At 53.8% G+C, this 61,709-nt stretch overlaps 3 protein-coding genes across 6 annotated transcripts in view; 2 read left to right on the top strand and 1 right to left on the bottom strand.

Annotated features, from left to right (window-relative positions):
- Nucleotides 1-1,003: 1,003 nt before the first annotated feature.
- On the bottom strand, nt 1,004-19,540 carry vtna (vitronectin a). The gene is made up of 8 exons (XM_068008529.1): nt 19,435-19,540; nt 18,205-18,321; nt 11,100-11,564; nt 10,206-10,345; nt 7,562-7,718; nt 7,306-7,458; nt 2,324-2,572; nt 1,004-1,303 (listed from the first exon to the last, which is right to left on the bottom strand). Exons 1-8 carry the CDS (start codon nt 19,493-19,495, stop codon nt 1,185-1,187), a joined length of 1,461 nt encoding a protein of 486 aa, XP_067864630.1. The 5' UTR covers nt 19,496-19,540; the 3' UTR covers nt 1,004-1,184.
- Nucleotides 19,541-27,094: 7,554 nt separating this feature from the next.
- On the top strand, nt 27,095-43,826 carry LOC137345083 (ribosomal protein S6 kinase-related protein-like). 4 transcript variants are annotated; one of them, XM_068008525.1, is made up of 12 exons: nt 27,095-27,193; nt 29,450-29,674; nt 32,479-32,562; nt 33,713-33,781; nt 34,501-34,570; nt 37,222-37,329; nt 37,903-37,943; nt 38,645-38,672; nt 39,149-39,238; nt 41,136-41,224; nt 42,552-42,662; nt 43,408-43,826. In XM_068008525.1, the coding sequence occupies exons 1-12, from the start codon at nt 27,167-27,169 to the stop codon at nt 43,630-43,632; spliced, it is 1,167 nt and encodes a 388-aa protein (XP_067864626.1). In that variant the 5' UTR covers nt 27,095-27,166; the 3' UTR covers nt 43,633-43,826. The 4 variants fall into 4 exon arrangements, with proteins under 4 accessions (XP_067864626.1, XP_067864629.1, XP_067864627.1 ...); XM_068008528.1 differs by lacking the exon at nt 29,450-29,674; XM_068008526.1 differs by lacking the exon at nt 32,479-32,562.
- Nucleotides 43,827-49,756: 5,930 nt separating this feature from the next.
- Nucleotides 49,757-61,709, top strand: part of LOC137345082 (bridge-like lipid transfer protein family member 2) — an 83,867-nt gene continuing 71,914 nt past the window's right edge. Inside the window, exons 1-2 of the mRNA XM_068008524.1 lie at nt 49,757-49,846; nt 61,526-61,652. Coding sequence (XP_067864625.1) covers nt 49,782-49,846; nt 61,526-61,652 — 192 coding nt within the window. The 5' untranslated portion in view covers nt 49,757-49,781. The remainder of the gene's footprint in view (nt 49,847-61,525; nt 61,653-61,709) is intronic.

The raw sequence follows: 61,709 nt of genomic DNA, 5'->3' as shown, positions 1-61,709 counted from the left end.
TGATTGAGGGATTGGGGAGAAGGTAGGTGGGTGGGATTGAGGATTGGGGAGAAGGTGGGTGGGTGGGATTGAGGGATTGGGGAGAAGGTGGGTGGGTGGGATTGAGGGATTGGGAGAAGGTGGGTGGGTGGGATTGAGGGATTGGGGAGAAGGTGGGTGGGTGGGATTGAGGGATTGGGGAGAAGGTGGGTGGGTGGGATTGAGGGATATGTGAGATGGTTAGTTGAGGTTTATCTATAAGGAGGTGCTTCTGTGTCTGACATTTTTTTCCTGCTTTTTTTTATTCATTCATGGATGTGGGCGTCGCTGGCGAGGCCGGCATTTATTGCCCATCCCTAATTGCCCTTGAGAAGGTGGTGTGTGAGCCGCCTTCTTGAACCGCTGCAGTCCATGTGGTGAAGGTTCTCCCACAGTGCTGTTAGGAAGGGAGTTCCAGGATTTTGACCCAGCGACGATGAAGGAACGGCGATATATTTCCAAGTCGGGATGGTGTGTGACTTGGAGGGGAACGTGCAGGTGGTGTTGTTCCCATGCGCCTGCTGCCCTTGTCCTTCTAGGTGGTAGAGGTCGCGGGTTTGGGAGGTGCTGTCGAAGAAGCCTTGGCGAGTTGCTGCAGTGCATCCTGTGGATGGTGCACACTGCAGCCACAGTGCGCCGGTGGTGAAGGGAGTGAATGTTTAGGGTGGTGGATGGGGTGCCAATCAAGCGGGCTGCTTTGTCCTGGATGGTGTCGAGCTCCTTGAGTGTTGTTGGAGCTGCACTGGAGCTGCTGTGAAAACTCTTCAGGTTTCTCACATTTTAAAAAAGTTTATTCAATTATTAATTTTTAAAAGTAATCTGCAGGAAAATGTGGCACAGGAACGACCATCCTATTGAGAGACTCCTCCTGTAATTTAGGAAACCTCCCTGTTTTTTATGTTGGTTTGTGGCTCCCTCTGATGAACTCCGTCACTCTGAAAACGAAGCATTTTATTTTTGATTCTTGAATATAATCGACTCTGAGGCCCGTTAGTCGTGTTTTATTTCCCCATTCACTTATTTGCTACATTGCTCGGTCTCGCTGGTACATTTTACATAAAACAGGTCTTCAATGCCGGGGCTGTTTTTATAACGGAATTAAAGCCCCGCCTGACTCTGCTCGTGGAAATGGTGATTTCTCCCACACTTTCTCCCGGGTCCTGGATTTATTCGTGCAACATCTCCATGGCTTTGCACTTGAACCAGTACCTGGCGATGGATCGCGGATACGCGGGCCGAGCATGAGCTACTTGCTTGGTCTCCAGGTCTACGCGGTAATACTTATCTGGAAACAGAGAGTCGATCAGATGTTACTTAACTCGTGTGGGTTCTGCTCGTGTTTTCCCGTGTTTGGGGCTGTGCCCGTGTTTTCCCGGTGTTTGGGGCTCTGCCCGTGTTTTCCCGGTGTTTGGATCCCTGCCCGTGTTTTCCCCGGTGTTTGGGGCTCTGCTCGTGTTTTCCCGGTGTTTGGGGCTCTGCCGTGTTTTCCCGGTGTTTGGAGCTCTGCCCGTTGTTTTCCCGGTGTTTGGAGCTCTGCCCGTGTTTTCCCGGTGTTTGGGGCTCTGCCCGTGTTTTCCCGGTGTTTGGGGCTCTGCCCGTGTTTTCCCGGTGTTTGGGGCTCTGCCCGTGTTTTCCCGGTGTTTGGAGCTCTGCCCGTGTTTTCCCGGTGTTTGGGGCTTGGACCCGGTCTGGGCCTTGCCAGCGATGCCCACATCCCAGAATAAATGTTAAAACCCCCCCCCACTGAGCTGAAGGTTTTAGATTCGTCCCCTGGGATCTGTGCTGAGTCCCCTGGATAGTTAGGGCCCCTGCGATTGGCTGCAACGTCTCTGGATTTGGGGGGGAATGAGGTGAGGGAGGGGAAAGATGTCAGCCTGGTTTCCCGTTCCTGACGGGGACGGGGGAATGTGTTGAGGGGGGACGGGGACGGGGGAATGTGTTGAGGGGGGGACGGGGGGAATGTGTTGAGGGGGGGACGGGGACGGGGGAATGTGTTGAGGGTGGGGGACGGGGGAATGTGTTGAGGGGCGGACGGGGACGGGGGAATGTGTTGAGGGGGGGACGGGGGAATGTGTTGAGGGGCGGACGGGGACGGGGGAATGTGTTGAGGGGGGGACGGGGGGAATGTGTTGAGGGGCGGACGGGGGAATGTGTTGAGGGGCGGACGGGGACGGGGGAATGTGTTGAGGGGGGACGGGGGAATGTGTTGAGGGGCGGACGGGGACGGGGAATGTGTTGAGGGGGGGTTTTGTGGTGGAGAACGTTTAAGACAGGAAAAATGTTTAAGCAGAGTTTCAAATGTTACCTTTCACAAAGAAGTAGACACTCTGGCTGGGGAAGAGGGGGAAGAGCGAGAACATGTCCTTTTCCATGCTGGAGGAGTCTTGCCACCATTGCCCTTTGTACCGGTTCCTCCCTCTTCGCTGGTTCCCTCTTCGCCGTTTCTTTTCCCGGTTCTGGCGGAACAGGAAGAGCTTCCCGATCATGGCTGAGTCCACGCGGCCGGGGATCCCACACCAGTCCTGGCTGATCGAGTGAGGTCCGGAGGTTTGAACTGAAAGACGGAGCAGTCGCGGGGGCGTCAGATCGAGAGACAAGGGGGGGGGAGGGGTCTCTCAGCCAAACATCTGGACCGCCCGTAATCTGCAGCTGTAAATCCAGAGTCGGAGCCCAATCTGGAGCAGGGATTTGCACTCGATTTCTCTCCGGAATCAGATGGAGTCCTGACTCTGGATTTACAGTTCATCGTGGAAATGAAGCCTCAGTATCTTCAAAACCACCACCTTTACCAATCTTACGGTCGCCCCCCGCCCCCCCAATATCTCCTGCTTTCACTTTGTATTTTTACGCCCTCATGAAGCACCTTGGGACATTTTTTAAGAACAAACGAATAGGAGCAGGAGTCGGCCATTCGGCCCCTCGAGCCTGCTCCGCCGTTCAATCAGATCATGGCTGATCTTCACCTCAACTCCACTTTCCCGCCCGATCCCCATAATCCCTTGATTCCCCTCGAGTCCAAAAATCTATCGATCTCAGCCTTGAATATACTCAATGACTCAGGCATTTACAGCCCTCTGCAGTAGAGAATTCCAAAGATCACAACCCTCTGAGTGAAGAAATTCCTCCTCATCTCAGTCTTGAATGGCCGACCCCTTATCCAGAGACTATGCCCCCTGGTTCTAGACTCTCCAGCCAGAGAAACAATCTCACACCAGCATCTACCCTGTCAAACCCCCTCAGAATCTTATATGTTTCAATGAGATCACCTCTCATTCTTCTAAACTCCAGACAGTATTGACCCACTCCACTCTACTTCTTCTACATTAAAGATGCAAGTTCTTGTCATATGCTCCAAAATTAGCACAGGGTAAAGGGTAAAGAATGGTGCAAGATTATTCCTACTGGTCAGTGGATCAGTAACAAGGGGCATGGAGAAAGAGTGACCCCCGGCCTGACCCCGGGAACTGGACAGGGTCAGGGTAGTGTGTTCATGTACCACTCCGATCTCCCTGAGTTGGGAGGAGTAAGTTCCAGGCCCTGGTAATTTATTGTTCCCATTAACAGACGGCCGCTCAGCAAAGTTGTCCTCCGTCGGAACTGTTCGCTCTTGCTGATTGTGGTTGGTAGTTGCCAAAAAAAAAATCACAAATATAAAAGTTGTGAAAACTTTTCCTGAAAGTGCACTGAATCCGGCTCCTGTTCCCATGTTAATCAAAACTTCAGCACAGAAACAGGCCATTCGGCCCAAACAGGTCCATGCCGGTGTTTATGCTCCCACACGAGCCTCCTCCCTACTTCATCTCACCCTATCAGCATTTCCTTTTCGTCCTTTCTCCCTCATGTGTTTATCCAGCTTCCCCTTAAATGTATCTACACTATTCACCTCAACTACTCCATGTGGGAGCGAGTTCCACATTCTCACCACTCTCTGGGTAAAGAAGTTTCTCCTGAATTCACTATTGGATTTATTAGTGACTATCTTATATTTATGACCTCTAGTTTTGGTCTCCCCCACATCCTCTCTACATCTACCCTATCAAACATAATCTTAAAGACCTCTATCAGGTCACCCCTCAGTCTTCTCTTTTCTGGAGAAGAGCCCAGCCTGTTCAGCCTTTCCTGATAAGGATATCCTCTCAGTTCTGGTATCATCCTTGTGAATCTTTTTTTGCACCCTCTCCTGTGTATCTATATCCTTTCTATAACATGGAGACCAGAACTGTGCACAATACTCCAAGTGTGGTCTAACCAAGGTTCTAGACAAGTTTAACATAACTTCCCTGCCCTTCAATTCTATCCCTCTAGAAATGAGCCCCTGTGCTTGATTTGCCTTTTTTATGGCCTTATTGACCTGTGTCGCTGCTTTTAGTGATTTGTGTATCTGTACCCCTATCTGCGGAGGTTCATTCAGAATCTCTTGATGTCTGGATGGAGAGAGCTTGTCCAGATACGTTAGGGGTACGGTAGTGTAGTGGTTATGTTACTGGAGTTAGTAATCCAGAGGCCTTGGCTAATAATCCAGAGAATTTGAGTTCAAATCCCACTGTGGGCAGTTTGAAAATTTGAATTCAGTTTGAAGAAATCTGGAAATAAAAACCCAACTTTGTTCACAAATGTCCTTTTAGTGACTCTTAACTGCCCTTCGAAGTGGCCTAGCAAGTCCTTACCACCACCTTCTCAGGGCAGCTAGGGACGGGCAATAAATGCCGGCCTTGCTAGTCATGCCCACATCCCGAGAATGAATAATAATAATTTAAGAAAAGATAATTCTCTTGTCACAACCCTCCAGCTTCCCCCCTATAAAAATTTTCCTAGTCTCTCTCGACGTTATCAATATCAGTGCAGTCAATGCTCTTTCAAACTTTCCTTCCCACTCGTGCCATGATGCTCCACCTCCCTCCATTCTCACGGTGTTGACTTTGGAAGGAACATAGGAACAGGAGGAGGCCATTCAGCCCCTCGAGCCCATTTCACCAGTCAATTAGTTTGTGGCTGCTAACTGTAACCATGTGATTTATATCAATTAGTGTTAATTGTATTCAGGTGGTGCCTCTCAATTGGGAACTCTCTTGTATCCATTTGTAGAGAGGGAGCTTATCTAGGGGATGAATGAAGACTTGGAAACAACTGAAGACCAGGCTCGAGTATTCCATCCTTCACCACCTGGCTATCCAATTTAGAACAGGCTGATCTGTACCCAGATTCTTTGCACCGTTTCCTACTCTAACTATGACCCGTGGTGAGTGTAACAGGCTCGGGAGGAACAGGTGACTTAGGATCGATAACCAAATCTCTCCACCACTGGGGGCTTTCCTCACTTCATGTCTGGGCCTGTTGTAGACTCAGCGATGGAGATTGATTGCTAGGATCAGTCAACAATTCCATTATCATTGCATCAATGCCAGGAGAGTAGAAGGCAAACTAGATGGACCTTTGGTCTTTCTCGTCTAGAAATTCCTATGTTCCGAACTCCTGTTTTCCCAGAACCTCAAAACTCTGGCACTCCTCCCCTCCCTCAGTCTTCCCTCCCCCAGTCTTCCCTCCCCCAGTCTCCCCTCCCCTCCCCCAGTCTCCCCTCCCCCAGTCTCCCCTCCCCCAGTCTCCCCTCCCTCAGTCTTCCCTCCCTCTGTCTCCCCTCCCCCAGTCTCCCCTCCCCTCCCCCAGTCTCCCCTCCCCCAGTCTCCCCTCCCCCAGTCTCCCCTCCCTCAGTCTTCCCTCCCTCTGTCTCCCCTCCCCCAGTCTCCCCTCCCCTCCCCCAGTCTCCCCTCCCTCTGTCTCCCCTCCCCCAGTCTCACCTCCCTTCTACAATGAACAGAATTTTAAAAGCCAAACTTGGTATCACCAAACCAATCCTTTTTGGTTTATCGCATCGAAAGAAAGAAATAGATAAATGAGAAAAGGAAAAAGAGATTAGAGAAAGAGAAAGAGAACGAGAAAGTAAAATGGAGAAAGTGCAAGAGAGATAGAGACAGAAAAGAGAGAGAGTGAGCAAGAAAGAGACAGACAGAGCAAAAGAGAGAAACTGAGAGAGAATTATAGAGAGAGACAGGGAGAGACAGAGACAGAAACAGAGAGAGAGAGAAACAGAGAGAGAGAGAGAGAGAAACAGAGAGAGAGAGAGAGAGAGAAACAGAGAGAGAGAGAGAGAGACAGAGACTTTTTTTATTCGTTCATGGGATGTGGTTGTCACTGGCGAGGCCAGCATTTATTGCCCATCCCTAATTGCCCTTGAGAAGGTGGTGGTGAGCCGCCTTCTTGAACCGCTGCAGTCCGTGTGGTGAAGGTTCTCCCACAGTGTTGTTAGGAAGGGAGTTCCAGGATTTTGACCCAGCGACGATGAAGGAACGGCGATATATTTCCAAGTCGGGATGGTGTGTGACTTGGAGGGGAACGTGCAGGTGGTGTTGTTCCCATGTACCTGCTGCTCTTGTCCTTCTAGGTGGTAGAGGTCGCGGGTTTGGGAGGTGCTGTCGAAGAAGCCTTGGCGAGTTGCTGCAGTGCATCCTGTGGATGGTACACACTGCAGCCACAGTGCGCCGGTGGTGAAGGGAGTGAATGTTTAGGGTGGTGGATGGGGTGCCAATCAAGTGGGCTGCTTTGTCCTGGATGGTGTCGAGCTTCTTGAGTGTTGTTGGAGCTGCACTCATCCAGGCAAGTGGAGAGTATTCCATCACATTCCTGACTTGTGCCTTGAAGATGGTGGAAAGGCTTTGGGGAGTCAGGAGGTGAGTCACTCGCCGCAGAATACCCAGCCTCTGACCTGCTCTTGTAGCCACAGTATTTATGTGGCTTGTCCAGTTAAGTTTCTGGTCAATGGTGACTCCCAGGATGTTGATTGTGGGGGATTCAGTGATGGTAATGCCGTTGAATGTCAAGGGGAGGTGGTTAGACTCTCTCTTGTTGGAGATGGTCATTGCCTGGCACTTGTCTGGCGCAAATGTTACTTGCCACTTATGAGCCCAAGCCTAGATGTTGTCCAGGTCTTGCTGCATGTGGGCACGGACTGCTTCATTATCTGAGGGGTTGCGAATGGAACTGAACACTGTGCAATCATCAGCGAACATCCCCATTTCTGACTTTATGACGGAGGGAAGGTCATTGATGAAGCAGCTGAAGATGGTTGGGCCTAGGACACTGCCCTGAGGAACTCCTGCAGCAATGCCCTGGGGCTGAGATGAGAGACTGAGAGAAAGAGACGGAGTCAGAGAGAGAGAGACAGAGACAGAGACAGAGAGATAGAGGAGGGTGTCCACAATTAAACACAATGACTGGCTGTTCAAGGGTTACCGGGTGGAAGGGCTCCGAATAAACCCATGAAGAAATCCTCCCAGCTGTCTTCCATGATGTGAGTGTACCTCTGGAAGGTGGCGGAGATGGGTGAGTGGGTGCAGTCCTGTTGGCTTGGCTGGTTTTGGAAGACGTATTGCCAGTAGGAACTCCCTGGGGAGAGAAACAATCCACCGGAAATTGGTTTCAACTCCAAACCCTCGCCTGGGGTCACTTAAAGGTCAGAGTTTGAGAGGGCGGGAATTGGCCGCGTTACCTTTGAAGAAATAAACCCGCTCCTTCCCATCGATGTTGGATGCAGGAACGGCCAAAGCTGCATCAATACCCGTCGGGATCCCAGGGAAACCCGTCGTGATGGTCCTTGGGAAGTCGTCTTCCATAATTCCGTTGTCAAAGCGCCAATAGGCATCACCCTGAGGGATGGGCAGGGTCACACCATCGGAAACAAAGAGAGAGTTTCACAAATTAGGAATCTTTCACTGGCCGAAGGTACTGACAGGGTATCACAATGAGTGAGGATTTGGGAGAACGTATCAGCATCAAACACTCCCAGGGCAGACACAGCACAGGTTAGATACAGAGTAAAGCTCCCTCTACACTGTCCCATCAAACACTCCCAGGGCAGGTACAGCACGGGTTAGATACAGAGTAAAGCTCCCTCTACACTGTCCCATCAAACAATCCCAGGGCAGGTACAGGGTTAGATACAGAGTGAAGCTCCCTCTACACTGACTCGTACCCCTGATCCTGTCCCTGGGAATGAACCAGGCATGATTTTTGTTCCATGCTCTTGACTCAAGACGAAGATGCCGCCTGACAAAGAACATCGAGAGATTGCCAGGTCCGACTGATCGTACACAACCTACGAAAATAACAGCAGGAAAAGGCCAGCTGGTCCATTGAGCTCGCCCCACACCATGATGGCCAGAGCATCAAGACACTCCCCCACACCCCACCCCTCCTCCCCACTCCCCCGCCCCACTCTCCACTCTCTCCTCCCCAATCTCCACCCCTCCTCCCCACTCCCCCACTCTCTCCTCCCCACTCCCCCACTCCCCCGCCCCACTCCCCACTCTCTCCTCCCCAATCTCCACCCCTCCTCCCCACTCCCCCACTCTCTCCTCCCCACTCCCCCACTCCCCCACTCTCTCCTCCCCACTCCCCCACTCTCTCCTCCCCACTCCCCCACTCTCCCCCGCCCCACTCCCCACTCCCCCACTCTCTCCTCCCCACTCCCCCGCCCCACTCCCCACTCCCCCACTCTCTCCTCCCCACTCCCCACTCCCCCACTCTCTCCTCCCCACTCCCCACTCCCCCACTCTCTCCTCCCCACTCCCCCATTCTGTTCCCCCCCCCCCCCACCGCCCTGTGTAATCTCCTGGGAGAGGCAAAAAAAAGAGAAAATCCCAGGGTCAATAAGGGAATAAATTCTCTGGAAAATTCCTCTCCGACCCCCTCAGGCGATGGAAACCAGTCCTGGAGATCACACGGACCGAGTGTTAACCATAAAGACACTTCCCTTCTATATGATGCGATCTCTGCCCCAGTCAGGAACGCGTCCAGCTCCTTCCCGAAGGCTTGTCCGTATACGCACATATCTACCCGCTCACTCTCAGCTCTCGTTTAAGCCACATTGGGGCTCGATGCCCAGTGTCAGGCACTCAACCCCAAGAGGCAACAGTCCATGAGGGACTTACCAATCGGAAGTAGAGGGAGCTAGAGCGCAGAGCGCAGAGCGTAGAGCGCAGAGCGCAGAGCGTAGAGCGCAGAGCGTAGACCGTAGAGCGCAGAGCGCAGAGCGTAGACCGTAGAGCGCAGAGCGTAGACCGTAGAGCGTAGAGCGCAGAGCGTAGAGCGCAGAGCGTAGACCGTAGAGCGCAGAGCGCAGAGCGTAGACCGTAGAGCGCAGAGCGTAGACCGTAGAGCGTAGAGCGCAGAGCGTAGAGCGCAGAGCGCAGAGCGTAGACCGTAGACCGTAGAGCGCAGACCGTAGACCGCAGAGCGCAGAGCGTAGTGCGCAGAGCGTAGAGCGCAGAGCGTAGACCGTAGAGTGCAGAGCGCAGAGCATACAGCGCAGAGCGTAGACCGTAGAGTGCAGAGTGCAGAGCGCAGAGCGCAGACCATAGAGCATGCAGAGCGCAGAGCGTAGACCGTAGAGTGCAGAGCGCAGAGCATACAGCGCAGAGCGTAGACCGTAGACCGTAGAGCACCATCACACGTTCCTCCTTCTGGTTAAGAGACTGCCAAGGCAAAAGAGCTGGGAGCAGCTGGTCATTCCTGGTGGGTGGGGGTTGGGGAAGGGGGGGCACAGTGGGAAGACCCGCAGAACTCTGCTGCCCGTATCCTAACTCGCACCAAGTCCCGTTCACCCATCACCCCCTGTGCTCGCTGACCTACATTGGCTCCCGGTCCGGGAACGCCTCGATTTTAAAATTCTCATCCTCGTGTTCAAATCCCTCCATGGCCTCACCCCCTCCCTATCTCTGTAACCTCCTCCAGTCCTACAATCCCCCGAGATCTCTGCGCTCCTCCAATTCTGGCCTCTTGTCCATCCCCCGCTCCCTTCACCCCTCCGTTGGCGGCCGTGCCTTCAGCTGCCTGGGCCCTAAGCTCTGGAATTCCCTCCCTAAACCTCTCCGCCTCTCTCTCCTCCTTTAAGATGCTCCTTAAAACCTGCCTCTTTGACCAAGCTTTTGGTCACCTGTCCTAATATCTCCTTATGTGGTTTGGTGTCAAATTTATGTCTGATAATCGCTCCTTTAAAGCACCTTGGGACGTTTTACTACATTAAAGGCGCGATATAAATGCAAGTTCTTGTTGTTGAAGCTACAACTAAATTTCAAAACAGAGAGAAAAACAAGAAGCCTGTGTGACACGGCGAGGTCACCTGCTCATCGAACCTTAAAGATGTAGGTTTTCCCCTCGCAATTTACTCGAGTGAAAGCAGCATCGATGGGGCCCCGCATCCCCCACACATCTTCAATCAGCTTGGGATATCCTGGAACAATACTGTGCTTATCCAGTTCGTAAAAGTATTTTCCTGAAGAGAGAGGAATAACATGTGAGTGCGGCTTAGATACAGAGTAAAGCTCCCTCTACACTGTCCCATCAAACACTCCCAGGGCAGGTACAGCTCGGGTTAGATACAGAGTAAAGCTCCCTCTACACTGTCCCATCAAACACTCCCAGGGCAGGTACAGGGTTAGATACAGAGTAAAGCTCCCTCTACACTGTCCCATCAAACACTCCCAGGGCAGGTACAGGGTTAGATACAGAGTAAAGCTCCCTGCGGCCTGTTTCTCTTTCCCTCACCAGCCGCCCTGCAGTTTCCCCAAGTCAGAAGGACAAATGTGTACTCGGTGGGGATGAGTGGGGAGAGAGTTTGAACTGTGGGCACCGGTTCACAGGGAACAGGCAGTGCCAGCGCCCAGGTGGCAGGTGGACGCGCGATACATCTGTGTTATATCTGCCAGGGTTAGCTCAGTGGGATCACCCCACACCTTAATATTAGAGCCAGGCCGTTCAGGGGTGATGTCAGGAAGCACTTCTTCACACAAAGGGGAGTGGAAATCTGGAACTCTCTCCCCCAAAAAGCTGTGGATGCTGGGGGTCAATTGGAGCTTTCAAAACTGAGATCGATAGAGTTTTGTTGGGTATCGATATATGGAGCAATGGAGGGTAAATGGAGTTAAGTTACAGATCAGCCATGATCTAATTGAATGGCAGAACAGGCTCGAGGGGCTGAATGGCCTCCTCCAGTTCCCATGTTCCCAGCCCACAATAGCAGGTCCTACCCTGGAAAGCAAAGATTGATCCATTCTTGAAATCAGTAAAAGCGTCAAAAGATCGTTTGCTGAAACACAAGTTGGTTGTTTCCGACTCCGGATCCGATTCTGGTTCCTGCTCGGGATCTGGTTCCGGCTCCGGCTCCGGTTCCAGTTCTGGTCCTAGCTCCGGATTCGGTTCCTGCTCGGTATCTGGATCCAGCTCTGGATCTGGCTCCTGCTCCGGTTCCGGTTCCAGTTCCAGTTCTGGTTCTAGCGACGGCCCTGGTTCCTGCTCGGGATCTGGTTCCGGCCCCGGTTCCAGTTCCAGTTCTGGTCCTAGCTCCGGATTGGGTTCCTGCTCGGTAACTGGAGCCAGCTCTGGATCTGGTTCCACTGTCACGCTAAGCTGAGGTCCAAGATCAAAATCATCTGTTGGCAAATCCGTCAGATCATCATACTCATCATCAGGCTGAAGGAACATGTCACCACGGGCTGGCATTTACAGAAAACAGAAGAAACACCATTAATCTCAATACACACAAATAAATGGGAGACATTTATCATTCTCTCATTATGTGTTAGATACAGAGTAAAGCTCCCTCTACACTGTCCCATCAAACACTCCCAGGGCAGGTACAGCACGGGTTAGATACGGAGTAAAGCTCCCTCTACACTGTCCCATCAAACACTCCCAGGGCAGGTACAGCATGGGTTAGATACAGAGTAAAGCTCCCTCTACACTGTCCCATCAAACACTCCCAGGGCAGGTACAGCACGGGTTAGATACAGAGTAAAATAATGAGGGGCATAGATAAGGTAGATAGTCAAAATCTTTTCCCAAAGGTAGGGGAGTCTATAACGAGGGGGCATAGATTTAAGGTGAGAGGGGAGAGATACAAAAGGGTCCAGAGGGGCAATTTTTTCACTCAAAGGGTGGTGAGTGTCTGGAACGAGCTGCCAGAGGCAGTAGTAGAGGCGGGTACAATTTTGTCTTTTAAAAAGCATTTGGACAGTTACATGGGTAAGATGGGTATAGAGGGATATGGGCCAAGTGCAGGCAATTGGGACTAGCTTAGTGGTATAAACTGGGCGACATGGACATGTTGGGCCGAAGGGCCTGTTTCCATGTTGTAAACTTCTATGATTCTATTCTAAAGCTCCCTCTACACTGTCCCATCAAACACTCCCAGGGCAGGTACAGCACGGGTTAGATACAGAGTAAAGCTCCCTCTACACTGTCCCATCAAACACTCCCAGGGCAGACTCAGGTCCTGATGCCCATCATTAAATAACTTGGTAACACTCACTCCCACGTGAAGAATTGCCAGGTGGATGAGATACTGGAGTGCATGAGTCACCCTTGGAAATGACCTCAGTCAGTGTCAGCACCTTTGGGAACGGAATGGAGGGGGGAGTAATTGGAGAGGAATGTTCTCCGTCGGGAACACTGAAGTTCTGATTGAGGACAAAACTGACAAAAACAGGCCGTGGCTCATTGGGCCTCACTCTTGCTTCTGAGTCAGAAGGTTGAGTGTTCAAGTCCCACTCCAGACACTCGAGCCCATAATCCAGGCTCACACCCAGTGCGGTACTGAGGGAGGTGCCGTCTTTCGGAATGAGACGTTAAACCAATCCTCCAGGACACCCCAAAGTGCTTAATCATCCTATGAAGTAATTTTGAAGTGTAGTCACTGTTGTAGGGAAACATGGCAGACAATTGGTGCAAAGCAAGATCCCACAAACAGCAATGAGGTAAACGTCCAGATCATCTGTTTTTTTTTAGTGCTGTTGGGTGAGGGATAAATATTGGCCCCAGGACACCGGGGAGAACTCCCCCCTGTTCTGCTTCAAAATAGTGACCGTGGGATATTTAACATCCACCCGAGACGGCAGACGGGGGCCTCAATTTAATGTCTCATCCGAAAGACGGCACCTCCGACAGTGCAGCACTCCCTCAGCACTGGCACACAGGGAGATCCTGGGCTTGGGTCTCTGGAGTGGGCCTGAACCCCACTGAACCCACGACCTTCTTGACTCAGAGGCGAGAGAGCTGCTCACTGAGCCACTGGAGGTGCAGTAATCTTGGGTGGGGGAGGGGGTCCATGATTTGAGTGTGTGGAGCGTAGAAGGAGCTTGCTTACTAGCTGATCTCCCGCGGCATTGCTCGTGGGCAGTCTGGTCTCGGAAGCAGGGCTTTGACGTTTAGCGGCTAAAGCGGGGCTATGATTAACTTTGACCTGCCCCTTTAAGGCCACCGCTCAACCATTCCCTGTGGGGAACCAGTCCAATCGGATACACCCTGAGGACACCTTGCTAATTAAAGTCGCTCAGGGAGGTTTCGCTAGGTTGGCGGCTGCTTGTAAAAGCTCCAGCTCCTCCTCCTGGAGAGTGATTATCAAGAGAGAATTATGAGAGAAACTAAGAGGAAATGACTGGCTTTCCTTCTTTTTTATACTAGATTGTTCAATTGTCAGTTGTTAATGTTTTATAAACACGATATCTGAGCCGTGTGATGCTGCTAAACATAACGGTCTCAGGTGTGACATCCGAGATAATGTGGACCAGCAGCTCTCCCTTGTCGTTGCTCATGGGGAGTCAGAGCATATGTCAAAGTGTGACTTCTGAAATGTGACAGCTGAAGTGTGACAGGGAATAAGCGTGACACTTACAGGAAGTGTGCACTGTTTGCAAGATGTTTTCATATATTACAAATGGACAGGTGCATAGCTAAATAGATAGAGTGTGAGATAAGGAGGAGCCTCTTTATGTGTTCTCATATGTGTGTGTGTGTGTCAGAGAGAGTCCTTTGTAAATGCGTGTGACTGTTAGTGGGTGTGTACGTGTGTGTCTGTGTGAATGTGACTGTATACAGATGTGTGTAGGGGTATATGTACGTGTGTGTGTGTGTGTGTATGTGTATACGTGTGTGTAGGTGTATGCATCTGCATGTGTATGTAGAATCATAGAATCATAGAAGTTTACAACATGGAAACAGGCCCTTCGGCCCAACATGTCCATGTCGCCCAGTTTATACCACTAAGCTAGTCCCAATTGCCTGCACTTGGCCCATATCCCTCTATACCCATCTTACCCATGTAACTGTCCAAATGCTTTTTAAAAGACAAAATTGTACCCGCCTCTACTACTGCCTCTGGCAGCTCGTTCCACCCTTTGAGTGAAAAAATTGCCCCTCTGGACCCTTTTGTATCTCTCCCCTCTCACCTTAAATCTATGCCCCCTCGTTATAGACTCCCCTACCTTTGGGAAAAGATTTTGACTATCTACCTTATCTATGCCCCTAATTATTTTATAGACTTCTATAAGATCACCCCTAAACCTCCTACTCTCCAGGGAAAAAAGTCCCAGTCTATCCAACCTCTCCCTATAAGTCAAACCATCAAGTCCCGGTAGCATCCTAGTAAATCTTTTCTGCCCTCTTTCTAGTTTAATAATATCCTTTCTATAATAGGGTGACCAGAACTGTACACAGTATTCCAAGTGTGGCCTAACTAATGTCTTGTACAACTTCAATAAGACATCCCAACTCCTGTATTCAATGTTCTGACCAATGAAACCAAGCATGCTGAATGCCTTCTTCACCACCCTATCCACCTGTGACTCCACTTTCAAGGAGTTATGAATCTGTACTCCTAGATCTCTTTGTTCTATAACTCTCCCCAACGCCCTACCATTAACGGAGTAGGTCCTGGCCCGATTCGATCTACCAAAATGCATCACCTCACATTTATCTAAATTAAACTCCATCTGCCATTCATCGGCCCACTGGCCCAATTTATCAAGATCCCGTTGCAATCCTAGATAACCTTCTTCACTGTCCACAATGCCACCAATCTTGGTGTCATCTGCAAACTTACTAACCATGCCTCCTAAATTCTCATCCAAATCATTAATATAAATAACAAATAACAGCGGACCCAGCACCGATCCCTGAGGCGCACCGCTGGACACAGGCATCCAGTTTGAAAAACAACCCTCTACAACCACCCTCTGTCTTCTGCCGTCAATCCAATTTTGTATCCAATTGGCTACCTCACCTTGGATCCCGTGAGATCTAACCTTATGTAACAACCTACCATGCGGTACCTTGTCAAAGGCTTTGCTAAAGTCCATGTAGACCACGTCTACTGCACAGCCCTCATCTATCTTCTTGGTTACCCCTTCAAAAAACTCAATCAAATTCGTGAGACATGATTTTCCTCTCACAAAACCATGCTGACTGTTCCTAATCAGTCCCTGCCTCTCCAAATGCCCGTAGATCCTGTCTCTCAGAATACCCTCTAACAACTTACCCACTACAGATGTCAGGCTCACCGGTCTGTAGTTCCCAGGCTTTTCCCTGCCGCCCTTCTTAAACAAAGGCACAACATTTGCTACCCTCCAATCTTCAGGCACCTCACCTGTAGCGGTGGATGATTCAAATATCTCTGCTAGGGGACCCGCAATTTCCTCCCTAACCTCCCATAACGTCCTGGGATACATTTCATCAGGTCCCGGAGATTTATCTACCTTGATGCACCTTAAGACTTCCAGCACCTCCCTCTCTGTAATATGTACACTCCTCAAGACATCACTATTTATTTCTCCAAGTTCCCTAACATCCATGGCTTTCTCAACCGTAAATACCGATGTGAAATATTCATTTAGGATCTCACCCATCTCTTGTGGTTCCGCACATAGATGACCTTGTTGATACTTAAGAGGCCCTACTCTCTCCCTAGTTACTCTTTTGCCCTTTATGTATTTGTAGAAGCTCTTTGGATTCTCCTTTGCCTTATCTGCCAAAGCAATCTCATGTCCCCTTTTTGCCCTCCTGATTTCTCTCTTAACTCTACTCCGGCAATCTCTATACTCTTCAAGGGATCCACTTGATCCCAGCTGTCTATGCATGTCATATGCCTCCTTCTTCTTTTTGACTAGGGCCTCAATCTCCCGAGTCATCCAAGGTTCCCTACTTCTACCAGCCTTGCCCTTCACTTTATAAGGAATGTGCTTACCCTGAACCCTGGTTAACACACTTTTGAAAGCCTCCCACTTACCAGACGTCCCTTTGCCTGCCAACAGACTCTCCCAATCAACTTCTGTGTGTATATGTGTAGGAACATAGGAACAGGAGGAGGCCATTCAGCCCCTCGTGCCTGCTCCGCCATTTGATAAGATCATGGCTGATCTGTGATCTAACTCCATATACCTGCCTTTGGCCCATATCCCTTAATACCTTTGGTTGCCGAAAAGCTATCTATCTCAGATTTAAATTTAGCAATTGAGCTAGTATCAATTGCCGTTTGCGGAAGAGAGTTCCAAACTTCTACCACCCTTTGTGTGTAGAAATGTTTTCTAATCTCGCTCCTGAAAGGTCTGGCTCTAATTTTTAGACTGTGCCCCCTACTCCTAGAATCCCCAACCAGCAGAAATAGTTTCTCTCTATCCACCCTATCTGTTCCCCTTAATATCTTATAAACTTCGATCAGATCACCCCTTAACCTTCGAAACTCCAGAGAATACAACCCCAATTTGTGTAATCTCTCCTCGTAACTTAACCCTTGAAGTCCGGGTATCATTCTAGTAAACCTACGCTGCACTCCCTCCAAGGCCAATATGTCCTTCCGAAGGTGCAGTGCCCAGAACTGCTCTCAGTACTCCAGATGCGGTCTAACCAGGGTTTTGTATAGCTGCAGCATAACTTCTGCCCCCTTGTACTCCAGTCCTCTAGATATAAAGGCCAGCATTCCATTAGCCTTCTTGATTATTTTCTGAACCTGTTCATGACACTTCAATGATCGATGTACCTGAACCCCTAAGTCCCTTTGGACATCCACAGTTTTTAACTTTTTACCATTTAGAATGTACCCTGTTCTATCCTTTTTTGATCCAAAGTGGATGACCTCACATTTGTCTGCAATGAATTCCATTTGCCACAGTTTTGCCCATTCAGCTAATCTATCAATATCCCTTTGTAATTTTATGTTTTCATCTACACTGCTTACAATGCCACCAATCTTTGTGTCATTGGCAAACTTAGATATGAGACTTTCTATGCCTTCATCTAAGTCGTTAATAAATATTGTGAATAATTGAGGCCCCAAGACAGATGCCTGTGGGACTCCACTAGTCACACCCTGCCAATGTGAGTACCTACCCATTATCCCTACTCTCTGTCGCCTTTCGCTCAGCCAACTTCCTAACCAAGTCCGTACTTTTCCCTCGATTCCACGGGCTTCTATCTTAGCTAACAGTCTCTTATGTGGGACCTTATCAAATGCCTTCTGGAAGTCCATAGAAATAACATCCATTGACATTCCCCTGACCACTACTTTAGTCACCTCTTCAAAAAATTCAATCAGGTTTGTCAGGCACGACCTCCCTTTCACAAATCCATGCTCGCTCTCCCTGATTAACTGAAAATTCTCGAGGTGTTCAGTCACCCTATCCTTAATTATAGACTCCAAAAATTTCCCCACAACAGATGTTAGGCTAACTGGTCTATAATTCCCCGGTTTCCCTCTCTCTCCTTTCTTAAATAGCGGAGTGACATGTGCAATTTTCCAATCTAGAGGGACAGTTCCTGAATCTAGAGAACTTTGAAAGATTATAGTTAGGGCGTCTGCAATGTGCTCACCTACTTCCTTTAAAACCCTGGGATGGACGTGCGAGTATGTTCACGTGTATATGTGTATGTGTGTACATGTGTATGTGTACGTGTGTGAGTACGTGTATGTGTACATGCATGTATGTGTACATGTATGTGTGTGCACACGTGTGAATTGTACTTATGTATGTGTATTTCTATGTGTGTGTATTTGTACGTGTGTGTATGTATATATGTGTGTGCATGCATGTGTGCAGGCATGTGGGTATGGGCATGCCTGCATGTGTGCGTGTGCCTGCATGTGTATGTACGTGCGTGTGTGTATGTGCGTGTGTGTACATGGGTGTGTGTGTGCGTGCACATGTGTGTGTGTGTACATGTACGTGTGTGTACGTGCGTGTGTGAGTGTACATGTGTGCGTGTGTACACGCGTGTGTGAGTGTACATGCGTGTGTGTGTACATGCGTGTGTGTGTATGTGGGTGTGTCTACCTCTGTCTGTGCCTCTCTCTGACTTTTTTTTTACCTCTTTTACAAACAGTCTCGTAATCCTCGCAGCAGCTTTTGTAGAATCTGCAGAGACTGTCGCACTGACATTTCTGTGAAGAATTGAAGCCCAGTTCACAGCGACCGACACAGGACCCTGCAAAACAGAATCACATGGGCTGGAAATCACAAAGAATGGTTTAAAACGCATCACAGCCAATCAATGCCTTTGAAGTGCAGCCACTTTGTTTTGTCGGCAAATGCAGCAGCCATGTTGTACACAGTAAGATCCCACAAACAACAACGAGACAAATTGATCAATGGCCCTGTTTTTGGAGCTGTTAGTTGGGGGAGGGATGTTGGCCAAGACACCAGAACTCTCTGCTCTTTGAATATTGCTAGGAGATATTTAACAATCACAGGAACAGGCAGACGGGGCCTCAGTTTAATGTCACATCCGAAAGACGGCACCTCCGACAGTGCAGCACTCCCTCGATGCTGCACTGGGAGTGTCGGCCCGAATTATTGTGCTCAAGCCTCTGGAGTGGGACTTGAACCCATGACCTTCTGACGCACCCTCCCTTATTCAAGTCCTTTCCTTGTCTGTACAGATCAGCAAATCACTGTTGTTGACATTTCGGTATCTTTGGAGAATTTAATGTTTTTTAAAAAACCTCTCCCGCTCCTCATCACTGCCACAGGGATCACTGACTGCCTGGAGCTGCATACCCTCTAAATTTCTTTAGCACCCCCTCCCTGCCCCGCCGGACCCTCGTGAGAAAGCGCTCCACCTACTTTATCGTACCTCTGTTTAGATGGGCGTTAGTGAGGAAGGGGTGGGGTAATCCTCAGCACCTCCCAAACCCACAACCTCCACCACCGAGAAGGACAAGAGCAGCAGGCACATGGGAACAACACCACCTGCACGTTCCCCTCCAAATCACACACCATCCCGACCTGGAAATATATCACCGTTCCTTCATCGTCGCTGGGTCAAAATCCTGGAACTCCCTTCCTAACAGCACTGTGGGAGAACCGTCACCACACGGACTGCAGCGGTTCAAGAAGGCGGCTCACCACCACCTTCTCAAGGGGCAATTAGGGATGGGCAATAAATGCCGGCCTCGCCAGCGACGCCCACATCCCATGAATGGATTTTTTTTAAATGACTAAACAGGGCCCCATCGTCAACGGATACCAGGCCTGAATTAACAGGGCCCCGTCGTCGATGGAAAAGCAGGCGGCGAAATTCAGACATTGTTTCCGTTACCTCGGTCGGCGGCCACAGAACTGAGGAAGGAGCAGACGAGAAGGATGATCAGCGGCCTCATAGCTGAAGACAGGGTTGTGCTGGACTCTGGAATAGGATTTGGGGATTTAACCACCTCGTGTTTGTTTTGTCGGACAGTTTGTTTAAACTATTCTGTTGATTTTCAGTAATGTTTAACCAAACGAAGAACCGCATCGATTTTCTCTTTTTTAATAAAAGAAAAAAACTCTTTTAAACTTGGTCAGAAATGAAGGGAGAATTAAACGTTATTCTTTTATCATTTTTCAAATGTAAATACGTCAGGAAATTAATTTTTTTCTTCCTCTTGCGGACTCCCCTAAGCCAAGACTTTGGAAAAACTCCGGAAAGAGTTTGTACAATCTGGGGGGGGAACCATTTTGGGGAAATGTTTTTTGCGCTCTTGGATAAACACAGGGTTTCCCGTCAAATGATTAATCTTTAATCTTTAATGATTCAGCAACATTTTTCTAAACAAAATTTGTCCAAAAACATTAGTTACGCCACAGTTAGAGTACTGAGTGCAATTTTGGACACTCCATTACAGAAGGGACATTAAAGCCATAGAGAGCGTACAGTGTAGATTCACCAGGATGAGAAACTCTAGTTGTGAGCAGAGAGTTGATACACTGGGACCATCTCTACTGGAACAGAAAACGCTGAGAGGAGATTTAATAGAGTTTTTTTGAAAATTATGAAGGCTTTTGATAGAGTGAATGGGGAAAGACTACTTACTGACTCCTCAAACTAGAGGAAATAATGATGGGCCGAATGGCCACCTTCTGTGCCGTAACTTTGTATGGTTCAATGAGGGGCCATCAATTTAAAATTGTCACTACGAGTGGGAGAAATTTCTTTACAGAGTTTTACCGTGGGGAGTGGATGAGGCAGAAAACGTTGCATCTTTTAAGGGAAAATTGAATAAATATTTGAAGTAGAGAAAGATACAGGACTACAGGGAGAGAGTGGGACACTGGGATTAGTTTGGGATTGATACAGGACTACGGGGAGAGCGGGGCAGTGGGATTAGTTTGGGATTGATACAGGGCTATGGGGAGAGAGTGGGGCAGTGGGATTAGTTTGGGATTGATACAGTGCTATGGGGAGAGAGTGGGGCAGTGGGATTAGTTTGGGATTGATACAGTGCTATGGGGGGAGAGTGGGGCAGTGGGATTAGTTTGGGATTGATACAGGGCTATGGGGAGAGAGTGGGGCAGTGGGATTAGTTTGGGATTGATACAGTGCTATGGGGGGAGAGTGGGGCAGTGGGATTAGTTTGGGATTGATACAGGGCTATGGGGAGAGAGTGGGGCAGTGGGATTAGTTTGGGATTGATACAGGGCTATGGGGAGAGAGTGGGGCAGTGGGATTAGTTTGGGATTGATACAGTGCTATGGGGAGAGAGCGGGGCAGTGGGATTAGTTTGGGATTGATACAGGGCTATGGGGAGAGAATGGGGCAGTGGGATTAGTTTGGGATTGATACAGTGGTATGGGGAGAGAGTGGGGCAGTGGGATTAGTTTGGGATTGATACAGTGCTATGGGGAGAGAGTGGGGCAGTGGGATTAGTTTGGGATTGATACAGGACTATGGGGAGAGAGTGGGGCAGTGGGATTAGTTTGGGATTGATACAGGGCTATGGGGAGAGAGTGGGGCAGTGGGATTAGTTTGGGATTGATACAGGACTATGGGGAGAGAGTGGGGCAGTGGGATTAGTTTGGGGATTGATACAGGGCTATGGGAGAGAGTGGGGCAGTGGGAATTAGTTTGGGATTGATACAGGACTATGGGGAGAGAGTGGGGCAGTGGGATTAGTTTGGGATTGATACAGGGCTATGGGGAGAGAGCGGGGCAGTGGGATTAGTTTGGGATTGATACAGGGCTATGGGGAGAGAGCGGGGCAGTGGGATTAGTTTGGGGATTGATACAGGGCTATGGGGAGAGAGCGGGGCAGTGGGATTAGTTTGGGGATTGATACAGGGCTATGGGGAGAGAGCGGGGCAGTGGGATTAGTTTGGGGATTGATACAGGGCTATGGGGAGAGAGCGGGGCAGTGGGATTAGTCTGGGGATTGATACAGGGCTATGGGGAGAGAGCGGGGCAGTGGGATTAGTTTGGGGATTGATACAGGGCTATGGGGAGAGAGCGGGGCAGTGGGATTAGTCTGGAGATTGATACAGGGCTATGGGGAGAGAGCGGGGCAGTGGGATTAGTTTGGGGATTGATACAGGGCTATGGGGAGAGAGTGGGGCAGTGGGACTCTTGGAAAGCTCTTTCGAAGAGCTGGCATAGGCACGATGGGCTGAACGGCCTCCTTCTGTACTGTATCATTCTATGATTATAACCATCAGGTGTGTTGTAAATTCTATCTTTTCAGTGTATAAGTGCCAGTGCATGGATTGTGTGTGTAATAAATCAACGAATAGTTGACCTCATTGATTTTGAGGATTTGATCGAATATCCAATCGTAAATAACACACGCCCTCCGCCGGAAACACTCGGAGGACGGGACTCCGTATCAGACTCGGGATTGGTTGGAGACACCGAGCTACGTGACCAGGTGAAAATGGCGACAATCAGCAAGTAAAAAGGTTTGGAGGAAGCAGACAAGGCAAGGATTGGTGGAGATTTCAATGTAGAAATTTAAGATAATGCTGGAAGCGCATTTACCTGATCAAAGGGAATTCATCAATAAAGAGCACAGAATCAGTTCAGTCTGATTATCAATCATTTATTGGACCCGGGCCCATTACTCTATCTCCCTTTTTTCTCTTGACTCCTTCTCTCATGTCTCATCCCCTTCCTGCCACCCAGTCGTGCTATTTTTCATTTCATATAATCCAGACTGACACTCCCAGTGCCAGTACTGAGGGAGCGCCGCACCGTCGGAGGGTCAGTACTGAGGGAGCGCTGCACCGTCGGAGGGTCGGTACTGAGGGAGCGCTGCACCGTCGGAGGGTCGGTACTGAGGGAGCGCTGCACCGTCGGAGGGTCGGTACTGAGGGAGCGCTGCACCGTCGGAGGGTCAGTACTGAGGGAGCGCCGCACCGTCGGAGGGTCAGTACTGAGGGAGCGCTGCACCGTCGGAGGGTCGGTACTGAGGGAGCGCTGCACCGTCGGAGGGTCGGTACTGAGGGAGCGCTGCAGTGTCGGAGGGTCGGTACTGAGGGAGTGCTGCACTGTCGGAGGGTCAGTACTGAGGGAGCGCTGCACTGTCGGAGGGTCAGTACTGAGGGAGCGCTGCACTGTCGGAGGGTCAGTACTGAGGGAGCGCCGCACCGTCGGAGGGTCAGTACTGAGGGAGCGCTGCAGTGTCGGAGGGTCAGTGCTGAGGGAGCGCTGCAGTGTCAGAGGGTCAGTACTGAGGGAGCGCTGCACTGTCGGAGGGTCAGTACTGAGGGAGCGCCGCACTGTCGGAGGGTCAGTACTGAGGGAGCGCTGCAGTGTCGGAGGGTCGGTACTGAGGGAGCGCTGCACTGTCGGAGGGTCGGTACTGAGGGAGCGCTGCAGTGTCGGAGGGTCAGTACTGAGGGAGCGCTGCAGTGTCGGAGGGTCGGTACTGAGGGAGCGCTGCAGTGTCAGAGGTGCCGTCTTTCGGAAAAGACGTTAAACCGAGGCCTCATCCGCCCTCTCAGGTGGACGTAAAAGATCCCATGGCCACTATTGGAAGAAGAGCAGGGGAGTTCTCTCCAATGTCCCAGCCAATATTTCTCCCTTAACCAAGATCACTAAAAACGGATTATAAGAGCATAAGAAATAGGAGCAGGAGTAGGCCATTCGGCCCCTCGATCCTGCTCTGCCATTCAATCAGATCATGGATGATCTTCCACCTCAACTCCACTTTCCCGCCCGATCCCCATATCCCTTGATTCCCCTAAAGTCCAAAAATCTATCGATCTCAGTCTTGAATATACTCAACGACTAAGCATCTCTGGGGTAGAGAATTCCAAAGATTCACAACCCTCTGAATGAAGAAATTTCTCCTCATCTCAGTCTTAAATGTCCGACCCCTTATCCTGCGACTATGCCCCCTGGTTCTAGACTCTCCAGCCAGGGGAAACAGCCTCTCAGCCTCTACCCTGTCAAACCCTCTCAGAATCTTATAGGTTTCAATGAGATCACCTCTCATTCTTCTGAACTCCAGAGACTACAGGCCCATTCTACTCAATCTCTCCTCATAGGACAACCCTCTCATCCCAGGAATTAATCGAGTGAACCTTCGTTCAGGGAGCCCTCTGTCCATTACCCCACCTCTCTGGCACCTTCTCCCCCTTTAGATAGAATTACAAGGAAAGTGGCCATTCGACCCACCCAGTCCGTGTTGGTGGTTTATCCTCCACACGAGCAGTAATCCTAATCCCATATCCCTTTATCCCACTTTCCTACAACCAGCTATTAAACCTATTCTTAAATGTGGACATGGTCTTTGCTTCAATCATTAACTCCGATTGTGCATTCCACAACCCTCGTAGCTCTTTCTGTGTAAAAAGATTCTCCCACTTGCTGTCCTAACTCTTCCATTTAATCTTATATCTATGTCCCCTCCATCGGTGGAAACAATCTGTTTCCATCTTTTGCCTCATCCCTTCATAATTTTCGACACTTTTATAAAATCCTCCTTTAATCTTTGCTCTAATTAAAACATCCCAATTTTTCAAGTCTTTCTTTACATTTGTATTTCCTCAGAGCGGGACAGTGTCCCATTGAATCTGTGCTGTACCCTCTCCACATCCTTCCTATAGTGTGGGACCTAAACTGCACGCAGAACTCCAACTACGGTCATACTGAGGTTTGCAGAGATCCACCATCACATCTCCTTTATATCCGACACCTCTAAAGCACAGGATTCCATTCGCTTTTTTATGGCCTTGAGGTGCCGCTTTTACTGTCTTGTGAACCTGAACCCCTCCAAATCCCTCCGCTCTTCCCCATCACCCAGCCATTTGATCGATATCCCCCCTTGAAGCTTCCTTTACCCCTCAGATTCACTATTTCTCCTGTCTACAAATTTGGACACCGCTCTCTCCAGCCCTACATCCAAATAATTGATCTACACAATGAACAGAAACGGTCCCAGGGCTGAACCCCTGTGGGACACCACTTTCCACTTCTCTGAGAAATTGCTTTAGCTTCTGTCTGTTTACTCCCTTTCCTCTTTCAAACACCTCACTCTGTTCCTCCCCTCTCCTTTAAAATCCTTGCTGCCTGCTGCCCAACAAGTCCCACTCTGAGTTTCTCCTTGAGATATCCTCACTCCCTTTCCTCCCTCAGCCTCTGCACTCCTCATCCTTGGTGATTTCAATCTTCGTCTCAGATCCCCTTGCCCACTCCCCTCTGAATTCACTGTCCTTCCCTTAACCTCTCCCTCCACATAAACTCTCCTACCCGTATTCACGGCCACCCCCTCCACCTTGCTATCTCACGTGGCCTCCCTACTCCCAACGTCTCAATCAGAGACAAGGCCATCTCCGAACACTCTCTCGTATCCCCTCACCACTCACAATCTCCTCCCCCCTCCCCCGCCCCAGTCCCAATCTTCTGCATCCGCCACTGCAAAAAAAAACTTCCACAATTCACTTACAAAGACACTTTCAAACTCCCAACGGTCTAACCTTCAGCCCTCCATTCATCACGATACTTCTGCAGCTATCGATCTGCTCAACCATTCCCTCATCTTCCCTCTTTGATGCCCTTGTCACCAGCAAAACCTTTACTCTCTCCCTGATATGGCCCCCATTTTTTATCCCTTAAATCCAAGGGGTGCAGACTTGAGCATATTTGGCACAGAACTAGGTTTAGCCAGCTATCATCTGATCTGGGTGGAGCACAGTGAGGTTAGCACACCTCACTCACCTCTCCCAAAACCAGTCACTACTTCAGGATCATCCTGGACATCAAAGATAATCCCAGGCTTCTTTTCTCCGCTACCAAGTATCTCCTTACACCCCTCTCCCCTGTCTCCTCCCATCTTCACCTCCAGCAAGGGCGAGGAGCTCATGGGCTACTTTATCACTTAGATAGAGACCATCTGTTCAGCTGCTTTCCCCACCCTTCCCCTTACCCACAAAGTCAAACTTTGCTCCCCCCCAACTCACCCACAGGTGCCCTGAACTCATGTCTTTCTCCCCTATCTCCCTTCACAAACACTCCCATTTCATCCTGTATTTAAATTTTTGGACTCTAAGGAAATCAAGGGATATGGAGATCGGGCGGGAAAGTGGAGTTGAGGTTGAAGATCAGCCATGATCTGATTGAATGGTGGAGCAGGCTCGAGGGGCCGAATGGCCGACTCCTGCTCCTTTTTCTTATGTTCTTAAGACGCTCCTTAAAACCTGATCTCTTTGACCAAGCGCTTGGTCACCTGTCCCAATATCTCCCTCTTTCGCTTGGTATCTATTTCTTCTCTGTGTGGCTCCGTGGGGTGCCCCGAGTCCACCTCTGCCGGTTCATCATTCAGCGGGTGATCCTCCCGCCTCCCCCCAAGGCCCAGGATGGTGCCAGGCGACTGAAACGACCCCAAACCCAGCCCGGGGTCTGGGGGTTACCCCCCCGGGCCAATAACACGGCCCCTCACCACCCCTGGGCCAATAACACGGCCCCTCTCCACACACACACCCCCCCCCCCCAGGGGCCAATAACACGGCCCCTCACCACCCCCCCACCCCTGGGCCAATAACACGGCCCCTCACCACCCCCCCCACCCCTGGGCCAATAACACGGCCCCTCACCACCCCCCCACCTCTGGGCCAATAACACGGCCCCTCACCACCCCCCCCACCCCTGGGCCAATAACACGGCCCCTCACCACCCCCCCCACCCCTGGGCCAATAACACGGCCCCTCACCACCCCCCCACCCCTGGGCCAATAACACGGCCCCTCACCACCCCCCCACCTCTGGGCCAATAACACGGCCCCTCACCACCCCCCCACCCCTGGGCCAATAACACGGCCCCTCACCACCCCCCCACCCCTGGGCCAATAACACGGCCCCTCTCCACCCCCCCCCCCCCCCCCCGGGCCAATAACACGGCCCCTCACCACCCCCCCACCCCTGGGCCAATAACACGGCCCCTCTCCACACCCCCCCCCCCCCCCGGGCCAATAACACGGCCCCTCTCCACACCCCCCCCGGGCCAATAACACGGCCCCTCTCCACACCCCCCCCCCCGGGCCAATAACACGGCCCCTCACCACCCCCCCACCCCTGGGCCAATAACACGGCCCCTCTCCACACACCCCCCCCCCCCCCCCCCGGGCCAATAACACGGCCCCTCTCCACCCCCCCCCCCCCCCCGGGCCAATAACACGGCCCCTCTCCACACACCCCCCCCCCCCCCCCGGGCCAATAACACGGCCCCTCTCCACCCCCCCCCCCCGGGCCAATAACACGGCCCCTCACCACCCCCCCCACCCCTGGGCCAATAACACGGCCCCCCCCCCCACACACCGACACTCAGCACTGGCCAGAGGCCGGTGCAGCTCCTCCTTCACCCCCCAGCCGGTCCTCCAGTATCCCAGAGTGCCACGGGGGGGGGCGGTCCTCCAGTATCCCAGAGTGCCACGGGGGGGGGGGGCGGTCCTCCAGTATCCCAGAGTGCCACGGGGGGGGGGGGGGGGGGGGCGGTCCTCCAGTATCCCAGAGTGCCGCGGGTGTTAGTCGGCGGCAGATGTGAGAAAGGCCGGGTCGGGAGCGCGGCCTGAGGAGTCCCGGCTATGGGCAATGAGCGGAGCGCAGCCCGGGTAAGAGGCGAGGGCCCAGGCCTGGGCCTCTCATTTACAGTTAGCTCGAGAAGAGCGGAATCAGCAGCGGCAGCGAATAAAACAGGGTCCGGGGAACCGGGTAAATGGCGGCCTCCGGGAATAGAACTGGGAATCCGCAAATCACCGCTCCCCCATCCCGCCCCCCTGCAATCGCCGCTCCCTCCACTGACCTCCATATCCTCCCCCCCCCCCCCCCGCTGACCTCCATATCCTCCCCCCCCCCCCCCGCTGACCTCCATATCCTCCCCCCCCCCTGCTGACCTCCATATCCTCCCCCCCCCCTGCTGACCTCCATATCCCCCCCCCCCGCTGACCTCCATATCCCCCCCCCCCGCTGACCTCCATATCCCCCCCCCCCCCCCCCCCGCAGACCTCCATATCCCCCCCCCCTGCTGACCTCCATATCCCCCCCTGCTGACCTCCATATCCCCCCCCCCCCGCTGACCTCCATATTCCCCCCCCCCGCTGACCTCCATATTCCCCCCCCCCCCGCTGACCTCCATATTCCCCCCCCCCCCGCTGACCTCCATATTCCCCCCCCGGTGACCTCCATATCCTCCCCCCCGCTGACCTCCATATCCTCCCCCCCCGCTGACCTCCATATCCTCCCCCCCCCCCCCCGCTGACCTCCATATCCTCCCCCCCGCTGACCTCCATATCCTCCCCCCCGCTGACCTCCATATCCTCCCCCCCGCTGACCTCCATATCCTCCCCCCCGCTGACCTCCATATCCTCCCCCCCGCTGACCTCCATATCCTCCCCCCCGCTGACCTCCATATCCTCCCCCCCGCTGACCTCCATATCCTCCCCCCCGCTGACCTCCATATCCTCCCCCCCGCTGACCTCCATATCCTCCCCCCCCGCTGACCTCCATATCCTCCCCCCGCTGACCTCCATATCCTCCCCCCCGCCGACCTCCATATCCTCCCCCCCCGCCGACCTCCATATCCTCCCCCCCGCCGACCTCCATATCCTCCCCCCCGCCGACCTCCATATCCTCCCCCCCGCCGACCTCCATATCCTCCCCCCCGCTGACCTCCATATCCTCCCCCCCGCCGACCTCCATATCCTCCCCCCCGCCGACCTCCATATCCTCCCCCCCCCCCGCTGACCTCCATATCCTCCCCCCCCCCGCTGACCTCCATATCCTCCCCTCCCGCTGACCTCCATATCCTCCCCCCCCGCTGACCTCCATATCCTCCCCCCCCGCTGACCTCCATATCCTCCCCCCCCACTGACCTCCATATCCTCCCCCCCCCCCCCCCCCGCTGACCTCCATATCCTCCCCCCCCGCTGACCTCCATATCCTCCCCCCCCCACCCCCCCCCGCTGACCTCCATATCCTCCCCCCCGCTGACCTCCATATCCTCCCCCCCGCTGACCTCCATATCCTCCCCCCCGCTGACCTCCATATCCTCCCCCCCGCTGACCTCCATATCCTCCCCCCCGCTGACCTCCATATCCTCCCCCCGCTGACCTCCATATCCTCCCCCCGCTGACCTCCATATCCTCCCCCCCGCTGACCTCCATATCCTCCCCCCCGCTGACCTCCATATCCTCCCCCCCGCTGACCTCCATATCCTCCCCCCCGCTGACCTCCATATCCTCCCCCCCCCCCCCGCTGACCTCCATATCCTCCCCCCCCGCTGACCTCCATATCCTCCCCCCCCGCTGACCTCCATATCCTCCCCCCTCGCTGACCTCCATATCCTCCCCCCCCCGCTGACCTCCATATCCTCCCCCCCCACTGACCTCCATATCCTCCCCCCCCCCCCCCCGCTGACCTCCATATCCCCCCCCCCCCGCTGACCTCCATATCCCCCCCCCCGCTGACCTCCATATCCCCCCCCCCCGCTGACCTCCATATCCCCCCCCCCGCTGACCTCCATATCCCCCCCCCCCCTGCTGACCTCCATATCCCCCCCCCCCCCTGCTGACCTCCATATCCCCCCCCCCCTGCTGACCTCCATATCCCCCCCCCCCTGCTGACCTCCATATCCCCCCCCCCCCCCCGCTGACCTCCATATCCCCCCCCCCCTGCTGACCTCCATATCCCCCCGGATTAAGCCCAAGGAGCAGGTTATCTTAAACTGCTCGAAAGCTCTAACCACAAAGAGGGGCTGCACTCGGCCGGTGAATGTTATTTTGGCGAGGGATCGGCTGCTGTTGGGCCACACGGCCTGTTCTTTCCCCTGACTCCCTTTATCGTTGCTTCTCTCCTGTCCCTTTCTGTAGGGAGGTAACCCCACAAGGAGGTGGGTGTCCATCTCTAAATGGAGGAGCTCCCTCTCCAGCCGGTATACCTTGGGGGTGTTCCAAACTGCCCGGAAGAGCGTTCCTGAACAGGAGCGAGCCAAGTCCAACACCACTGGAAGCACAGAGTGGCCCTTCCCACGCTTTATCTCTCTCTTCTTTCCAGTGTTCCCCTATCGATCGCAGCCTGTCGACCAGGAATTCCAGGTACCTTATAGTGAAGCTATCAACCCTCCCACTCAGCTTCTGTTATAGTTTCATAACAATGTTTAAAGGGGATTTTATTGGTCTAAATATGCCCCCCTTTTTTTTTGAAAATGTTCCTCTATCTCTACATCTTTCTGTATCTCTATTAAAACAAAATTGCATAGGGCACAAACCCTTACTTTTTGTCCTGATTGTTGGTCCCTCTTCTCGGTCATTTATCATTGTAAATTCCTAAGTTGACATTTCCCATTTAATTTTTCTATGTAAACTGTCACGGTGTAGTTGCAAGCTCTGGCCACTCGGTGGCGTGGTGTTGTGAGCTTCTGAAGTTAATCTGCCTCCATTGCCATTTTGTGTACCAAATAAAAAACCCTTAAATTCATCAATTGACTGTCGGCAACTACCAATATCGTACAAAAAGTCTTAGGGCTAGCACGCACTTCCTGTAAAAGCATGTTACATCGAGGTCCCACCATTGGCGGCCGTGCCTTTAGCCGTCTAGGCCCTAGGCTCTGGAATTCCCTCCCTAAACCTCTCCGCCTCTCTCTCCTCCGTGAAGATGCCCCTCAAAACCTATCTCTTTGACCAAGCTTTTGGTCACCTGTCTTTGACCAGGCTTTTGACAAGGTGCCACCTCAAAGGCTACCACACAAAATAAGAGCTCATGGTGTCGGGGGTAACATATTACCATGGATAAAGGATCGGTTAGCTAACAGGAAACAGAGAGTAGGCATAAATGGGTCATTTTCAGGTTGGCAAGATGTAACGAGTGGAGTGCCTCAGGGGTCAGTGCTGGGGCCTCTACTATTTACAATCTATATCAATGACTTGGGTGAAGGGACCGAATGTATGGTTGCTAAATTTGCTGATGACACAAAGATAGGTAGGAAAGTAAGTTGTGAAGAGGACGTAGAGTCTGCAAAGGGATATAGATAGGTTAAGTGAGTGGGCAAAAATTTGGCAGATGGAGTATAATGTGGGAAAATATGAACATGTCCACTTTGGCAGGAGGAATAGAAAAGCAGTTTATTATTTAAATAGAGAGAGATTGCAGAACTCTGAGGTACAGAGGGATCTGGGTGTCCTAGTACATGAATCACAAAAAGTTAGTATGCAGTTACAGCAAGTGATTAGGAAGGCAAATGGAATATTGTCATTTATTGCAAGGGGAATGGAATATAAAAGTGGAGATGTTTTGCTACAGTTGTACAGGGCATTGGTGAGACCACATCGAGAATACTGTGTGCAGTTTTGGTCTCCTTATTTAAGAAAGGGCAGAATTGCTTTGGAGGCGGTTCAGAGAAGGTTCACTCGACTGATTCCTGGGATGAGGGGGTTATCTTATGAGGAAAGGTTGGACAAGTTGGGCCTGTATACATTGGAGTTTAGAAGAATGAACAGATAAGATCCTGAGGGGACTAGAAGGGGTAGATGCTGAGAGGATGTTTCCCCTTGTGGGAGAGACTAGAACTAGGGGCCACAGTTTAAAAATAAGGGGTCTCCCATTTAAGACAGAAATGAGGAGAATTTTTTCCTGAGTGTCGTGAATCTGTGGAACTTCCCCAGAGAGTGGTGGAGGCAGGGTCATTGAATATTTTTAAGGCTGAGTTAGATAGATTCCTGATTAACAAGGGAGTCAAAGGTTATAGTAGGTAGACGGGAAAGTAGGGTTGAGGTCACAATCAGATCAGCCATGATCTTATCAAATGGCAGAGCAGGCTCGAGGGGCCGAATGGCCTACTCCTGCTCTTAATTCATATGTTCGTGTGTCTTAATATCTCCTTATGTGGCTCGGTGTCAATTTTTCTCTTAAGCTCCTGTAAAGTTTCTTGGGATGTTTTACTATCTTAAAGGTGATGTATAAATGCAAGTTGTTATGTCCGTAAGTACGATTGGTACACTTTCAATGAAGACAATTGCCCCGAAAATACATCCCTAACACAATGAGGCGAAACCCCCCACTGCAACCCTGTGACCTTTTTCCAGACTGTTGGATTTCGATCTGGGCCCAGAGGTGAAAGGCCAGTGTCCGACCAGTGTTTTCCCTCTCTTTTCCCCCCCGCCACCCCCGTAAATACTCTTAATTAAAATGCTGTCGAAGAAGCCTTGGCGAGTTGCTGCAGTGCATCCTGTGGATGGTACACACTGCAGCCGCAGTGCGCCGGTGGTGAAGGGAGTGAATGTTTAGGGTGGTGGATGGGGTGCCAATCAAGCGGGCTGCTTTGTCCTGGATGGTGTCGAGCTTTTGAGTGTTGTTGGAGCTGCACTCGTCCAGGCAAGTGGAGAGTATTCCATCACACTCCTGTCTTGTAGATGGTGAAGAGGCTTTGGGGAGTCAGGAGGTGAGCCACTTGCTGCAGCATACCCAGTGATGTTTGATAACATTCACACCTGTGGATTATCAGTTGTGGTGTTGGTGCCTTTTTGGTGTTCTGAGCTCTGGATGAAGCCTCGCGGAGCCCCTGCAGTGCCGAGTCCCTGCCGCTGAGGAGTGTTGTGCAACATTAGGAACATAGGAATGCTGGACAAGAAAAGACCAGGGTCCGTCTAGTTTGCCTTCTACTGTCCTGGTAATCGCATCGTACAATGATAATGGAGTTGTTGACTAATCACAGCAATCAATCTCTATCAATTAGTTTCCCAACAGACCCAGACATGAGGTGAGGAAAACCCCCAGTGGGGGAGAGCTTTGGGAACCACAGGTCCAAAGTCACCTGTTCCTCCCGAGCCTCCTACACTCATCAAATGTCATGTCTCAAATTACTCCTGGTCATGGACTGCTGCCTGTGCTTTTCCCTGTTTAGGACATCGAATTCATTGCAAAAGGCTCCTTTGGACCAATTCTGAAAGTCTGTCAAAGGACTGATGAGCAGATCTATGCTGTAAAGGTAAGTAGTGACACAGGTTAACAAAGCCATTAAAACGTGCAACGTACTGGAGGAATAGAATTGAAAAGCAGAGAAGTTATGATAAACTTGTATCGAACCTTGGTTAGACCACACTGGGAGTACTGTGTACGATTCTGGTCTCCATATTACAAAAAGGATACAGAGGCACTGGAGAAGGTGCAAAATAGATTCACTAGGAGGATACCAGAACTGAGAGGTTATAACTATCAGGAAAGGCTGACCAGGCTGGGGCTCTTCTCGAGTAAAAAGAAGACTGAGGGGTGACCTGACAGAGGTTTTTATGATTATGAAAGGGTTTGATAGGGTAGACGTAGAGAAGATGTTCCCACTTGTGGGGGAGACCAGAACGAGAGGCCATAATATAAGATAGTCACTAATAAATCCAATAGGGAATTCAGGAGAAACTTCTTTACCCAGAGAGTGTGAGAATGTGGAACTCACTCCCACAAGGAGTAGTTGAGGTGAATAGTGTAGATACATTTAAGGGGAAACTAGATAAACACACGAGGGAGAAAGGAATAGAAGGATATGCTGATAGGGTGAGATGAAGTAGGGAGGGAGGAGGCTCGAGTGGAGCATAAACACCGGCATTGTTGGGCCGAATGGCCTGTTTCTGTGCTGTAAATTCGATGTAAACTCGCTCTAGAAATATCTTGCTGAGCTCAGAGTCCGATTGCCTTTATGTGCGATCCTGTGCTGCTTTTAATTTACAGTCTCTGTTTGTTCTCTCCGCTGCCACCACCAGCGTGAGATCTTCTGCCTGCTGGTACTTTACCCACGTGCTAGGCTCTTCCCAAAACACGACCCAAGTTTGGAAGGACAGTATCTATGAACGTACGGCTGGGTGTTAAAGGTTCGAGTGGACACATCTGTTAAGTTTCGAGCCCATCGCTCTTCAGATGTCCCGTCTCAAACAATGAGAAGTAAAAAAAAAAGCCAGTTATTTCATGCTGGTTTTTGCCCGACCTGCAGCTGGAATTTACAAGCACCCGCCAACCTTCTTTCAACAGTAATTTGCTCCCAATCGGAACACGCTGTCTGGTTCTCTTCCTGTGCGATTGATTCATTGATCTCCCACCATCGCGGCCGCCCTCGCAGGCTCTGATTGTATCTGTTGCTCGCCCTACAGGTCCTGCTGAAAGCGGAGGTTGTGCGACATGGAATCCTCCAGCAGTGTAAAGATGGAGCCGTCATTCAGGTAATTAACCCGCCGCGAGGCCTCTTCGCTGCCGCCGATTCGAGGGATATGGGGATCGGGCGGGAGAGTGGAGTTGAGGTCGAAGATCAGCCATGCTCTGATTGAACGGCGGAGCAGGCTCGAGGGGCCGAATGGCGCACGGCTCCTATTCCTTATGTTCTTTCTCGCTCTCCCTCCTCCTCCTCTCCTCTCGTCTCCCCCAACCCCCCCCCCCACCCCGATAAAAGGATTTGATGAGGAGAAACTATTTCCTCTGGTGGGGGGAGTCCAGAACAAGGGGGCATAACCTTAAAATTAGAGCCAGGCTGTTCAGGGGTGATGTCAGGAAGCACTTCTTCACACAAAGGGGAGTGGGAATCTGGAACTCTCTCCCCCAAAAATGCTGTGGATGCTGGGGGTCAGTTGGAGCTTTCAAAACTGAGATCGATAGATTTGTTGGGTAAGGGCATCGAGGGATACGGAGCACAGGGGTGTAAATGGAGTTGAGGAACAGATCAGCCGTGATCTGATTGAATGGCAGAACAGGTTTGAGGGGCTGAATGGCCTCCCCCTGTTCCTATGATCCCTGTTTACCTCCAACCCGACCCCCCCCTCCCCAGACCCAGCTGACACATTAGCTTGGTTCCCCTCCCGCCCTCCCCATCCCTCCCGCTCTCCCCTCCCCCCGTACCTTGGGAGCAGTTTGTGGAAATGCTTTCTTCTTTCGTTCTCCTTCCCAGAAGCAGGTCCACCATCCGTTCGTGCAGAGTTTACGGGAATGTTGGCAGACTTCACGGCTGCTTTTTATTAGTGAGTTCACGGACGTGCCGGCGATTTCTTACTCGGTGCAAGTGTGTTTTTGCTCTGTGTGTCTATGAGCTTCTGACCCATAGAATAGTGTGTCCTACTGTAGAGCCCCTGTTGTTTCTACCAGTTTGCACAATTAGTCTTCAAAGGATGACAGCCCGCTCTCACTGACGCCACTGTGGATATTGTGAAAACTCTCTGACAGGGTCTGTTCGCGGAGGATGACCGGTGAGAGGGGCCTGAGCAGTGCAAACCAACAGACTTTAGTGCTTGGGTATTTTAAGTTAAGAACGCCAGGAGAGGAGATTTAACAGAACGATACCAGGGAGGAGGGACTTCAGTTATGTGGAGAGACTGGAGAAAAATCCAGGGGGGAGATGAGAATTTTTTTTTACCCCAGCGAGTTGTGATGATCGGGAATGTACTGCCTGGAAGGGCAGTAGAAGCGGCTTCAATAGTGACTTTCAGAAAGGAATTGGATAAATACTTGAAAAAGGAAAAATTTGCAGGGCTATGGGGAAAGAGCAGGGGGAATGGGACTAATTGGACAGCTCTTTCAAAGATGGGCCAAATGGCGGCCTCCTGTGCTGTATCATTCTATGATAAGCTGGGATTGTTCTCCTTAGAGCAGAGAAGGTTAAGGAGAGATTTAATTGAGGCGTTCAAAATCATGAGGGGTTTTGATAGAGTAAATAAGGAGAAACAGTTTCCACTGGCTGGAGGGTCATTAACCAGAGGACACCATCCCCAGTAAGAGTCAGCGACAACAGGTGAGAAAGCTGGAGGGTCTAGAACTAGGGGGCATAATCTCAGGATAAAGGGTCGGCCATTTAGGACCGAGATGAGGAAAAATTTCTTCACTCGGGGGGGGTTGTGACTCTTTGGAATTCTCCACCCCAGAGGGCTGTGGATGCTCAGACACTGAATATATTCAAGGCTGAGATGAATCGATTTGGACTCTGGGGTAATCAAGGGATATGGGGATTAGGCAGGAAAGTGGAGTTGAGGTCGAAGATCAGCCATGATTTTATTGAACGGCGGAGCAGGCTCGAGGGGCCGAATGGCCGACTCCCGCTCCTATTTTTGGTGCTCTTGAGGGGAGGAACTCAGAATCCCTGCACTGAAGCTTATCCACAGTGACGAGGGCGGTGGAATTATCCTTTGTGTCTGTGTGTGTGGGTGTGTGGAATGTCAGTGGAGAACCCCAGCCCTCACTTTGCACTGGGTACTGCGGTATATCCTTCTGCAAAGTAGGAGCCTGTCTTCTGTAAGAAGCAGCGAGAGCTTCTGCAGAAAATCCTGGTCCAGATTCGCCACAAATCGGGGTTAAATAAATTAGAAGTTTAAAAAAAAAAGGTGGGATTACACAGTTGTCGACGCAGACCATTCTCCCTGGATCTGTGGCGGGGTGGGGGGGCTGTTGGAATATTTAATCTCTCTTCCTCATGCCATTTGAGACCCCTCCCCCTCCCCAGTGCCAGGTTGGCGCTGATCAGCTCTGCCACACGCTCTCAGTACCCGTTCACCCCCCCCTCCCCAGTGCCAGGCACCAGTTGGCACTGAGCAGAATGAATACTTTCTGGGACGATGATTTTTTAGAATCATTGAGGTCGGTCACAAACAGGATGAGATGAACTCCTGATCAATTGATTATTCGCTCCCTCTCCCACCCTCACCAGCCAGACACCTGCCCACAGGGAGAGAGCTCTTCTCACTGTCTTAATATCTTTCATGAGGTAATTCCCCCCCACCCCCCAAGTCCCCGATCCCTGACTCAGCTGGATTATCTACTGAACAGATGAGCCGTACAGAGCAGCAAGATCCCGACCCTCCCTGTCTCCGCGCTCAGTGGGCCGCACTCTCGCCTCTGAGTCATTCGTTTGTGGGTTCAATTCCCACTTGAGCACAAAATCTATGCATTTAAGGGGAAGCTGGATAAACACATGAGGGAGAAAAGGAATAGAAGGATATGCTGATAGGGTGAGATGAAGGAGGGAGGGAGGGAGGCTCATGTGGAGCATAAACACCGGCATAGACCCGTTGGGCCGAATGGCCTGTTTCTGTGCTGTACATTCTATAATTCTGTGTAGATTAGGGCCCTCCAATTGGCTTCAGTGCCCCTGGGCTAGGGAGGGGAAATCGACCAGGGGTCGGGCTCCTGTTCGATACCCAGTGACCCCCCCACCCCTCCCCTTCTGGAATGTGGATGCGGAGCGAGGAGAGGGTGGGGCGGGGCGGGGTTGCGATGCCCCCTATAGTTAAATAGCACCCACCACCATCACCAAGCACAGGGATGTCACTGGGCGAGGTACAGAAAGCAGCCCGGGTCCCAGGGAGCTGTACCCAGAATGAGCGCACCTTCAGGGGAGGGAGAGGGGGGGGGAGAAACATTCTGCAAAATCTTAGCAAGGAAATATCTTCAGGGCCTGGGGCCAAAATTACAGCTGATCTTGCAGCCTGCACTTGCTCCGACCTTTCAACCCACTACGAAAGGTCACTGCTTTGACCTTTCAACCCACTACGAAATATAAACAGGGACGAAGGGGCAGTTTCTTGCTGTGAGATTTCAGCCCCGTCCTGCTCCCAAAATGTCTGCCCCCTTGCCCCTGCTCGCTCTCGGTGACTGTCTTTTCGTTCTGTGTTCCTGACTGCAGTGTGCGATTACCACTGCTCCGGAGACCTCTTCGTGCTGTGGTCTGCCTGCGGGCCGTTCGACGAGGGCAGAGTGCGAGTGTTTGCAGCCGAGCTGGGCTCCGCCATCGGTGAGTGCGCAGGTGTCGGAGGTTGGGCGGGGTGGGGGGCGTTTGATGCGACAGTCCCCGCTCCAGAGACTCAAGCCCACAATCCAGGCCGACGCTCTCCAGTGCAGTACCGAGGGAGTGCTGCACTGTCGGAGGAGCCGTCTATCGGAGGAGACTTTAAACCGAGGTCCCGTCTGCCCCCTCAGGTGGATGTAAAAGATCCTCTGGCCACTATTGGAAGAAGAGAAGGGGAGTTCTCCCCGGTGGGCTGTGGTTTTTCCGTGCTTGTTCCCCCGGCCCCTGAGTGCAGGTGACCGACTGAGGGAATGAAACACGTCAGGAGAGTCCTGGCTAATATTTATCCCTCAACCAACAGCACTAAAAACAGATTGTCACTTTGCTGTTTGTGGGATCTTGCTGTGCGCAAATTGGCTGCTGCGTTTCCTCCATTATCACACTTCAAAAGTACCTCATTGGCTGTAAAATGCTTCGGGACGTCCTGAGGTCGTGAAAAGCACGATAGAAATGCAAGTCTTTTTTTCTTGTGTGGCTCGGCGGTGCCTCTGTTTATATCGGACTCTATTTTGTCTTCAGGTTTCCTCCATGATTTTGGAGTGGTTCATCGGGACGTGAAGGTAGGAGCTCACTCCGCCCTGCCTGGGGTCACTACATGCGGGGTGGGGGGGCCAAGGCCAACGATGGGGTCACTACATGCGGGGTGGGGGGGCCGAGACCAACGATGGGGTCACTACATGCGGGGTGGGGGGGTGAGGCCAACGATGGGGTCACTACATGCGGGGTGGGGGGGTGAGGCCAACGATGGGGTCACTACATGCGGGGTGGGGGGGTGAGGCCAACGATGGGGTCACTACATGCGGGGTGGGGGGGTGAGGCCAACGATGGGGTCACTACATGCGGGGTGGGGGGTGAGGCCAACGATGGGGTCACTACATGCGGGGTGGGGGGGCCGAGACCAACAATGGGGTCACTACATGCGGGGTGGGGGGGCCAGGCCAACGATGGGGTCACTACATGTGGGGTGGGGGTGCTGAGGCCAACGATGCAGGGAGTCACTGAAGGCTGGAGGGAGGGGATAAATCGAGTGGCAGGTATCGGGCCAGGCTGAGGTTGGGGTTTAATGGCCTGTGGATTGTAGGAGGGGGTTGGGGTTGGGGGGAGACTCAGGAGCTTCACGGTCCTGAGGTGCTGGGAATGAGCTGAAGTCGGAGACTGTGCCACTGAAGAGTCACTGCACCGTGCCCAGTCTGGGACCAGCTGGTAATCTCTCTTCACCTTTAAGGATCAGCTGTTAAATTTTGAACTTTGACTTTTTCAGATGGAGAACGTTCTTCTGAATGAACGAGGTGAGCAGGAGTTGGCAGGTGGGATTCACACTGTGTTCTGTACGGGCTGTGTAATGGGTTTCTAGGTTGGAATGGGTGAGCACCATCACTGAGGACCATGTACTGTAATACGTTACTGTCTAATGGACAAGTGCTGTTACTGAGCAGTGTGCACTGTGATCATAGCACCGAAGGAGGCCATTCAGCCCATCGTACCTGTGCTGGCTCTTTGAAAGAGCGATCCAATTAGTCCCACTCTCCTACTCTTTCCCCATAGCCCTGCAAATTTTTTCCTTTCAAGTATTTATCCGATTCCCTTTTGAAAGTCACGATTGAATCTGCTTCCACCACCCTTTTAGACAGCGCATTCCAGATGTGTTACTGGCTGTCCTGGACAGGTGCTGCCACTGAGCAGCGTGCACTGTAATGTGTTACTCGCTGTAAGTACTAAGTACTGTTAAGCAACAAAGTACAACACTTGCCTCTCTCTGTCTCAGGCCACCTGAAGTTGACGGATTTTGGTTTGTCGCGTAGACTGTGCCGGGGAGAGAGGGCGTGCACTATCTGTGGAACCATGCAGTACATGGGTAAGATCGCGGGGCGTGGGGGGTGCGGCCACTGGGAAATGTGATCAAGGACTGGGATCAGAGGATAAGAAAGATAGGGATGCAAACCGGAAACTCCAAACAGAGCGCGGGGATCGGTAGCAATGCAAGGTGTGTGTGACGGCGGGGGGGTGAGGCTGTATTTTGTGACGGGGGGGAGGGGGCTGTATTTTGTGACGGGGGGGCTGTATTTTGTGACGGGGGGGGGGCTGTATTTTGTGACGGGGGGGGGCTGTATTTTGTGACGGGGGGGGGCTGTATTTTGTGACGGGGGGGGGGCTGTATTTTGTGACGGGGGGGGGCTGTATTTTGTGACGGGGGGGGGGCTGTATTTTGTGACGGGGGGGGGGGCTGTATTTTGTGACGGGGGGGGGGCTGTATTTTGTGACGGGGGGGGGGCTGTATTTTGTGATGGGGGGGGGGCTGTATTTTGTGACGGGGGGGGGGCTGTATTTTGTGACGGGGGGGTGCTGTATTTTGTGACGGGGGGTGAGGCTGTATTTTGTGACGGGGGGTGAGGCTGTATTTTGTGACGGGGGGGTGAGGCTGTATTTTGTGACGGGGGGGGTGCTGTATTTTGTGACGGGGGGTGAGGCTGTATTTTGTGACGGGGGGTGAGGCTGTATTTTGTGACGGGGGGGGGCTGTATTTTGTGACGGGGGGGTGAGGCTGTATTTTGTGACGGGGGGGGGCTGTATTTTGTGACGGGGGGGTGAGGCTGTATTTTGTGACGGGGGGGGGGCTGTATTTTGTGACGGGGGGGGAGGGGGCTGTATTTTGTGACGGGGGGTGAGGCTGTATTTTGTGACGGGGGGGGGCTGTATTTTGTGACGGGGGGGTGAGGCTGTATTTTGTGACGGGGGGTGAGGCTGTATTTTGTGACGGGGGGTGAGGCTGTATTTTGTGACGGGGGGGTGAGGCTGTATTTTGTGACGGGGGGGGTGCTGTATTTTGTGACGGGGGGTGAGGCTGTATTTTGTGACGGGGGGTGAGGCTGTATTTTGTGACGGGGGGGGGCTGTATTTTGTGACGGGGGGGTGAGGCTGTATTTTGTGACGGGGGGGGGGCTGTATTTTGTGACGGGGGGGTGAGGCTGTATTTTGTGACGGGGGGGGGGCTGTATTTTGTGACGGGGGGGGAGGGGGCTGTATTTTGTGACGGGGGGTGAGGCTGTATTTTGTGACGGGGGGGGGCTGTATTTTGTGACGGGGGGGTGAGGCTGTATTTTGTGACGGGGGGGGGGGCTGTATTTTGTGACGGGGGGTGAGGCTGTATTTTGTGACGGGGGGGGGGGCTGTATTTTGTGACGGGGGGGGCTGTATTTTGTGACGGGGGGGGGCTGTATTTTGTGACGGGGGGGGGGCTGTATTTTGTGACGGGGGGGCTGTATTTTGTGACGGGGGGGGGGGGGCTGTATTTTGTGACGGGGGGGGGCTGTATTTTGTGACGGGGGGGGGGCTGTATTTTGTGACGGGGGGGGCTGTATTTTGTGACGGGGGGGGCTGTATTTTGTGACGGGGGGGGGGGCTGTATTTTGTGACGGGGGGGGGGAGAGTTGTATTTTGTGACGGGGGGGCTGTATTTTGTGACGGGGGGGGGCTGTATTTTGTGACGGGGGGGCTGTATTTTGTGACGGGGGGGGGAGGGGGCTGTATTTTGTGACGGGGGGGGGCTGTATTTTGTGACGGGGGGGCTGTATTTTGTGACGGGGGGGAGGGGGCTGTATTTTGTGACGGGTGGGAGGGGTCTGTATTTTTGACTGAACTTTATCCAGATGCTGGGAGAACCTTTCACTGCGTGGCTGTGGGTCTCTGCTCAGTGCTTTATCTGTAACCTGTACACGAGTCTCTCTTCACATTTGACCTGTTGCTGTTCACAGCTCCTGAAGTGTTGGGTGGCAGGCCCTACAATCATTCAGCTGACTGGTGGTCCCTTGGCATCCTCCTCTACGCTCTGGTCACTGGCAAGGTAAAGACAGAGGAGCAGGAGCTCATCTGGAGCTGTTGTAATGTCTGGAGCTGAGTGGGGGTGAGCTGACAGGGATCAAATGATCTTCACCCTCCTTAGTTTGTGTGTGTGTGTGTCTCTCTCTCTTCAGCTACCTCGGCCCTAAGCTCTGGAATTCCCTCCCTAAACCTCTCCGCCTCTCTCTCCTCCTTTTAAGACGCTCGTTAAAACCTATCTCTTTGACCAAGCTTTTGGTCACCTGTCCTAATATCTCCTCATGTGGCTTGGTGTCAAATTTTGTTTGATAATCGCTCCTGTGAAGCGCCTTGGGACATTTTACTACGTTAAAGGCGCTATATAAATGCAAGTTGTTGTGTGAAATAGCGGAAGTGTTTAGTTTAAAAGTGTGTCTGGGGTGGGGTCTGGGGGTCAATTGAAAATTTCAGAACTGAGATTGATAGATTTTTGTTGGGTGAGGGTATTAAGGGTTATGGAACCAAGGCGGGTAGATGGAGTTAAGATTCGGATCAGCCATTATCTGATTGAATGGCGGAACTAGCTCGAGGGGCTGAATGGCCTCCTCCTGTTCCCTTCTTCTTTCGGTTAAAATCTTTGAGAGTTTTGGGGCGAGCGGCTGTTTAATGGAGTTTGCTTCCAAAGGGTGAGGGGGGGGATTTGGAAAAACTACTTGCATTTATATAGCGCCTTTAACGCAGGTAACTGTTCCATGGCATTCAAACATGGAGTTGCAGGACAGGTGGGCACGGATTTGGGAGGCGATAACACGTTCGGAGAGGAAAGGGAGGTTGGAGATGGGGCGGTAGTTTGCAAGGACAGAGGGATCAAGGGTGTTTTTTTTTTGAGGAGGGGGGTGATGATGGCAGATTTGAAGGGGAGGGGGACAGTACCTGAGGAGAGGGAACCGTTAATAATACCAGCTAAGATGGGGGCCAGGAAGGGAAGTTGGGTGGTCAGCAGGGTGGTGGGAATAGGGTTGAGGGAGCAGGAGGTGGGTCTCGTGGTCAAGATGAGCTCGGAGAGGGCACGAGGTGAGATAGGAGAGAAACTAGAGGAAGATGTGAGAGTTCAGGGCTGGGGCAGGGGGGAAACCGTGGGGGAAGTTTGGCTCGGTGGGCTAGGGGAAAGGGAGGGACGGGGCAGAGGCAGCTGAACGGATGGTCCCATAGATAAAGATTAACCCTCCCCGGCTCCCGTCTGCGCTCCCAGCGCACGGTGTTCAGAGCTTGCGCGCTGCGTGCGATTAACATCCCTGCTGCTTGAGACGGTAAAAGTTGGGACCGCATCTTGTGATTTTTGTGCTGACCCGGTTTCCCGTGTCTGTCCCCAGTTTCCCGTGGAGCCGCAGCGCGATCACGCCTCGATGCTGGCCAGCGTGCGGGGGGCTGACCTCAACCCGCCAGCCTCCCTCACTCAGACCCTGGCCCACCTACTCGCAGAGGTACGGTAAGAGTTAATCGTCTTAAACCGTTTCGTTGTTCCTCCTCCCCCTCTACTCTTGCTGCAGGCGCTGACTCACCCTGGGGGGTCCTGCCAAACAGACTCCCCCACCCCTTACCTCGTCTGCTCTTCACGGGAGCCGAGTGCCAGAGGGCTACTCGACAATCGGGGCATCGCACACCAGCCCGACCTCTCAGCTGCCACCTGCACAAAAGGAGTCATGGGACAGCGATCGGGAGCGGGAAACACTTGAGCTGCTCTGGTTTGCTCACCTCCGCCCCCCCCCCACGGGCACTCAGCTCAGTGGCTACAGGCCCATCTCACCCAGGCCGGCCGTTGACATTTGAGTCAGGCTCATTTCCCCAATCTGTGCTGTCAGCCAACCTCAACCGGGGAGGGGGGGTGGAGAGAGGCAGCAGTCAGGGACATTGTACTTGTCCTCAGCGCCCCTAGTTTGGGGGGGGAAATCAGCCAGGGTTCCTGCTTCTGGTTGCTCTCCGGTGAACCCCTGCTGGAAAGAGGGCACCCGAACGGTGAGTAAAGACAGGAGCCGGCTCGGCTGTGATGCCCCTGCAGTCGAATTGCCTGCTGACGCTCACTAGGTTCACACGTGGCCGCTCGGGTGGGGTACCGAAGGATCTGCCAGTCGAGGAGCCGCCGTGAGTCAGAGACCTGAGGAGGTGTGAGGAACACTCGGGCGCCCTCGCAGATCTCTCGGTTTCACGCTCTCTCTGCTTCCGTTTCAGCTCCTGTGCAGAGACCCTCAGCTCCGCCTGCACCGACTCGATGCTTTCGCACAGCACCGCTTCTTCCAAGGATTGTCCTTCGATCCAGACTTACTGCAGAAGCAGCCCTTGGAGTTTAATCTCTCCGGTGAAAAACAACTGACTCAATCCAAACAGGATCAGAGTCCCTTCAGAGGCTTCGACTGTGAGCTGCTTGGAGCAACGAGGCTTCCTTTGGCAGGATGATCTGTGTCCGTCTCCCCCTTGCACTGTCCCTGCAGATCTCATGCAGGCCGTTATCTCGATCCCCCTCTTTAACATATGCACACCCTCACACATTCCCCCTCACTCTGTGTCTCGCTCCCCCTCACTCTGTGTCTCGCTCCCCCTCACTCTGTGTCTCGCTCCCCCTCACTCTGTGTCTCGCTCCCCCTCACTCTGTGTCTCGCTCCCCCTCACTCTGTGTCTCGCTCCCCCTCACTCTGTGTCTCGCTCCCCCTCACTCTGTGTCTCGCTCCCCCTCACTCTGTGTCTCGCTCCCCCTCACTCTGTGTCTCGCTCCCCCTCACTCTGTGTCTCGCTCCCCCTCACTCTGTGTCTCGCTCCCCCTCACTCTGTGTCTCGCTCCCCCTCACTCTGTGTCTCGCTCCCCCTCACTCTGTGTCTCGCTCCCCCTCACTCTGTGTCTCGCTCCCCCTCACTCTGTGTCTCGCTCCCCCTCACTCTGTGTCTCGCTCCCCCTCACTCTGTGTCTCGCTCCCCCTCACTCTGTGTCTCGCTCCCCCTCACTCTGTGTCTCGCTCCCCCTCACTCTGTGTCTCGCTCCCCCTCACTCTGTGTCTCGCTCCCCCTCACTCTGTGTCTCGCTCCCCCTCACTCTGTGTCTCGCTCCCCCTCACTCTGTGTCTCGCTCCCCCTCACTCTGTGTCTCGCTCCCCCTCACTCTGTGTCTCGCTCCCCCTCACTCTGTGTCTCGCTCCCCCTCACTCTGTGTCTCGCTCCCCCTCACTCTGTGTCTCGCTCCCCCTCACTCTGTGTCTCGCTCCCCCTCACTCTGTGTCTCGCTCCCCCTCACTCTGTGTCTCGCTCCCCCTCGCGTATATTTTCAGGAATTGTGCTCCCCTGTTCCATGTGTTTGTGTTAGACTGTCCTTTTGTGATAGGGTTTTTTGGGGTAGTGTCATCATTGCTACCTCAGTACAGGGCATCGGTGGGAGTGTGAAAAACACTGGGTACAGTACTGGTGGGTACAGGTCTGTCCCTGTATAACACTGGGGTACGGTACTGGTGGGTACAGGTCTGTCCCTGTATAACACGGGTACGGTACTGGTGGGTACAGGTCTGTCACTGTTTAACACTGGGGTACAGTACTGGTGGGTACAGGTCTGTCCCTGTATAACACTGGGGTACAGTACTGGTGGGTACAGGTCTGTCCCTGTATAACACTGGGGTACGGTACTGGTGGGTACAGGTCTGTCCCTGTATAACACTGGGGTACAGTACTGGTGGGGACAGGTCTGTCTCTGTATAACACTGGGGTACAGTACTGGTGGGTACAGGTCTGTCTCTGTATAACACTGGGGTACAGTACTGGTGGGGACAGGTCTGTCTCTGTATAACACTGGGGTACAGTACTGGTGGGTACAGGTCTGTCTCTGTATAACACTGGGGTACAGTACTGGTGGGTACAGGTCTGTCTCTGTATAACACTGGGGTACAGTACTGGTGGGTACAGGTCTGTCCCTGTATAACACTGGGGTACAGTACGGGTGGGTACAGGTCTGTCCCTGTATAACACTGGGGTACAGGTCTGTCCCTGTATAACACTGGGGTACAGGTCACTGGAGGTAGATGAATGATTTGCCCCTGTAATGTGAGGAGCTGAGAGTTAAGCCCAGCGACCAATTTTAAGTTTTAAGAATTATTTGTACAGCAATGAAGTGTGTTTTTGATCACGTGAACCTCTGTAAAACCAAGTTAGAATGGAAGGAACTGAGTGATGAATAAAGAACCTTGTGTTGTGCTGATTGTGTGAGTGACTGGGAGAAATCCCGAAAGTTTCTACAGATTTGTTGTGGGGTTTAACTCAAAAGATTGGAGGGTTTGGAGTCACAATGATGGGGCTCGAGTCTGTTTAATTTCGCTGACTTGCTTAGGTTCCGAATGAACACGGTCAAAAAGCAGCTATGGATGGTGTGCTTGTGTTACTGGACTAGTAATCCAGAGGACGGGAGTTCAAATCGCACCATTGAAGAATTTGAAATCAATTTAGGGAAAAAAGAAATCTGGGAATAAAAATCTGGGGATCAGTAAAAGTGACCGTGAAGCTGTCGGATTGTCGTAAAAACCCAACTGGTTCATTAATGCCCTTTAGGGAAGGAAACCTGCCGTCCTTACCCGGTCTGGGCCTGTAGGTGACTCCAGTCCCACCCCAATGAGGGTGACTCCTTATTGCCCTCTGAAGTGGCCTAGCAAGCCCCTCAGTTCGGGGTAACCAGGGATGGGCAATAAATGCCGGCTGTACCAGTGACGCCCACATCCCGGCGTTGGTATTTGGGAGATCTTGTGTACAAAATAGCTGCCGTGTTTTGCTACTTACAGTGGCAGCAACTCAGAAAAAAATAATTCATGTGAAGTGCCAAGTGTGAATGGGGTTCTCTTTACTGCCTTGTAGGCCCCATAACCGATCAGTGAAGTTCCCCTTGCACGATTCTGGATTAAAAGACCAAGCAAAGACTTTGAGCACCAATCAGCTGGTGCTAACTCATCCGATGGTGACACCTACCACTAGAGATTAGCAGGTGGCCTGCGATGGGTTGGTCCCAGGTCTGTGCTGGGTTAACTGTACGTTATTGGGGCCAACGATCCGCCTCAGCACCCGTGGGGCTAAGGAAAAAGGGGGTAAAAGAAAATCAGTTAGACTCTGATCGATGCCAGTGATTCCTGCCTGAAAGTGTCCGTGCAGGGCTCAGGAGAGGGGAGGGTTTGGCTCGGCTGTGATGCTCCCTGTGGTCAAATATCTCGCTGCCACTCCCTGCCTAGGCTCACAGTTGATGAGCCACTTGGCGGAGGTACCAGCAGTTGCCCGTGGGCTTGTACCCAATAGGAGTCAGAATAAGGGGTGAAAAACTAGGGTTGCCAACTCTCCAGGACTGGCCTGGAGTCTCTAGGAATTGAAGATTAATCTCCAGGATACTACTGCGAGCAAAAAAACCCGGGAGAGAAATCACAGGAGCATTGAAAAACAAAATGTTGTTTTCATAGTCTTTGAATATGTGTTTATTATAGAAATATTGGAAATGGGTGGGGGGGGAAAGGGCAGTTTGACTGGGCGGGGCCTGTTGGAGGTCATTTGATGAATCCTCCAGGAATACGACCAAACAGGGTTGGCAACCCCTTAGGAATAATTTAAGTGAAGTTGGAGGTGGGAAGTAACCGATTTACGACATTTGGTCCGTTGCTGGTCTGTGTGGGCCTTAGTTACGTCGTGTGTCCCAGACGTACGCTGTACCAATGTGCTGTATTAAACTCAAGTGAAGGTGAATTATCAGCGTGCATGGCCAAAGTCACGGGGGAGGCTTGAGAAGGACAAGGTGGAATCTGCACTCTGCAATTCAATGTACAAATATTTGGTTAGTTTAAAAAAAAGGATCTGTGTAACACTGCGTGCCATGTCCAGAGTGAGCACTTTGATCTAGTACTTCCTGTTGCCTCTTGCAGGGAAGCAACATTTACTTCAGTCGGTTTTCCTAAAATAGGAGGAACTTTCCCCATCATCTCCTTCCCTCCTCGCTGCTCCCAGTTTGGAAGGGAGGAAAAGGGGTTACAGTTTTCACCCTTTGTGATAAACCCTCCCAGTCACAGACACACCTTCTATCGATGAAAGAACCTTCTGTGTAACAAGCGTTATCAGTGGGCAGTGCTCTCGCCTCTGAGTTAGAAGGTTTAAATCCCACTCCACAGACTTGACCACATAATCTGGGCTGGCACTGAGGGAGTGCTGCACAGTCAGAGCTGCTGTTAAACCGAAGCCCCGTCTGCCCTCTCGGGTGGACGTAAAAGATTCTATTCGAAGAACCATGGAACCATAGAAAAGATACAGCACATAAAGGGGCCATTCGGCCCATCGTGTCCGCGCCGGCTCGAAGAACAACCAGGTCCCCATTCTAATCCCACCTTCCAGCACCCGGTCCATAGCCCTGCAGCTTACAGCACTTTAGGTTCAGGTCCAGGTACTTTTTAAAAGAGTTGAGGGTCCCTGCCTCTACCACCAATTCGGGCAGCAAATTCCAAACACCCAACACCCTCTGGATAAAAAAAGTTTTTCCTCATGACCCCTCTAATCCTTCCGCCAATCAGCTTAAATCTATGTCCTCGAGTTCTTGAACTCTCCGTTAGGGGAAACAGGTACTTCCTGTCTACTCTATCTGGGCCCCTCATAATTTTGTACACCTCAATCAAGTCTCCCCTCAGCCTCCTCTGCTCCAAGGAAAACAACCCCAGCCTATCCAATCTCTCCTCGTAGCTGCAATTTTCAAGCCCTGGCAAGAAGAGCAGGGGAGTTCTCCCCTGTGTCCTGGCCAATATTAATCCATCAACCAACATCACTAAAACATTGAATCATAGAATGGTTACAGCATGGAAGGAGGCCGTTCGGCCCATCGAGTCCATGCCGGCTCTATGCAAGAGCAATTCAGCTAGTCCCACTCCCCCATCCTTTCCCCATAGCCCTGCAAATGTTTTCCTTTCAAGTACTTATCCAGTTCCCCTTTTGAAGGCCATGATTGAATCTGCCTCCACCACCCCCTCGGGCAGTGTATTCCAGATCATAACCACTCACTGTGTAAAAAAGTTTTTCCTCATGTCACCTTTGGTTCTTTCACCAATCACCTTAAATCTATGTCCTTTGGTCCTTGACCCTTCCACCAATGGGAACAGTTTCTCTCTATCTACTCTAGGTGGATCCTTCATGATTTTGAAACTTGATCTGGTCATCATCTATTTGCTGTTTGTGGGATCTTGCTGCGCACAAATTGGCTCCGGTCCTTCCCACACCTTTGAAGTGTGGTCACTGTTTTAATGTAGGAAATGCAGCAATTTGTGCACAGCAAGATCCCACAAACAGCAATGTGATAATGACCAAATAATCTGTTTTAGTGATGTTGGTCGAGGGATAAATATTGGCCCCAGGACACCCGGGAGAACTCCCCTGCTCTTCTTCAAAATAATGCCATGGGATCTTTTACGTCCACCCGAGAGGAGAGACAGGGGCCTCGGTTTCAGGTCTCATCTGATAGACGACACCTCCGACAGTGCAGCGCTCCCTCAATATTTTAACATAAGATGCAGAAATGGGGAGGTGGATTTTTATTTTGGAACTGATTCTTTGGTTCCTGGTTCATGTATTTTCCTTTACACAAACAGAGCCCGTCAGGCCCAGAACCGGATGCAGACTGACCCCACGATGCCCAGTCAGGGTTATGCTTGGCCTGGTTGCCCCTGAGTTGAGTAGAATGGGCCCATAGTCTGGTGTTTAGAAGAATGAGAGGTGATCTCATTAAAACATAAGATTCTGGGAGGGTTTGACAGGGTAGATGCTGAGTGGATGTTTCCCCTGGCTGGAGAGTCTAGAACTAGGGGGCATAGTCTCAGGATAAGGGGTCAGCCATTTAAGACTGAGATGAGGAGAAATTTCTTCATTCAGAGGGTTGTGAATCTTTGGAATTCTCTAACCCAGAGGGCTGTGGATGCTGAGTCGTTGAATATATTCAGAGCTGAGATGGATAGATTTTTGGACTCGAGGGGAATCGGGGGATATGGGGATCGGGCGGGAAAGTGGAGTTGAGGTTGAAGATCAGCCATGATCTGATTGAATGGCGGAGCAGGCTCGAGGGGCCGAATGGCCTACTCCTGCTCCTATTGCTTATGTTGTTAGGTTAGGGAGGGGAACGACCAGCCCGGGCTCCTGATGACTGTCCAGTGGGCCCTGGCTGGAAAGTGCGGGCGGATGATGGCCGAGGATGTGATACCACCGTGGCCGAATAGCCGCTAAACACTCGCTGGGCTCCAGCGTGGGAAAAAAAAATTGGCCACTTTTAGTGAGGTAAAAGGGCACAACAGCAGAGAAAACAAAAAGGAGAAAAGAAAACCCCCCCACACACGATGAATTAATGATATCCATGAGATAAAACAGTTGGCTTGAGCCCAGCTGCACTCCGGGGGGGTTTCGGTCGGCCAGCTCTCCGGGACTCGGCCCCGCGATGAAACTCCGGGGCGGTTTCGGTCGGCCAGGGTGGGGGGGGGGGAGGTGGTTTTAACCCCGGAAGCAGTTGGCGGTGGCGCCCCACCCCCCTCCCCTTTGACCTTGTGACCCCCGGGGCCTACCTCGGCAGGACTATGGTGCTGATGTTGGCCGCGCTCTGCCTGGCGGCGGCCGCCCTCGCCCTGGTGCTGCTCGGCCGGTGAGTCAGTGACGGGGGAGGGGGAGGGGGAGGGGGAGGGGGGGCAGCAATTAGAATCAACCCTGAATAATTTACATAAATTATACTAATCAGGGAGGGCGGGGCCTTTGCTGTGTGGGGAGGGTCCTGAGGCCAATTCCCCCCCCCCCCCCCCCCCCCCAATTCTAGGCCCAGAGCCTGGGGCTCCCCTTGGTCCTGATCCCAGGGCCGGGGCAGCAGGGGGTCCGGATGAGGAATAAAATCCACCCCCCCCCCCCCCCCAAAAAAAAACAGGGAACCGCGCTCCGCAAACGAGGAGTTTCCCCGGGGGCGAAGGGCCCGGAGGATGTGGAAGGCGCTAAATGAAGGCAGTGCCCCCGCCGTCACTCGGAGCCCGGCTCGCCGCCGGCAACGCCAAACGACGGAGACCGGGGCCGGCGGCCGGCGACCTTTGCCTTGCCCCCTGACCTCCGACACTATCCCCCCCCCCCCCCCCCCCCCCGCCCGAGGGTCACGGCAGCATCGGCAACTTGCCCACTCCCATCCCCCGCTACCGGCGGCTCACGCGGTGGAAGGGGATCCGGCAGTTTACACCGGGAGATTGCACTGATCCAAAAGGGTCGGCACAGGCACGATGGGCCGAGTGGCCTCCTCCCTACTGTGAAGTTCTGCCTCCTTTGACCCTTGTCCGAGGGTCTCCCCGCACTGTGCCCCACTCCTCTCCCGTTCAGTCTCCACGGACCTCGCGCTGAAACTCCCCCTCGCGGTGCAGCCCACAGCGGCCGTGGCTGGTCTGGGGGGAGGGAGAGACCCACGGTGCAGGACACCCGGGGGGGAGGACTGTGAATAGGGGCACCAAACCTGGGGTTCAGAATCCTGCAGAGTGTAAAGAAGAGGGAGAGACACCGAGAGAGGGAGAGGGAGAGACACCGAGAGAGGGAGAGGGAGAGACACCGAGAGAGGGAGAGGGAGAGACACCGAGAGAGGGAGAGGGAGAGACACCGAGAGAGGGAGAGGGAGAGACACCGAGAGAGGGAGAGGGAGAGACACACCGAGAGAGGGAGAGGGAGAGACACCGAGAGAGGGAGAGGGAGAGACACCGAGAGAGGGAGAGACACCGAGAGAGGGAGAGACAGCGAGAGAGGGAGAGGGAGAGACAGCGAGAGAGGGAGAGGGAGAGACAGCGAGAGAGGGAGAGACAGCGAGAGAGGGAGAGACACCGAGAGAGGGAGAGACACCGAGAGAGGGAGAGACACCGAGAGAGGGAGAGACACCGAGAGAGGGAGAGGGAGAGACACCGAGAGAGGGAGAGGGAGAGACACCGAGAGAGGGAGAGGGAGAGACACCGAGAGAGGGAGAGACACACCGAGAGAGGGAGAGGGAGAGACACCGAGAGAGGGAGAGGGAGAGACACCGAGAGAGGGAGAGGGAGAGACACCGAGAGAGGGAGAGGGAGAGACACCGAGAGAGGGAGAGGGAGAGACACCGAGAGAGGGAGAGACACCGAGAGAGGGAGAGACACCGAGAGAGGGAGAGACACCGAGAGAGGGAGAGACACCGAGAGAGGGAGAGACACCGAGAGAGGGAGAGACACCGAGAGAGGGAGAGACACCGAGAGAGGGAGAGACACCGAGAGAGGGAGAGACACCGAGAGAGGGAGAGACACCGAGAGAGGGAGAGGGAGAGGGAGAGACACACCGAGAGAGGGAGAGACACACCGAGAGAGGGAGAGACACACCGAGAGAGGGAGAGACACACCGAGAGAGGGAGAGACACACCGAGAGAGGGAGAGACACACCGAGAGAGGGAGAGACACCGAGAGAGGGAGAGACACCGAGAGAGGGAGAGACACCGAGAGAGGGAGAGACACACCGAGAGAGGGAGAGGGAGAGACACCGAGAGAGGGAGAGGGAGAGACACCGAGAGAGGGAGAGGGAGAGACACCGAGAGAGGGAGAGGGAGAGACACCGAGAGAGGGAGAGGGAGAGACACCGAGAGAGGGAGAGGGAGAGACACCGAGAGAGGGAGAGACACCGAGAGAGGGAGAGACACCGAGAGAGGGAGAGACACCGAGAGAGGGAGAGACACCGAGAGAGGGAGAGACACCGAGAGAGGGAGAGACACACCGAGAGAGGGAGAGACACACCGAGAGAGGGAGAGACACCGAGAGAGGGAGAGGGAGAGACACACCGAGAGAGGGAGAGACACCGAGAGAGGGAGAGGGAGAGACACACCGAGAGAGGGAGAGACACACCGAGAGAGGGAGAGACACACCGAGAGAGGGAGAGACACACCGAGAGAGGGAGAGACACCGAGAGAGGGAGAGACACCGAGAGAGGGAGAGACACCGAGAGAGGGAGAGACACCGAGAGAGGGAGAGACACCGAGAGAGGGAGAGACACCGAGAGAGGGAGAGACACGCGAGAGAGGGAGGGGGAGAGACACACCGAGAGAGGGAGGGGGAGAGACACACCGAGAGAGGGAGAGGGAGAGACACCGAGAGAGGGAGAGACACGCGAGAGAGGGAGGGGGAGAGACACCGAGAGAGGGAGAGACACCGAGAGAGGGAGAGACACCGAGAGAGGGAGAGACACCGAGAGAGGAAGGGGGAGAGACACACCGAGAGAGGGAGAGGGAGAGACACCGAGAGAGGGAGAGACACACCGAGAGAGGGAGAGGGAGAGACACACCGAGAGAGGGAGAGGGAGAGACACACCGAGAGAGGGAGAGGGAGAGACACCGAGAGAGGGAGAGACACCGAGAGAGGGAGAGGGAGAGACACACCGAGAGAGGGAGAGACACCGAGAGAGGGAGAGGGAGAGACACCGAGAGAGGGAGAGGGAGAGACACCGAGAGAGGGAGGGGGAGAGACACACCGAGAGAGGGAGGGGAGAGACACACCGAGAGAGGGAGGGGGAGAGACACCGAGAGAGGGAGGGGGAGAGACACCGAGAGAGGGAGGGGGAGAGACACCGAGAGAGGGAGGGGGAGAGACACCGAGAGAGGGAGAGACACGGAGAGAGGGAGAGACGCACGGAGAGAGGGAGAGACGCACGGAGAGAGGGAGAGACGCACGGAGAGAGGGAGAGACGCACGGAGAGAGGGAGAGACGCACGGAGAGAGGGAGAGACGCACGGAGAGAGGGAGAGACGCACGGAGAGAGGGAGAGACGCACGGAGAGAGGGAGAGACGCACGGAGAGAGGGAGAGACGCACGGAGAGAGGGAGAGACGCACGGAGAGAGGGAGAGACGCACGGAGAGAGGGAGAGACGCACGGAGAGAGGGAGAGACGCACGGAGAGAGGGAGAGACGCACGGAGAGAGGGAGAGACGCACGGAGAGAGGGAGAGACGCACGGAGAGAGGGAGAGACGCACGGAGAGAGGGAGAGACGCACGGAGAGAGGGAGAGACGCACGGAGAGAGGGAGAGACGCACGGAGAGAGGGAGAGACGCACGGAGAGAGGGAGAGACGCACGGAGAGAGGGAGAGACGCACGGAGAGAGGGAGAGACGCACGGAGAGAGGGAGAGACGCACGGAGAGAGGGAGAGACGCACGGAGAGAGGGAGAGACGCACGGAGAGAGGGAGAGACGCGCCGAGAGAGGGAGAGGGAGAGACACACCGAGAGAGGGAGACGCACGGAGAGAGGGAGACGCACGGAGAGAGGGAGACGCACGGAGAGAGGGAGAGACACCGAGAGAGGGAGACGCACGGAGAGAGGGAGACGCACGGAGAGAGGGAGACGCACGGAGAGAGGGAGACGCACGGAGAGAGGGAGACGCACGGAGAGAGGGAGACGCACGGAGAGAGGGAGACGCACGGAGAGAGGGAGACGCACGGAGAGAGGGAGACGCACGGAGAGAGGGAGACGCACGGAGAGAGGGAGGGGGAGAGACGCGCCGAGAGAGGGAGAGGGAGAGACACACCGAGAGAGGGAGACGCACGGAGAGAGGGAGACGCACGGAGAGAGGGAGACGCACGGAGAGAGGGAGACGCACGGAGAGAGGGAGACGCACGGAGAGAGGGAGACGCACGGAGAGAGGGAGACGCACGGAGAGAGGGAGACGCACGGAGAGAGGGAGACGCACGGAGAGAGGGAGACGCACGGAGAGAGGGAGGGGGAGAGACGCGCCGAGAGAGGGAGAGGGAGAGACACACCGAGAGAGGGAGACGCACGGAGAGAGGGAGACGCACGGAGAGAGGGAGACGCACGGAGAGGGAGACGCACGGAGAGAGGGAGACGCACGGAGAGAGGGAGACGCACGGAGAGAGGGAGACGCACGGAGAGAGGGAGACGCACGGAGAGAGGGAGGGGGAGAGACGCGCCGAGAGAGGGAGAGGGAGAGACACACCGAGAGAGGGAGGGGGAGAGACACGCCGGGAGAGGGAGAGACACGCCGGGAGAGGGAGAGACACGCCGGGAGAGGGAGAGACACGCCGGGAGAGGGAGAGACACGCCGGGAGAGGGAGAGACACGCCGGGAGAGGGAGAGACACGCCGGGAGAGGGAGAGACACGCCGGGAGAGGGAGAGACACGCCGGGAGAGGGAGAGACACGCCGGGAGAGGGAGAGACACGCCGGGAGAGGGAGAGACACGCCGGGAGAGGGAGAGACACGCCGGGAGAGGGAGAGACACGCCGGGAGAGGGAGAGACACGCCGGGAGAGGGAGAGACACGCCGGGAGAGGGAGAGACACGCCGGGAGAGGGAGAGACACGCCGGGAGAGGGAGAGACACGCCGGGAGAGGGAGAGACACGCCGGGAGAGGGAGAGACACGCCGGGAGAGGGAGAGACACGCCGGGAGAGGGAGAGACACGCCGGGAGAGGGAGAGACACGCCGGGAGAGGGAGAGACACGCCGGGAGAGGGAGAGACACGCCGGGAGAGGGAGAGACACGCCGGGAGAGGGAGAGACACGCCGGGAGAGGGAGAGACACGCCGGGAGAGGGAGAGACACGCCGGGAGAGGGAGAGACACGCCGGGAGAGGGAGAGACACGCCGGGAGAGGGAGAGACACGCCGGGAGAGGGAGAGACACGCCGGGAGAGGGAGAGACACGCCGGGAGAGGGAGAGACACGCCGGGAGAGGGAGAGACACGCCGGGAGAGGGAGAGACACGCCGGGAGAGGGAGAGACACGCCGGGAGAGGGAGAGACACGCCGGGAGAGGGAGAGACACGCCGGGAGAGGGAGAGACACGCCGGGAGAGGGAGAGACACGCCGGGAGAGGGAGAGACACGCCGGGAGAGGGAGAGACACGCCGGGAGAGGGAGAGACACGCCGGGAGAGGGAGAGACACGCCGGGAGAGGGAGAGACACGCCGGGAGAGGGAGAGACACGCCGGGAGAGGGAGAGACACGCCGGGAGAGGGAGAGACACGCCGGGAGAGGGAGAGACACGCCGGGAGAGGGAGAGACACGCCGGGAGAGGGAGAGACACGCCGGGAGAGGGAGAGACACGCCGGGAGAGGGAGAGACACGCCGGGAGAGGGAGAGACACGCCGGGAGAGGGAGAGACACGCCGGGAGAGGGAGAGACACGCCGGGAGAGGGAGAGACACGCCGGGAGAGGGAGAGACACGCCGGGAGAGGGAGAGACACGCCGGGAGAGGGAGAGACACGCCGGGAGAGGGAGAGACACGCCGGGAGAGGGAGAGACACGCCGGGAGAGGGAGAGACACGCCGGGAGAGGGAGAGACACGCCGGGAGAGGGAGAGACACGCCGGGAGAGGGAGAGACACGCCGGGAGAGGGAGAGACACGCCGGGAGAGGGAGAGACACGCCGGGAGAGGGAGAGACACGCCGGGAGAGGGAGAGACACGCCGGGAGAGGGAGAGACACGCCGGGAGAGGGAGAGACACGCCGGGAGAGGGAGAGACACGCCGGGAGAGGGAGAGACACGCCGGGAGAGGGAGAGACACGCCGGGAGAGGGAGAGACACGCCGGGAGAGGGAGAGACACGCCGGGAGAGGGAGAGACACGCCGGGAGAGGGAGAGACACGCCGGGAGAGGGAGAGACACGCCGGGAGAGGGAGAGACACGCCGGGAGAGGGAGAGACACGCCGGGAGAGGGAGAGACACGCCGGGAGAGGGAGAGACACGCCGGGAGAGGGAGAGACACGCCGGGAGAGGGAGAGACACGCCGGGAGAGGGAGAGACACGCCGGGAGAGGGAGAGACACGCCGGGAGAGGGAGAGACACGCCGGGAGAGGGAGAGACACGCCGGGAGAGGGAGAGACACGCCGGGAGAGGGAGAGACACGCCGGGAGAGGGAGAGACACGCCGGGAGAGGGAGAGACACGCCGGGAGAGGGAGAGACACGCCGGGAGAGGGAGAGACACGCCGGGAGAGGGAGAGACACGCCGGGAGAGGGAGAGACACGCCGGGAGAGGGAGAGACACGCCGGGAGAGGGAGAGACACGCCGGGAGAGGGAGAGACACGCCGGGAGAGGGAGAGACACGCCGGGAGAGGGAGAGACACGCCGGGAGAGGGAGAGACACGCCGGGAGAGGGAGAGACACGCCGGGAGAGGGAGAGACACGCCGGGAGAGGGAGAGACACGCCGGGAGAGGGAGAGACACGCCGGGAGAGGGAGAGACACGCCGGGAGAGGGAGAGACACGCCGGGAGAGGGAGAGACACGCCGGGAGAGGGAGAGACACGCCGGGAGAGGGAGAGACACGCCGGGAGAGGGAGAGACACGCCGGGAGAGGGAGAGACACGCCGGGAGAGGGAGAGACACGCCGGGAGAGGGAGAGACACGCCGGGAGAGGGAGAGACACGCCGGGAGAGGGAGAGACACGCCGGGAGAGGGAGAGACACGCCGGGAGAGGGAGAGACACGCCGGGAGAGGGAGAGACACGCCGGGAGAGGGAGAGACACGCCGGGAGAGGGAGAGACACGCCGGGAGAGGGAGAGACACGCCGGGAGAGGGAGAGACACGCCGGGAGAGGGAGAGACACGCCGGGAGAGGGAGAGACACGCCGGGAGAGGGAGAGACACGCCGGGAGAGGGAGAGACACGCCGGGAGAGGGAGAGACACGCCGGGAGAGGGAGAGACACGCCGGGAGAGGGAGAGACACGCCGGGAGAGGGAGAGACACGCCGGGAGAGGGAGAGACACGGAGAGAGGGAGGGAGACGCACGGAGAGAGGGAGGGAGACGCACGGAGAGAGGGAGAGACGCACGGAGAGAGGGAGAGACGCACGGAGAGAGGGAGAGACGCACGGAGAGAGGGAGAGACGCACGGAGAGAGGGAGAGACGCGCCGGGAGAGGGAGAGACGCGCCGGGAGAGGGAGAGACACGGAGAGACACGCCGGGAGAGGGAGAGACACGGAGAGAGGGAGAGACACGGAGAGAGGGAGAGACACGGAGAGAGGGAGAGACACGGAGAGAGGGAGAGACACGGAGAGAGGGAGAGAGAGGGAGAGACACGGAGAGAGGGAGAGACACGGAGAGAGGGAGAGACACGGAGAGAGGGAGAGACACGGAGAGAGGGAGAGACACGGAGAGAGGGAGAGACACGGAGAGAGGGAGAGACACGGAGAGAGGGAGAGACACGGAGAGAGGGAGAGACACGGAGAGAGGGAGAGACACGGAGAGAGGGAGAGACACGGAGAGAGGGAGAGACACGGAGAGAGGGAGAGACACGGAGAGAGGGAGAGACACGGAGAGAGGGAGAGACACGGAGAGAGGGAGAGACACGGAGAGAGGGAGAGACACGGAGAGAGGGAGAGACACGGAGAGAGGGAGAGACACGGAGAGAGGGAGAGACACGGAGAGAGGGAGAGACACGCCGGGAGAGGGGGAGACACGCCGGGAGAGGGGGAGACACCGAGAGAGGGGGAGACACCGAGAGAGGGGGAGACACCGAGAGAGGGGGAGACACGCCGGGAGAGGGAGAGACACGCCGGGAGAGGGAGAGACACGGAGAGAGGGAGAGACACCGAGAGAGGGAGACACACGCCGGGAGAGGGGGAGACACCGAGAGAGGGGGAGACACCGAGAGAGGGGGAGACACACACACATACACAGACACGCCGAGAGAGGGAGAGAGACGAGGGACTGAAAGCCACAGAGAGAGACATTGAAACATATAAGATTCTGAAGGGGCTTGACAGGGTAGATGCTGAGAGGCTGTTTCCCCTGGCTGGAGAGTCTAGAACTAGGGGGTGTAGTCACAGGATAAGGGGTCGGACATTTAGGACTGAGATGAGGAGGAATTTCTTCACTCAGAGGGTTGTGAATCTTTGGAATTCTCTACCCCAGAGGGCTGTGGATGCTCAGTCATTGAATATATTCAAGACTGAGGTCGATAGATTTTTGGACTCTCGGGGAATCAAGGGATATGGGGATCGGGCGGGAAAGTGGAGTTGAGGTCGAAGATCAGCCATGATCTGATTGAATGGCGGAGCAGGCTCGAGGGGCCGAATGGCCGACTCCTGCTCCTATTTCTTATGTTATTATGAGGGACACGGAGAGATTCGGCAAAACCTCGATTTTAAAATTCTCATCCTTGTTTTGAAATCCCTCCATGGCCTCGCCCCCCTCCCTATCTCTGTAACCTCCTCCAGCCCTACACCCCTCCGAGATCTCTGCGCTCCTCCAATTCTGGCCTCTTGCGCATCCCCCGATTTTAATCGCTCCACCATTGGCGGCCGTGCCTTCAGCCACCTAGACCCTGAGCTCTGGAATTCCCTCCCTAAACCTCTCCGCCTCTCTCTCTCCTCCTTTAAGACGCTCCTTAAAACCTACCTCTTTGACCAAGCTTTTGGTCACCTGTCCTAATATCTCCTTATGTGGCTCGGTGTCAAATTTTGCCTGATTACGCTCCTGTGAAGGGCCTTGGGACGTTAAAGGTGCTATATAAATGCAAGTCATTGTTGTGGAGAGAGAGTTAGAGTAGGAGACAGTGCGATTAGTCTTAAATTTGGTGCGGGGAGGACGGAGAGTGTATAGGGCGTAGCGTTTGTAGTTTGTGAAGAAAGCTGGACCGTGATATCCTTGTGCTGGTAATGAACCAGCAGAATCTCCCCGCTGTTCACACAGATTAGAGTCTTGAGGAAAAGCAATTAACAGCGACTATCCAATCAAACACGACCGCAGTCTCGCTATCTGATTGCCTGATAAACCCCGGACCTGAATTACTAACAATGAACTCTTTATGTCCAGATTAGCACGAATCTCTCCTTCAAATGATCTTGTTCCCCTCTCCCCGATGGCCGAGCTGGGGGTTAAGTAAAGGCCCCGAGTTCGACTGTGGGGTCTGTGCGGAACGAGCTCCCCTCAGCGGCAATTAACCCGAGCGCCCCCTGAGTTAAGGAGCGGAGAAATCAGCCAGAATTTCCTTTCACTGACTCCTGCTGGGCTCCACGCCTGCCCTGCTGCTCCTCGGCCGTGGGGACCTGAGTGCTGGCAGCCTATTTGACCGTGGGAGGATCACAGCCGATTGGCCCTGGAACCAGTTGCTGTTCTGGGTGGGATTGACGAACTCCGCATAAACTGCAGATCGAACTGAAGACTCCCCGGTCTATAAAAGAGAGAACAAAAGAACTTGCAATTCTACAGCGCCTTTCACAACCTCAGGACGTCCCAAAGTGCTTTACAGACACTGAAGTACTTTTTCTTTTGAAATGTCATCACTGTTGTAATGTAGGAAACGCAGCAGCCAATTTGCACACAGCAAGATCCCACAAACAGCAATGAGAGTATGACCAGATAATCTGTTTTTTAGTGATGTTGGTTGAGGGATAAATATTGACCAGCACACCGGGGAGAGCTCCCCTGCTGATCTTCGAATAGTGGCCGTGGGATCTTTATGTCCACCTGAGAGAGCAGACGGGGCCTCGGTTTAATATCTCATCCGAAAGACAGCACCTCCGACAGTGCAGCACTCCCTCAGTACTGTACCCCAGTGTTATACAGTGACAGACCTGTACCCACCAGTACTGTACCTCAGTGTTATTTTTTTATTATTTGTTTATGGGATGTGGGCGTCGCTGGCGAGGCCGGCATTTATTGCCCATCCCTAATTGCCCTTGAGAAGGTGGTGGTGAGCCGCCTTCTTGAACCGCTGCAGTCCGTGTGGTGAAGGTTCTCCCACAGTGCTGTTAGGAAGGGAATTCCAGGATTTTGACCCAGCGACGATGAAGGAACGGCGATATATTTCCAAATCGGGATGGTGTGTGACTTGGAGGGGAACGTGCAGGTGGTGTTGTTCCCATGTGCCTGCTGCTCTTGTCCTTCTAGGTGGTAGAGGTCGCGGGTTTGGGAGGTGCTGTCGAAGAAGCCTTGGCAAGTTGCTGCAGTGCATCCTGTGGATGGTACACACTGCAGCCACGGTGCACCGGTGGTGAAGGGAGTGAATGTTTAGGGTGGTGGATGGGGTGCCAATCAAGCGGGCTGCTTTATCCTGGATGGTGTAAAGCTTCATGAGTGTTGTTGGAGCTGCACTCATCCAGGTAAGTGGAGAGTATTCCATCACACTCCTGACTTGTGCCTTGCAGTTGGTGGAAAGGCTTTGGGGAGTCAGGAGGTGAGTCACTCGCTGCAGAATACCCAGCCTCTGACCTGCTCTTGTAGCCACAGTATTTATGTGGCTGGTCCAGTTAAGTTTCTGGTCAATGGTGACCCCCAGGATGTTGATGGTGGGGGATTCGGCGATGGTAATGCCGTTGAATGTCAAGGGGAGGTGGTTAGACTCTCTCTTGTTGGAGATGGTCTGAATGTTACTTGCCACTTATCAGCCCAAACCTGGATGTTGTCCAGGTCTTGCTGCATGCAGGCTCGGACTGCTTCATTATCTGAGGGGTTGCGATGGGAACTGAACACTGTGCAATCATCAGCGAATGTCCCCATTTCTGACCTTATGATGGAGGGAAGGTCATTGATGAAGCAGCTGAAGATGGTTGGGCCTAGGACACTGCCCTGAGGAACTCCTGCAACAATGTTCTGGGGCTGAGACGATTGGCCTCCAACAACCAACAGCACCAGTACTGTACCCCAGTGTTATACAGGGACAGACCTGTACCCACCAGTACTGTACCCCAGTGTTATACAGAGACAGACCTGTACCCACCAGTACTGTACCCCAGTGTTATACAGGGACAGACCTGTACCCACCAGTACTGTACCCCAGTGTTATACAGTGACTGACCTGTACCTACCAGTACTGTACCCCAGTGTTATGCAGTGACAGACCTGTACCCCAGTGTTATACAGTGACTGACCTGTACCCACCAGTACTGTACCCCAGTGTTATACAGGGACAGACCTGTACCTACCAGTACTGTACCCCAGTGTTCTACAGGGACAGACCTGTACCCACCAGTACTGTACCCCAGTGTTATACAGTGACAGACCTGTACCCCAGTGTTATACAGTGACTGACCTGTCCCCACCAGTACTGTACCCCAGTGTTATACAGGGACAGACCTGTACCTACCAGTACTGTACCCCAGTGTTATACAGTGACTGACCTGTACCTACCAGTGCTGTACCCCAGTGTTATACAGTGACAGACCTGTACCTACCAGTGCTGTACCCCAGTGTTATACAGTGACAGACCTGTACCCCAGTATTATGGGTGCCTGTGACAGTTCCCGTGGAGACTAGTGTGCAAATTCCAGGCCCCCAGTAACCTGTCAGTCTGATTCCGGTACGGAGGTGAGTCCTGTTCTAACTGCTGTGTGTCTCTGTCCCTCTGCAGTTGGCTGCTGTCCAGGATTGTCACTCAGCTCATCTACAATCAGCTGAACCTGGATTTAAAAATCGGCTCCATTGGGTTCTTCTCGATTCGTAACATCAGCATCAAGCTCTGCTCACAGCAGACCCTGGTAAGTGTGGGCCCTGCCCCCTGTCGGGGGGGGGGTTCCCCTTGAAGCTGGGCTCTG

This window comes from Heptranchias perlo, chromosome 28 (genome assembly GCF_035084215.1).
Source record: "Heptranchias perlo isolate sHepPer1 chromosome 28, sHepPer1.hap1, whole genome shotgun sequence".
In the NCBI taxonomy this organism is placed as follows: domain Eukaryota; kingdom Metazoa; phylum Chordata; class Chondrichthyes; order Hexanchiformes; family Hexanchidae; genus Heptranchias; species Heptranchias perlo.
Note: the sequence above shows the minus strand (reverse complement) of the source record. Positions and strands in the feature narration are given on the sequence as shown.

Coding starts and splice junctions, on each gene's coding strand:
- LOC137345083 (XM_068008525.1), top strand. CDS start 27,167: ATGGGCAATGAGCGGAGCGCAGCCCGG. Junction 38,673..39,148: donor CGTTCTTCTGAATGAACGAG/GTGAGCAGGAGT, acceptor TCTCTGTCTCAG/GCCACCTGAAGTTGACGGAT. Junction 41,225..42,551: donor ACGCTCTGGTCACTGGCAAG/GTAAAGACAGAG, acceptor GTCTGTCCCCAG/TTTCCCGTGGAGCCGCAGCG.
- vtna (XM_068008529.1), bottom strand. CDS start 19,495: ATGAGGCCGCTGATCATCCTTCTCGTCTGCTCCTTCCTCAGTTCTGTG. Junction 10,346..11,099: donor ATCAATCTTTGCTTTCCAGG/GTAGGACCTGCT, acceptor CTCTCTCTTCAG/GAAAATACTTTTACGAACTG. Junction 7,719..10,205: donor GGAAAACCTACATCTTTAAG/GTTCGATGAGCA, acceptor CCCATCCCTCAG/GGTGATGCCTATTGGCGCTT.